The sequence below is a fragment of the Artibeus jamaicensis genome, unplaced genomic scaffold (genome assembly GCF_021234435.1).
Source record: "Artibeus jamaicensis isolate MK-2021 breed Jamaican fruit bat unplaced genomic scaffold, CSHL_Jam_final scaffold_1031, whole genome shotgun sequence".
In the NCBI taxonomy this organism is placed as follows: domain Eukaryota; kingdom Metazoa; phylum Chordata; class Mammalia; order Chiroptera; family Phyllostomidae; genus Artibeus; species Artibeus jamaicensis.
The window spans coordinates 529,036-589,983 of record NW_026522026.1 but is presented as its reverse complement, the minus strand read 5'-3'; the positions used below and the strand labels follow the sequence as shown (position 1 = coordinate 589,983).

Genomic DNA, 60,948 nt, shown 5'->3' with positions numbered 1-60,948 from the left:
CAGGGGAACTTCTCACTGGCCGGCTGTTGATGGCCTTTGCCATTGCCCAGTGCTGTGATTGCTGACTCCCACTGAACTGCAGGGGGAAAAACAAGATGGTACCAAGTGTAATATTCAGTCCATTATTGTTTTCTATTTTCATTTCAATTACAGAAACTGGTCTGCTTTTTAGGTTGAGAGGTGCTTTGGTTTTGAGTGCAATATAAATTTGGAATAAATTATACTATGAATATAAAATCACAAGGCACAAATATGTGGGTGATTAGAAAAAATACTTGGTAATTACCTTCAGTGCTAAAGTGTTTAGTATGAAAATCCAGTCAAATACAAAAATGTAATTTTATAAAATCCAATTAGTTGGTTTCCTGAAATACTACCAATAAACTTAAGAAAAGTAAGACTACAGAGTGAATATCATTGTCATGTCCTTTAGGAATTAACCAAAGAATCAAATAGATGCCCATGTTACATGAATCTCACTGAAAGTATAGCAAAAGGTCAGTTTAGAAATTATATGAAAGAGAAATATTTGAAAACAGAAAGTTTAATATTACAAATATTAAACAAAAAATTCAGTTTCTTTTGCCTATAAAAGCTTTGTCTGAGGCATTGAAAGCTGTGGGGAGAATTCTATGGGAAAATAATAGCAGTGGCATAAAAGTGGATCCTCGAAGCGAAGCGTGGCTGGTTAAACAGAATTGAACAGACACTTGAAGCTCACCTATAATTCTAATGTTACTAGAAACAATGCTATCTGATCAAAAAGAGACATAAGGAACTAGTGACCAGTGCATACATAATTAAATCAGAAGAGCAGAAGAGGGTATTTTTTAAGATTCTGCAAGAGATATAAAAGAGGAAAACAAATGTCATAAAATTTGAGAGAGCCAAGCTCACTCAGAAGAGTATGTAAAACCTATTTGAACATGTTATATTTTAGATAAGTCAAATTTACGACATACAAGAAAATTTTATTTTAGATACCAATAGATGAGATTATCTTCCCTTTTGCTAGATTTATGTCTTAATTTTTATTTTTTAAATTTCAATATTTATTTTTTAGAGAGAAGGGAAGGGACGGAGAGAGACAGGGAAAGAAACATTGATGTGAGAGAAACCTGGATTGTTTGCCTCTCGAATACCCTCTACTGGGGACCTGGTCCACACAACCCAGGCCTGTGCCTTGACTGGGAATCAAACCAGTGACACTTCACTTTGCGGGGTGATGCCACACCGGCCAGGGCTCACTGTGTTTATATCTTAAGTTGTAGAACATATTATAGCCTTTGACTGTGAGAACTTAATAATTAGACTTGGAGGGTAAGTGAAAAACAAACTTGACATGCATAAACTCACCCTCATTTTTCAAACTTCAGAAGGGACCGTCCTTAAAATACAGGTGGTAGAGGAACATGGACATTAGGAGAAGTAAAGTCTTGGTGATTTCCTTAAAGTTTAGTTATATTCCTCCAAATTTATTTGGAGATTTTTCTCATACCTTATTCCCCTCAACTAATAGTTATTCTCTCCTGCTTCTTTCCCTCTTTTCTCTTTACTTCCCTTCCATGTCTCTCTCTCTCTCTTTTTTTTTTTGCCCCTTCTCCTCAAATTCCAGGTGATTTTGAATATTTCCATGGGTGTTAGAAGTAGAAGGTAATTGCTTGTGTTTCTTTCCATCTCATGTGACTCAGTTCTGATTTTAGAAATGCAATGCCATAGTCTTACACTGAACCCCATCTCATTGTTATGTAGCTCTCATTTTTAGGTAGTTCTTTTAGTTTTCAAGTGTATAGAATCTTACCGAGAAACAAACGGCAAAGACCGGGATAAGTCCGGTCAGGATTAAAGCTTTCATCCTGTCCTTTTAAGCCCTGTAAGTAAAGAAACAAGAGAAATGTTTGTTATGCACTTGACTATGGAAGGATGAGTTTTACCAAACTGCTTTGTGTTACAAAATTAAACTTTCAGTAGCAATTTAAATAATAAAGAAAAATTGTTTTCTAAAATTAAAGTTAAATGTGGATGTAAAATCAAAAGATACATATTTTCTGAAGGTACCATTGTTATTTAAAAGGACTAAAAGTTAGTTTTATTTGATTTGCTAATGAGACTTCTTTAAATTCTCACCTATGAGAAGAGTTTCATCTTTTCTTGAGAATTATATTAATTAAGAAATTCCTCACCTACCTGTTTTCCACTCATGTGTGCATGTGCACCCTACACACAAATCCTACTTGCCTTACTCTCCCAACTTCCATCATTTGGGGAAACAGTAGTGGTTGTGGCATGGAGTCCTAGGAAGCTATATAAGTATGTTACTGAGTGGTCAACTTATGGAACTCAGCTCCTATATTTGTGGTGGATGACATGGTGTCCTATGTATTACTCTGTTGCAAGGGCAAGTTCCATGAGGTTCTGAGATGGTACTGTTTGGGTTTTGTTCTTCTCCTCCTCCCTCCAAATTATATTTTTAGTCTGCTGGATGCTATTCTGTTCTTCTTAAAATGTTTTATAAAATACTACTGTGTACTTTGCCTATTGCTATTTCATTTTCAGATGAGGTGCACATCACAAAGTTATTGAACTATCAAATCTATTTCTGGTCTGTATTAATCTAATTTTTGAAGAACACTATTGTGTTCTTTCTGATATAAGATGGTTATGTAGGTGCAAAGTGTATGATGTCTCCATGATGCCAGTTTATTAGGGTGGGTATACAGAAAAAAACCTCATATCAGAGTTTTGTGAAAGCAAAATTAAAAATAAAGGCAGCCTATAGCTATGTTAAGAATTACCAAGCAAGCTCAGCATAAATGAGCTACTCTAGTGGTGTGTGTCTTGTGAGGATGATGGTGGAACCCCTAGATTTTATTGCCATCAGTGCCAAGGGATCAACTTTTAGATCATCTTCAGAAAACCTTGAAGCCACAGGGTGGTTCAGTTGAAGTTTGAACTGAATTAGTTTACATCACCATCTTTTCTTACAAAATAGTCTCTTCCAAGTGTTCCCAATTGCAGTGAATGGAACATTATTTACCAGCAGTTAGTATAAGCTGGAAACCTGAGTCAGTCTTGACTCTGTTTCTCATTCTCTTATGCCCATCAATTGCTTAATCCTCTCTGTATTTTACTACCTAGATAGTGTTTTGAATCAGTTCACTTCTCTTATCTTCCTCAACAGCATCCTATGCAAATTAGCATCATATCTCACTTGTACCACTTCTTAACTCAGCAAATATTATTATGTAGTCAGAGCTGTTGTGGAAGATGAAGATATAGTGTCCCTGACCTATCGGGTTTTCAATTTCATGATTACCAAAATAGTCTCTTAACTTGCCCACATTCCTGCTTTTAATTAATTACAGTCATTGTGATATTTATAAAATATGAATCTGATTATTCTAGTCCTCTGGTTAAAACTTTCACTGTTTTCCTGTTGCTCTTTAGCCTAATGACAAAAAAATGTTCTTCTTATGGCTTACAAAACTATTTGCAGTCCTATCTTTCATTGATCTTCAGTTACACTCTAGTCTTGCCCACATTGTATGTATGTACTTGTGATACTGCTTTTTTTGAAGGTCTTTACATACACATTTTATTATACAATTCATTGAAATAAGGGCTTTTATTCTACTTACATATTTAAACCACTCCAATCAAGTTAGCTAATGATGTGTTTATTGTCAATCTAATTCTTATCTTAAAGGAGGGAATTCTCTCTAGTGTACAACAAGCAGTCATTCTCTCTTCTCTTGGCTTTTGTGAAATTGTCTTATTCTGGCTTTCTTTATACCTCTCTGAAATTCTTTCTAAATTATGTTTATGGATTTTCTTTCTTCCTCTCTACATTAGGGTTCTGGTATGTCTTACAGAAATATCCCTGTACCCTCTCCTGCTCTTCTACTTAGAGACAGCATCCAACTGTACGCTGACTTCTAAGTTTATTGATCAGGACCCCTATATCCATCTTTTTCACGATCACCTCCATTTGGTTGTACTATTGCACCTTTAACCCAGCCTGCCCAAAATTGAACCTCTAGCCTGTTCTTGATTAAGAAACCAGGTGTTAATAGAGAAAAGAAGATTCTAGAAGCATTGTCATTATCCACACAATTACCTTGAAAGCAGTGTCTCCTTGGAATCTTGGTCAGGACTTGATTCTCTTTGATCCATCCAGTGTCTATAAGACTTGATTCTTGCCCATGTACAAAGAACTAATTACATAGTTCTTTCATCTAATAAGACAACAGTGCCTTCCCTTAGTACCTCCTACTATTTGCTTATTGGTTGTGGTAGGAGGCAGGGGCCAGGAAAAAAAATGATACATGGAATTATTTCAGGTTAATCTTTAAAAATTTTCCCCTTGGATTTTCTGTGCCAAGAACGTTGAGAACTCTATATAATCTTTTACATGCAAGGGGTAATGATAAACCTGATAGCAAAATTCATAAAAAATCTGATTGTTAAAATATAAGGCTCCTATGTATATCACTCATTTTAAGAAAACTATGATTCAGTTTTTAAATTGCTGTTATAGAATAATTCATATATTGTTACACATTCCCAAATTTCTGAAATTTGATCAAGCTTATTTTTGCAGTTTACTTCAATATTCCAAAGTTTAAGAGAATTGGAGAGATAAATGTCTGATAGAATGTAATAAGAAGGTATACTCTCTCCACCACTGACTTAAAACAAATATAAGCATGTGAATTTAAAGTGCCCATGTTAGTGAAATATGTCTACCCCAGTGCACCCCTGTACCACTCTCTCTTTGAGCTGAATTCCTCAAATTTTGAAGAGCACATCTTTAATTATCTCACAATCAAATTTGTCAATACTATTTAAGTTGTGATCATGCAATAAGAAATTGAGATAATTTTTATTTGGCATACTTATTTTTATTAATTTTATACTGGTTTACCATTTTTACATATTCACCTATGTTAACCCGCATACCAGAACACATGTCAGATTCTCTGATTCCCACCTAAATAACTGAAAAAATCACCAGTGTGTTTGAGGAAAAAATGCAAAAAAAGTTTTAAGGGCAATTTTAGAATGGCAAAAAGAATACTGAACCTGGCTCCGGAGACTTAGGTTTAACTCTTAGCTGTCATTTTATTACTATGTGATCTTGGTAAACTTATTCGCCATGCTGTTTTCTCTTCTATAAATGAGAATCATCCCTGTTGTATTTACCTGAAAGAGTTGATGTTAAAATTAAATTAGAATAATCATTTACTTTGTAAACTTGAGACCACCATGTGACAATATTGTTTACAAACTGTGCATTTAGTCTTCCTAATAATTTATTATTTATAGGTATATTTAATATAACTTCTAATTTTAACATTACTGGATTTGGAATGACAACTTTGATTTGTTTATTCATTTAACAGTATTTTTTAGACATCCACTCTGTAGAAGGTACTGTGGATGCAGTAGGAGCAAGACAGACTCAGTTCCTACTTTGATGGGGTAGGGGTTCATTGGAAAGCAGTATAACACAAACAGAAAAGAATGGCTTTCATCCATTGATATTTGGCTAACTTAGCAAGTACACTTTCACTCAACAATTCTTTTGGACAAATTTTCCTCACCTTTTCTTCCAAGAACCTCATGAAGATCAAAGTCAGGATTTGGCTGCCCTTGAATAGTTGGATGCCTGTATGATAATGAAGACTGTGCAATAACAATACACAATATTGTCTTTTCTGAGAATTAAGGTAATCACTTTAAAGTTAATACAATTATACATCTGCATGACTGATACGCTGATTTGATTCATAATGAGGTGTGACTCCTTTCTCTTTTATGTTCGTCATTACTTTGGAACACTAATCATAACACTTTCATGAAGTAAATATTTTAAGTGTGCCAATTTATGGTTTTTATATTGATTGAAAATGGAATATAGTGGAAATAACTTTGGAGGCTAAAGACGGGTCAGCATATTCTCTAGCACAATTTATACTTAACATTATTTCTTGATTTTTACTTGACAATTTTTGTAAGAAAGAACCTTATGTGAAAATTTTATGATATAACATTATAAGCTCTATGTTTATGTGAAAACTATTCATGCCTTCTTCAATGTGAATTCAAGGATATTCAGGAAGTTTTAGAAAAGCTTTTTTTGACCATCAATACAACATATTATATAGCTATTAACATGTTATTGACATGGAGGAAACAAATTGTTAAAATTTCACATTTAAACACCAATCAAGATAAAATAAAATATTTCTGGACACATTTCTATAAAATTTTTGTATATTGACATGACCTTAGACATATTTCCATCAGGTTGTTCTGGAAAAAGTAGGAAACTAGTTGCTGACATGAAGTTCATAACCAATAATTAGAGAAGGGAGTTTCAGACTAACCCATCTGTCTTAAAAGATAATGTTTACAAAGTCAAGGCAATGTGAAATTATTGTCTAGTAGAAATTTGAAAGGAAAATAAATATATATTTTTTGATTGACTAAATAGAAACTATGGTCTTACCTTCCAGATTGTAGGTAGCAATTCAAAAATAGGTGAGAATTTGCAGGTATATTGCCATTTGGGAACAAAAATATGTATTAAGTGGAGATATCTTCATTCTGATATATATATGAGGTCTGTTCAGAATGTGTCTAGACATGTACTATGAAAACTAAAGACATTTAATGAAGATGCAAGGTACAGGAAGCATTGTACTTAGGGCAATGATGCCTCAGTCCCCTTCATAGTAGGCACCTTGGGACCTTACATATTTCTCCCAATCACCATTAGCTACCCTGTCCTATGTTCTTGAATCTCATCATCAGTTTGAAATATTTTCCCTTTCAAAGGTGATTTTAGCTTTGTGAAAAGACAGGTGTTGCAGATTGACAAATCTGGGCTGTAGGGCAGCTGAGTCACCTGCGTGATTTGATGTTTCACCTAAAAACTCTTCATGAGACGTAATGCATGAGTGGATGCATTCTTGTGATGAAGCTGCCAGCCACCAGTTGCTTATGGCTGAGGCTTTCTGAATTATCCAAATAGTTCCACAGAGGAATGTTCAAGCTTAACACAAAATTTGATTCAGATTCATTGCTCTACTTGCTCAGTCATTTTGAATGCAGCAGCCACACAGTACACATGACCACTCAACTGTGTCTACTGCCCCCACTAGCTAGTACAGTGAAGTTGTCATTGTTCATGCATGCACATTCCAGTCTACTCTCCTTAGCTACCAGGCTACATACCAATGTCACTCAAACTGTTCTCATTATATTAACAATGGTTGGACTTTTTCTGCAGAGATTTAATAAAATCTCTGGAGATTTTTATCTCTGGAGAGATAAAATCTGAAAATATATATTTATTATATATATACATATATATATACATATATACATACATACATATGTTTTTCAAGTATAGTTGTCCCCTTTTTCCCTCCACCATGCCTCATTGTCCCATCCATTTCTGCCTCCCACCCTTGAACCTACCCTCTTTGACTTTATCCATGTGTCCTTTATACATGTTCCTTAATGGCCCTTCCCCTATTTTCTCCCATTATCCTTCTCCCTACCCTCTAATTACTGTCAGTTTGTTCTTTATCTCCATGTCTGTGGTTATATTTTGCTTACTTGTTTGGTTTGTTGATTAGGTTCCACTTATAGGTGAGATCATATGGTATTTGTCTTTCACTGCCTGGCTTATTTCACTTAGCAAATGCTCTCCAGTTCCATCTATGCTGTCACAAAGGGTAGGAGTTCCTTTTTTTTATTTCTGCTGTGTAGTATTCCACTGTGTAAAGGTACCATGTTTTTTTGATCCACTCATTTACTGATGGGCACTCAGGTTGCTTCTAGCACTTGACTATTGTAAATTGTGCTACTATGAATATTGGGGTGCATATGTTTTTTTGAATTGGTGTTTCAGAATTCTTAAGGTATAATCCCAGCAGAAGAATTACTGGGTCAAAAGGCAGTTTTGTTTTTAGTTTTCTGAGAGAATTTCATACTCTTTTCCACAGTGGCTGCACCAGTCTGCATTCCTACAAACAGTACACCAGGGTTATCTTTCCTCTACATCCTCACTGGCACTTGTTGTTTGTTGATTTGTTTATGATGGCCATTCTGACAGGTGTGAGGTGGTATCTCACTATGGTTTTAATTTGCATCTCTCTGATGGCTAGCGATGCTGAGCATCCTTTCATATGTCTTTGGGTCTGTCATCAATTTTGATGATGATAATTTCACTGTGAAATGTTCCTTATTTTTTACATTTTCAATTTTCTGATAATGCTAATTTTTCTTTGCTTACAGTCATCTTTTACTCACCATTTTGAAGAGTAATGAAGTATTATTTCCCTCAAAAGCTTATAATTTAAGCTAGTAAATTTGTTTGTTGAATGAATAAACAAGTGAGAATTCAAACATGTGTACTTTAACATTCAATATAGGGCTTTCTGAATTACTGACACAATATTTTAGTTATAGATTTATTGAACTATTTGGGCTCTTTAACAGTGTTGAAGTAATTACACTTATAGTAAAATAAAATTTGCTTGTAGTAAAATAAAAAAAATATTTTCCCCAAATTTCTGACTTTTTAATAGTATATAGATCTATTTGGTATATAGATCTATTGTATATAGATCTCTTTTAAGAACAATTTATAGTTTATTTTTGTGTCAATTCCTATATGCTTATATTTCCCTTGAGAGAAGAGTTGTATAGCTGCCAATGATTTTATATTAACCTTTTCCCAGTTCATACTGTTTTCTTTGTTTGCCTTTGACACCTAGCTATTCATCCATGTATCCATCCTTCTTTTATCCTGAATCTGGTTATATAGTCAGGAAGTGAGTTTCTCCCTTCATTCCATGCTAGTGCTCAATGATGAACATAACAAGAAATAAGTATTATTTATTTGTTGCTACAAAATGATAGATGCTTGATCACTTGTTCTACACAATATTATACTGGAGGTCCTAGCAAGGAAAGTAAATAAAAGACTGGAAAGAAAGAAAGGAAATTCTCATGATTTCCAGACATGTGTTACATGTAAAAAATTTAGACAAATATACAGGAAAATGATCACAATTACTAAGAGAAAATAACAATATCATTACATAAACAGTTAATAAAACCAACTGTTTCTATATATTAGCAACAAAAAATAGAGAATTTTAAAATAATTATAATTTACAATAACATAAAATACTTATTAAATTTAATGATATGTTCAAGCTCTGCACTGAAAACTATAAAAGTTTATTGTATTAGTTTGTTATTTTGCCATAACAAATTTTCATAAATTTAGTGACTTAAAAACAGAAATTTGTTATATTATAGTTCTTAAAGTCAGAAATCTGATATGAGCCTCATAAAACATTAACCAAGTTGTAAGTAGACTTTATTTCTTTCTTGAAGTCTCTGGGGAGCCTCTGTTGGTCATTTGAGTTGCTGGTAAAATTTAGTGTCTTGTGGTTGTAGGACTTTCCATTGTGTCTACTGCCCCCACTGACTAGTACAGTGAAGTTGTCATTGTTCATGCATGCGCATTCCAGGGACCACTTTCTTTTGTTTATGAGCTTAGAACTATTGCTAACTTCTTCAGGCTACTACATTTATTTTATTTTAATTCTCACCAGAGGATATGTTTATTGCTTTTAGAGAGAGATGGGGAGAGAGAGGGAGAGAGAGAGGGGGAGATGTACATGAAAAAGAAACATCAATCAGTTAGTTGCCTTGTGAACACTCTGTTTAACCGGGGATCAGACCTGCAGCCTAGGTATATGTTCTGACTGGAATCCAATGTGCAAATTTTTGGTGTACAGAATGATGCTCCAGTCAACTAAGCTATCCAGCTAGGGCAATCTTTTTTTAGTTAATGGGGGAAAGAAGGGAAAAAGGGTAAGCACAGGAACACAAATAGAGGACTCATGAGCACAGACAAAAGGTGGGACTCACTGTGGGAGTAGGAGTGGTGGGGTAGGGGTGGCAAATGGGGAAAAAATGGGACAAGTGTAACTGACACCAATAAAAAAATAATTTAAATTTAATCTTTTTCACATTTTAAAATTGTTTTTCATGAAATTAATGATCTTAGCGCTTGAAACTTAGTTATGTCATGTTCCTGAACATGAGTCTCTTCCAGACTCTAGCATTTGAGTGAAAGAGAAAATAAAAGCTTGTAAATTACTCCTAATAATGTCACATCTATTGAGGATTGAAGCAAAAGATTTTATGGATGACGACTAAGCACTTTGTAAGGGTTGAGTGATTTATACTTTTCCTGGCACAGTGTGTTAAATATGGAATAAGCACTTAAATAACCCATTTATTTTCCTTGCAATAAGAGAAAAATTGTCATATTTTTGTACTTTGAGCATTCATCAACGTTTGTAAACTGGGAGAACCTCAGTCCCTGAGGCTTTGTGGGTGTGTGTGTGTGTGTGTGTGTGTGTGTATGTGTTTAAACAGATGTGAGACTGTAGCTTTGATTCTGGAGGAAACTGGCCATGCTGATCAAGAGCCTCAATCAACTCCTTGATTGTTGCTGTGAGTCTTTTTGTAGTTGTGGTTATCTGTAGCCTGCCTATGCCCAGAATTTGTTGTTAGGGATGATTTTAAGTTAGAAATACATTTGGGCACATAAATTTAATGCTAATTCTATTGGCCCTATGATTCCAAAGAGTCGCTTTAGGGTCATCTGGATTGAAACACTATGGCTTAGTTCTCTGGACCCAATGACTAGGCTGCAAATTTAGATGTTCCAGTGTTATCCTGGAGAAGACATTCTTGATCACTGTTAAGACCATAGAGTACTTGGAGAATCAAATGAAATTATGAACTTTGCCCCCAGTTAAACTTGGGCACTCAAACTCATTAAATTTGCCTTGGAATTTTAAGGTTTTAAAGATTCCCTAAGGCATATCCTCAGACTTTTGTCAAGTTAGAAGATACAGTTGCATTCAATTGGCTTTACTGTAGAAATAATTAAAAAATTAAATGTTGCATGAAAGTACAATATAAGGGGAGGAGACAGAGATGAATCTGTGAAAATCACATTTCTCTCTTGACTGAAGGCAGGCAAGTGGCCAAAGGAGAGCTTGATTTGGCTTTAGCAAGATCTATAAAAAATGATGATGGTTCATTACCTGTTAATAGTTTTTAGAATATGTGGATTTTACTTAGCTTTCATGACTTGTCTCTTTATATACTAGGAGTCAGTATACAAGGAGTTTATCAAATTAAATATTTAAACTTAAATCTTTAAACTTGTCATATAGGGAACTGAAAATAGTTTTCACCTAATATTTACATAATGATACTGTCCTTTAGATGTTTATTTATAAGTGATATTTTAGAATGGTTTTAACTTAGAAATCCAGATCTGTGGGTTTTGAACAAATATAACTATAAAAATCATGATTATACCATTAAAATCATCATAATAAAAGAATATATTTTAGATTAATGAAATATGTAAGTACATACTAAAGTACTTGCATTCCTATTGTCTCTATTAATTTTCTAATTTTGTTTTCTAAATTTTACAACATCAAAAATTTATTACCTTCTTTTTTTCTACTAGATGTTCTATTAAATATTAATTAAATAATACAATTTATACCTATGCTGATTTGAGTAAATAAGTGGTTTTTGTTGCTGTTTTTTTCAAATTAGACAAGGCATATGGAAATAGATGTATAATAGTTATGCCTTACTATGTAAACTCAGTAAGGATGTGAGGTATTAGCTATAAGTAAATCTTAATATTCATTACTTCTTTTTCTTTTCTAATGCATTACATTTTATAGGTTTATCAATTTTTATAATTCTTTTACAATATGTGGTCTTGCTTATATCTCATAGTAACCAAAATTCTGAGAAAAGGAAATCTTAGAGAGATTAATGACTTGCCTAAGGTCACACAAATATAAGAAACATATAACAGTGTTATATTTTAGATCATAAAACACATAGACAGCATACAATGCATTGAAAATATTTATTGCAAACACTCAGAATTTTGTGACCATCTCCCCATGTTATTTAATCTCTTTGGTCTTTTTCTACTTTATTAATCTTTCTCTTTATTTTAACTTCTTACCAAAAGTTTCAAATTATTTTAGACTCTGCCATTATTCATGGTCTCAAATAATAAATAGAAACATTTTGCATCATATTTAAGGCTCTGAAAGTATCCTTTTAACATGTATATTAGATTAGATTTAGATTTTTTCTAAAAGAAATTAGATTTTTTCCATGCGTTTATCTTAAAATAAAAGAAGTTTGTGGTGCTTAATGGCATGGATTCTTTCACAAATAATATCCGAAATAAAGGTATGTATGGGAAACATATTTCCTTTCACTTTATTCATACAAAATTTAGAGTGCAAGAATACTGTTAAATGATTAATATGTATTCAAACTCATATCCTGTATGAATCTTTGAAGAAAATTTATTTTTGAAATAAGAAATATCATGAGTTCAACATTTTATTTTACTCTATTATGTGTGAATAGTAATAAAATGAAGCTAATAGATCTGGGAGTGTTCCAACTGTCAAAAAATGTTTTATAATAAAACTCCAAGTTTTCTTCATTTTCTAAAAGATTATTTTTCATTTTTTGTTGGAATGGAATCTAGCATATTAATGCTATAGCACCATCAAATTAAAATTGCAATCAACTAATTTCTCCTATCCTCATGACAGACTTAATTTATCCATTTATACTATTTAGAGTTTACAATTATATCGATAAATCCATAAATCTTGTCTTCATTTTTTTCTTTTGCTCATTTACCTGCGTTGTCTTCTTTGTTGCTTCCATAGAGTTTTAGACTGTGGGTGAAGTCAATGTGCCTGTGGTGGCCTCAGATGTGCTTGTGATGAATTCTGAAGAAGCTTCTGGAATTACTACAATTTTTGGTTGAATGGTTGGAGTAGATGTAGGTTCAATAGTAGCACTGGTGTTTGTGGCAGGAATGACTGTTTTATCCTGAATTTTCTTTGGGGGAATGACAATAAATCATGGATATAAGTATAGGTGACGTACCCCAGTGAGTGGGTAGATAATGGGCAGGAATTGCCATTGAGGAATTTAGGCGTGTGGTCTGACACTTGTTTTGCATAGTATGGGTGAGGCACATATTGGCTATTAATTGGTACAGCTGGTCTATATTGGTAGTAATTGAGTTCAGGGTGAGGATAGCTCTTCAGAACATAATGAATTCGAATATAGTTGACTGTCTTTTGATTGAAGAATCTTTTATCCTTCTCATGACACTGCAAAGAATAAATTATGCAGAATTGTATTACTATATGGTAGAATATAGTGGTATCTTAAATTAGATTTTTTGAAATAATGTTGTAGTATTTAACATTGAGTAAGTACAATATTAGAGAACCCAGCAACCATATTATTTTGCAAATTATGACTTGTACATCTTCCTTCTACTTAATTTTCAGCTAATATTAAAAATAATATTAGTTTCAGACAAATTAGATAAATTAATTCATGATGTAAACCACACTGGCAAGAGCTTGGCATATATGAAAGGTGCTCAGTAACTGTTGAACGTTATGATAAGTACAGTAGCTATAAAAATCTCCTAGAGAGCATTGACAAACTATACACAACTATAACCACATAGAGAAAAAAATAAAGATTCTTACATAAGTGTATGTATATATATATATATATATATATATATATATAGTCTCACCACACACTCATAACAGTTTAAAATTTTATTTAATCTAGAGATTAGGCTGAGGGGACATTTGTTTTTTTCTAAATGGATTATAGCAGAATAGTAAAATATGATGTGGGAGAATTCCTGGATTTATAGTTTACATTTTTCCAGTTTGTTTTTATTCATTACCATTATTTAGGGAATTTTTTATAAATCTCTGTTCTACTGATTATGTGTAGTTATCAAATATGTCTATATTTTTCCATATAAATGGAAACAAATGAACAAAGTTACACTGCAAGTAGGCATTTCTCATAAGAGAAAATTTAAAAATATTCATTTAAACATATTTGGGAAACAAAAGGAAGAAGCAGATACAAGTGCAGGAAAATATTCAAATGTGCTCGGAGCAGAATATTTCCCAAAGTCTTAATAAAATAGGCTGGGGAGACATCAAATTCTGCATTTGTTTTCATTGTTTTCTCCATAGTACATTTTGAGACAGTTTTCTCATGTTGTTCAGTACACCTGAAAATGAAAACAATATGACTTAGGCTATAAAATGAAATTAAGATTTACAGGTGAACACTGAGGTTGATTCATATGATGGCTTGCTGGAGTTTTTATTTTTTTACCATAGTTACTAGATTACTTATGGAGTTTAAATATTTATTTAGTTTTTAGACACAGGCATTTTAATATTATTGAACTTTACAGAATTGTACTTGGAAGTTCATGTCTCTACCAGAAATAATGAAAGTAAACTTACTGTTAGTTGTTCCTGGTTTTGTACCTCTGCGCCCTGGTGAGGTTCAGAGAAATAATAAGAAATAAGAAGATTTTTAAAAAGTAGGCAGGGTCTAGATAAATTTTTGTGCTTTTAAAAACTTTTATAACAAATATAAACATGTTTCCTTTTTATTATGGAATTATGAAATATTGTAAAACATTTTTATGGTTATATAATCTAGAAGGCCTGTGAGCCACTCAAAAAGTAACAGCAATTTACTAATTAAAATAGTAATAATGAACTTCATGGTTGAATTGTCTTAAAAATTATTGCCTAGGGAGAAATATTCAAGTTTGTAATTAATATGATGATCTGACTTTTGCGCTAACAAATTTACTTGATATTTGTTTAAATGAAAAATATGAAAAACATACAAGGGGAAACCTCATAGAAGCAGGAATTTTTAATAAAAATTATGTATTCTTACACATTTGAACTTCTGTCACCTTCAAAGCGCTCTCCATTTGATGCAATATCTGCGGAGACATTATTTCCACTGCCCCAAACGGTTTTGAACTTGTCCATTTTGATGCTTTTTAGTATTTCTGCCATTTTTTGCTTCACCAGTTTCACATTGGCAAAACATTTCCATTCGAGGGCTTTTTTATTTAGAGAAACATTGAGTACAGACTGGGTGAAGAGAAAGGACGGGGCATTGGTGGTCATGCCGTTTTTGGTCAAAAACTGCTGAACACTCAGCCTGGTGTCAGTAGGCATGCTCATAAATTACTCATCAGGAAATGGGCAAATGTATTGAAAGAGTTTTCAAAAAAGAATTCACTGAAGCTGAATGCAGCCTCTCACAACAATGCCATCTGGGTCACTGATACAGGTGGGTTTCTGGAACACTCACCTAGTGGTGGGAGCCTGTACTACAAGGGGCCCATCCTCCTGAAAATAATTCCAGTATTTTGGGTGTCCTTTCATATTCAGCTTATATTAAATGTATTTTTTTTTAATTAATTTATTTTTTTGAATTGATTATGCTGTTACAGTTGTTCTATTCCCCCCTTCATTCCCCTCCACCCTGCCCCCCCAACCCCACCATTCCCCCCCTTTAGTTTATGTCCATGTGTCTCAAGTCCTTTAGGTTCTATATTTCCCATACTATTCTCGCCCCCCCCATCTATTTTCTATCTACTGTCTATGCTACTTGTTTTCTGTACCTTCTCCCCCCATCTCCTCCTCCCACTCCCCTGTTGCTAACCCTCCTTGAGATCTTCATTTCTATGTTTCCACTCCTGCTCTAGCTGTCCTTTTAGTTTGCTTTCGTTTTAGGTGTGGTTGTTAATAACTGTGAGTTTGTTGTCCTTTCACTGTTCATGTTTCTTTAACTTCTTTTTCTTAGATAAGTCCCTTTAACATTTCATATAATAAGGGCTTGGTGATGATGAACTCCTTGAATTTGGTCTTATCTGAGAAGCACCTTATCTGTCCTTCCGTTCTAAATGAAAGTTTTGCTGGGTAGAGCAATCTTGGTTGTAGGTCTTTAGATTTCATGACTTGGAATATTTCTTTCCAGCCCCTTCTTGCCTGTAAGGTCTCTTTTGAGAAATCTGCTGACAGCCTGATGGGGACTCCTTTGTAGGTGATTGTCCCCTTAGCTCTTGCTGCTTCCAGGATTCTTTCCTTCATTTTAATTTTGGCTAATGTAATTATGATATGCCTTGGTGTGTTTCTTCTTGAGTCCAACTTTTTTGGTACTCTCTGGGCTTCTTGGATTTCTTGGAAGTCTATTTCCTTTGCCAGATTGGGGAAATTTTCTTTTATTATTTGTTCAAATAGTTTTTCCACTGGTGGTTGTGTCTTTCCCCCTTCTGGTACCCCTATAATTTGGATATTGGAGCGTTTAAAGATGTCCTGGAGGTTCCTAAGCTTCTCCTCATTTTTCTGAATTCTTATTTCTTCATTCCTTTTTGTTTGATCATTTTTTTCTTCCTTCTGGTCCACTTCATTGATTTGAGTCCCAGTTTCCTTTTCATCTCTATGGGTTTCCTGTGGAATTCCATTCATTTCCCTTAATTTAGCCTTCATATGTTTCTCTAATTTGTGGCTATAATCCACCAGATCTATGAGGAAGGTGATGACCAGTGTTTTAAACTGTGCGTCTGAGAGTTTTGCTATTTCTTCGTCATTTAGATTTATCTCTGGGGCTTTGAGTTCTGCCTGCGACATTTTTGGTCTGTTCTGGCCCTTTAAGTGGGAAAAGCGGCGCCTTGGAGTCCCAGGTCGCTGGGTTGTGACGCTGTATGTGGGGGCGTGGTCAGAGCGGGGAAATGGCGCCCTGCGCTGCTGGGCTGGTCCAACCGCTCACTCCCTCACTCGCGGGCAACCAGGCAACCACAGTCAACTCGCTGCCACCGCCTCCCCACTGACTCCTCCGTAGTCGCTCACCTGGTGGGCTGCTTGGTCGCTCACTAGGTCCAATCCTGGGTTTGGAACCTGCGCAACTGGATTCGCGCATCTGGATTCCTCGCCCGGGTCCGACCGAGCCCTCCTTTGTAAGTCCTCACCCGACGCCGGTTTCGCCCCTTACCGGTCGGGCCGAAGAATTTGTTGTTAGCGGACTTCCGAAAAGTTCAGTTTTCCGTGTTCTGGTTGTGTTTTCTGATGCTAATATTTAGTTGTCCCTAAACTTGGTTGTGTGAGGAGGCAGGCACATCCAGCTAAACCTCCATCTTGGCGGAAGTCCTTATATTAAATGTATTTTTAAAAATAAAAGGAACATTGAACAATTTTTTCTATTCTAAGATGATTTATGTAAATTTAAAACAATTGCCTCTAGCATAACATCAGTGTATAAATGTTATACACATAGTAGTGTTTTTTAAAATCAAGTTTTATTTGTTTTTATGGTACTTTTCTTAATCTGGTTTGCAATGTGCGTAGAAAACCAAGAGTGAGAAAATAATGTCCACAGATGCTTATACAAGTACATATACAGTTTTAAAAACTCACAAAGTTTTTATAAACTTTTGAGATGGAAGTCATAATATAAATTTTTAAAATAACAGTTTTAGTTTAGAACTTGACACACATATCCCTTGGATTAAAAGAGATTGTGTAAACCTTTTGAAAGTTGCAGGTATAGAAAACTCAAAATTTGATAAAAATAACAAAATTCAGTTTGTATTGAGACAGAGACTTGTTTTCCTCTAAATGCATAAAACTACTAGTTCAAAGTTTAAATAGTGATACAAATATTATAGAATCTTCTACACTTACAAGTTCTGATCATCTGAACATCTTACTTAATATGTTGTCAATCTATATCATGCATTTCTTATATGTATTTATTTGGTATCCTGTATCTTTTTTGAAGTATAATTTCATAATGTTTTCCCATATTTCTCCTAGTTTTCATAGTTCTATGTTTATGGTTGAAAAATAAATGATCAATGATCATGTCATGAAATGTTTATCTTTTACTCTTGTTATCATTAGTCTTCTTTCAATAAATGTTTTATTATAAACAGGGAGATAACATTTCTGTACTTTTGATCTTTTAAAAATACTTTTTATTAATTCCTTAAGATAGTGTTTCAAAAATGTAACTTTTGGGTGGGGTGTTGCGAACAAAAATTCTTTGATAGGAATCATCAGATTGTTGAACAGAAATGTGACAACATATAATACCATCAGTAGGATATGAAATTATGTAGTTCATGTCATGGTTGTTAGTATAAATGTTATTTGAACTATTTTTACTTTGGGGAGAAGGGATACATGAGCTCATAAAAGATCCTATCACATTGCTCTTTTAATTTGTATAATCTTGACTACTTCTAAGACTGAATGATAAAATGTATAAATTTTTCCATCTTGTTTTGAATTATTTGTTAATTCAAAACAGAGAATGAATAAAATCTGAAAGAGTATATGGAAAACCTGCGAGTCTTCTCCTTGAGGAACTAACAAAATAGTAGAAGTGAATTTAGCTCTCTGTTTAATTTTCTGTAAAAATGTTTGTCAATAATTAGTGGTGCTTAGTGTCTTTGTGACTGATTCTGTTTTAACATAGCATAGGGTGCTCCGGTACACACTGATTTTATCAGCTGTTTCAGATGGGGATCATTCTGGTGTCAGTCCAGTTTGGGAAATGTAGTTAGGCAAAATGACTTGTTAAACTGGCATTCTCAAGGATGTTTTCATATGTATGCTCTAAATTTCCAATGGCTATTTTGAGGACGAATATTTATTTTGGGCTTTATCAGGAAAAAAGAATGCTTGAGAAGCACACTTTGGGAAGCAGTGCCTTTGTGTGGATTTTATCCTCAGAAACCATTAGGTTAAAAAAGAAGATGGAGCCTTGGCTGACTGGCTTGGTGAGAAACTGTCCCACCAGTCACAATCACCACAGGAATGATGTTGCCCTAATCCAGTGGGAGAATAATGGATGAGTTTTCATAGAATCCATTTGCTCCACAAATCTAGTAGTTAAAAGTTATTGACAGTGTCTTTTTTTCCCAGAAAGTCACAGTGACATAATATGAGATGAATAAAAGTTCTATTACGAGAGTTAAAGGCATATATTAAAGACTTAAATACACACACACACACACACACACACGCAAGAATGGTAGTAAATTATAGAGCTGGTCCTCCCAGAGTTCTGAGCTGCCAAAGTTTGCCTTTGGCCACCCTTCATGCTCTGATTTCCTGCCTTCTTTTACCACTTCCTCTAGGTTTCCCATTACTGCTTTTCCTCAGTCATGCAATGGCCTCTAATGTGTCAGCTGTAAGGTTGGGAAATATTCCCTATAAAGTCAATTTACCAAATTATATTGAGGACAGTTTGATCCTCACGCTGTCCCTCCCATAGTTTTAACTGGGATCACTGATTTTAATAGCAAAGAATGGATATTTATTGTTTGAGGAGCCCTTAATCCCTGGAAGTGGCCAAGGGAGACAGCAGTTTCCCTGCTCAAATCGAGCCAAAGGCTCATTGTGCTGGTGGAATTGATTCACAGCCAGCTTGTGTGTCAGGGCAGAAGTTCCCTCATTGATGCTAAGGGTCTCAGCTATGACCAATTTAAACTTGGGCGGAGAAATGTAATCTTTGTTTCAAGAGAGCTTTTATAATTTCCTGATTGATAATTTATCTGTAGGGACAAAGGCTGCCATTGTGAGATAATGGAAAGCTTATTGTGAGATGTTGTTGGGTGACCTTTGTCATGTCCCAGGAGAGAGTTTATTTTCATCACCAGCTGCTACCTTTTCCTCCTTCAGAGTTTGTGTCTAGAGTGTTTATTATGGGATTTATGGGAACTGATGAGCAGGACGAATTGTCCCCCAATAAAATTCACAAAGCTTCTGTTGTGTGCATTTAGTTTGTATGAAAGAGAAAATATAGTTGTTAAAGTAAAAGCCTATAAACTTGTCTTTTCCCAAAGTGGGCACAAATATTAAATCCTTAAGACATAGACATGTATATCTTTTTGATGCTTACATCATCTTGGAAAAAATAATTTTATTCACAACTTGCCATTTATGGGCCCTACAACTGCAATAGCAGAGTATGGGTGTTAATATTGTAACTGAGTAAGAAAGAACTGTTACCATTTAAATATTGACTTTAAGAACTTTTTGTTTTTTTCTTACAAAACTCTTTTGATAACACATGTTGATATAGTTCAGCAATATGAAACAATATATTTTTGAACATTTTATTGTATATTTTATTTATGAAGCACTCACTGGATACCTTCTGTGTGCTAAGTACTGAGGAATAGTTATATTATTGGGATGTTCCAGAAACTTACAGTCTCCTCAGGAAGGACATAGAAATATAAATGAATTATTTTTTGGAAGGTAAAACCTAATAAGATTCATACATAAGTGAGAAGAAAATGCTGTGGGACCCAAAGGGCCAAAGGGCTGAAGTGACTCATTGTGTCTGGAGAGATAGGAGAAAGTTTCTGATGAAAGTCGTAATTTTGGATTGGGGCTTTGACACATAGAAGGGCTTCACACACTAACCCCAGGAGTGGACATTCAGTGAAGAGAGCATAGCATAAGCGAAGGCACAGCTGTGTGGGAGTCAAGGCCAGTTGTGGGGAAAGGCAATGGCCTGGTGTGACAGCAGGGGTGTTAGGGAGGCGGGACTGGTGGCAGGGGGATGTGCAAAGCACTTAAAGATGAGTATGTAGAAGGCCTTGAATGACATGCAGAGGAAACCAGATTTTATATCGCAGGCAGTAAGAAGCCTTGCAAGGTATTGGAGCAAGTCAACATATAAGTCAAGACACGTTTTCAAAAATCACACTGGTGGCAGTGTGGCACGTAGATCAAGAGGACGTGATAGGTGGTTGCTTCCTTTCTTAGCATGGTTTTGAATTTCCTCCTGAAATGAAGTGAAAACACTGACTTAACTAGTGTTTGGCACTGCCATCAGGCAGGCCTGGACTCAGAATTTGTCTGCTAGGTCAGCAGCTGAAACGGAGGCATAGGAGTTTGGATAGCCTGGTGGTGCATTTCTTTTCTACCACATACTAGATCTATGACTGGGTAGGTCCACAGGACTTCCATGATCTTCAGTTTCCCCCTGTTGAAATGTGATTACTGTACAGAGATTAAGTAAAGATTTGATGATATAATGACTCAAGAAAGGACTCTGGCTCTCTCCTCCCTTTACCCAAGATGCTGAAGGGAAAGAAGGCTAAGGGGAAGAGGTGTCATAAAGAGGCAGGAGGCCAAGAAGGTGGTATATCCTCTGTTTGAGAATAAGCCCAAGATGTTTGGCATTGGACAGGACATTCAGCCCAAAAGGGACCTCACCTGCTTTGTCAAATGGCCCCACTACACATGGCTTTAGTGGCTAAGGGCTATGTTTATAAGTGTTTGAATGTGCCTCTTGCCACTAACCAGTTCATCCAGGCCTTGGATGCCAGGCAGCTACACAGCTGCTTAAGCTGGCCCACAAGTATTGACCAGAGACAAACAAGAGAAGAAGTGGAGATGGCTGGCCCTATTTGAGAAGAAAGCTTCTGGCAAAAGGAATGTTCCCACCAAGATGCCACGTGTCCTTCTAGCAGGGGTTAGCATTGTCATGAGCCTGGTGGAGAAGAAGAAGCCCCAGCTAACAGTGATTGCACATGATGTGGATCCCATGGAGGTGGTTGTCTTCCTGCCTGCTCTGTGCTAGAAGGTGGGTTTCCCTACTGCATCACCAAGGGGAAGGCCAGGCTGGGGCATCCAGTCTACAGAAACAATTGTACCACTGTTGCCTTCACACAGGTTAACTCAGAAGACAGAGGAGTGCTGGCTAAGTTGGTGGAAGCTATCTGGGCCAATTACAGCAAAAGAGATGATGAGGTCACTACCATCTCTCCCATCTGCTACCATGGAGGCAACATCCTGGATCCTAAGTCATGGGTCCCAGAGCCAAGCTGGAAAAATACAAGGCTAAGGAAATGGACCCCAAACTGGGCTAAGTGTACATGTTGAGTTTTCTGTACATAAGAGCAATAAAAATTATCATTCAAAAACAAAGCAAAACAAACGAAAAGGATGATCCCAGGATGATAAACACGTTATTTTAGTATCTCACCCATTATCAGTTTTTGAGGTTAGAGATAGTACTTGAATGGTTTTGAGATCCTTTACCAATGCCTAATACCCTACTGTGAATAAAGTACAGATTTAATTGAACTATAGAGACTCAATTACTCCTGTTTTTTGAATGAAATTAAATCAATCTCTGGCTATGTTAATACAGTCAGTGCAAATGCAGAGCATAAGCTGCTGAATAGACTTTCATTCAAGGTATTTCCAGGGCTGATGGATTTTGCTTACCTCCACTCCCTGTCTTCTCTCTAGACTGTTTATTTGTCAAGAAGAGTATATTTAAACTTGTTAAAATATATCTTATAGTACCTCTGATAACACACATTTAGAAAATGGGAAACCATAATCTTTTTTATGTTAACAAAAGATGACTACTAAAGAAAGTGATGAGACAATACTGTATGTATCTTTCATTATATTTATTTTTCTTTTATTAACAGGATTTTCAATTCTTCAAAGAAGTGGCTTGCCTTCCATTTTAGTGACCTGAAAAAAACAACAGGCATACACTTATTAATCTTAATAGGTCATTTGCTTGTGAACTGGCAAGGTTTTTGCTTTTTAATTGTCTCAAAAGTACATCTAGTTTAAAAACTGGGAATCTTTCTGCTCAAGGAGACAATAAATGCAAGAAAGACAGAGGTCTCTTTCACTGGTAGGTATTAGCTGAATTTGTTTTATAAAAACTAGGACACAAAATAGTCCTCTAGGTCTTACTATAATCTTTAATATACTTTTAATATAGTCTACTTTTCCTCAATTCAGCTGGTAATTTGCAAGCTATCAGCTTTGTTTCTGATATGGGAAGATGAAGGGGCCTCTAGTAAAATTGGAACATTCAGCCCTTAGGATTTTTTAATAATGTGACAATCATAGGCTAGGTTTGGGTTTTAATATTAATTAGAAAAGCACATGATTATCTAAGGAGTAGGCAGAAATCAAGTTTAGATCCTACATCCACAAGTTCATCCATGATGATATCCGCCTTGGTTACAGTTTTGCCTTCTTCAGCCTTCTGATTCAGTCCCCAAAACACATATGGTGATGGTAGTAGAAAAATGTTAAAAACTTTTCTGTAAAAATATTTTAATAAGAAAGTATCTGTTTCTATTACATCGCAGGAAAGGAGGGTTTCCAACTGTGATGTTGATAAGATCATGGAAAGACAAGACGTGTGTATCTTTGAGTAGAGACCCTAACAGTCTTTATTGGAGAAAAAGATTGAGACAAATCATAAATGAGTGTGGCTAAGTGAAAACATTGTGATCTTTTTTTTTTCATGGAATGATGCCTTGCAGTCCACAGACAACAGACGTAAAAAATGCATGCCTTGTACTCCGTGTACTTACCACTTATTGCATCTGACATTCCACCAGGACTCTCTCTTGCTTACTGTCCACTGATAGGTGTGGGGCCAGGTGGAGGTATCGGAGAAGGAAAGATGCAAAATCTAAACCATGGGTACCCTTGAGGGGGGAATGGTGGGTATGGGCCAAATGGTGGATGTGGGTAAGGAGGCCTAAAAAACTGGAAAGGTGATTCATTGTTTCCACTGAGCTGCTGGGGGAAAAAAAGAGATTAAAAAGGCTGTTTTACGTTTTAAAAGAAAATACATAAGATGGTTTTTTAACATGTGTGTTTTCATTTTTAGGTAAAAGGCTTTAGAAACTGTAAAATCACTTACCTTTTCTATGTGTACTAAGAACAGAGATTTGATTAATTTACATCATTTTAGGAAATTACTTAAAGATAACTATGTTCTTGTACCTTTGTACTCATAGCCAAATTTTTCAGATAATTACTTCTATAACTATAAGGCCAAAGGGAAGGATGTGGGCGAGGGGATGTCAAATGTCTCCCTTTGCATTTATAAAAGGTCTGCACCCAAACCATGTGTTAGACATAGTCTCCTCTTCACCTCTTCTCTCTCCCCTCTCTCCCTCTTCTATCCATATCCTTATCAAGTTCTGTAACCTTAACACTACAGTTTTAGCCTCAGAGCCATGTTTCCTTTCAGATGAAAAAATGTCTATGAGCCCTGACTGGTGTGGCTGTGTAGGTAGGGCGTCATTCCTCAAAGTGAAACATTGTTGGTCTGATTCTGGGCCAGGGCGCATGCCTGGGTCCTGGGGTGGGGCATGCATAGGAGGCAGCCAATGGATGCTTCTGTCTCCCATTGATATTTGCCTCTCTTTTTTCACCCTTCCCCTTTCCTCTAACAAATACATATGTTTAAAAAAGATTTTTTGTGAGTATGAACAGATTCCAAAACAAAACTCCTTCCTTTCAAATTTTCTTTCCTTTTCTAAAAAGATTTTTCTTTTTGATGAACCATTTAGCCCTAAATGTTCCATTACTGAATGTACCTCCGGTGGGATTATCAATGCTTGCACACATTTCCTAATTCTCAAGTTTTAATTATCATTATTTTTACTTTCTCTGGAATGGACTTTGTAGAGGTAAAGCAGATGGAGGCATTAGAAATGATGAACCTTTATTAAGTAAGGCTTTATAATTTTAGAAAAAGATATCATAACTCAATCTATCACAGAATGATACCGATTTCAACTTGAGTCCCATTGTTACATGAGGTGCTCACATTATTGCCTTTGTGTAAGCAGAGACCAAATCCCTGAAGTCTACACACTGTTGGGTGCTAATAAATAAACTCTGAGGATTTCTCTAGAGTTGGAGAAGTTTGAATAAAGTGGTATCTTTAACCACAGTTAGATATTTTGAATGAAACCTTAAATGTTAGAAAAAGGAAATGTAACTTACACTTTGTGGTTCTTTTTTCTGGTCTTGAGTGACCTGAAACTCAAACAGTGAAATTAATTCAAGTTTTGCTGGTGAGGCAAACAAACTGATTTACTCGTACACATTGTATGAAGGAAAGCATTTGACTCCTCACTACCTGATATTTTCTCATAGCATTCATTTCTTTAAAATATCTAGGATCTGAGTGTTCATAATTTATTTTTGTAACCATTTTCTGACAAGTCTTTACATGTATTTTAGATGACACTAATTCCACTGTACAAGGCTATGTGGGATTGAACTATGCAGTGGACGATACATCATTTATAATGTTTTCTAGAATATAATATTAAAAGAGAAGATGTTATACCTGTTTATACAGTAGAATACAGTGCATGTGATGGGAAAAACTTTGGATTCCTAATCAGACTGAAATAATACTAGTTACTCTGGTGTGTAGCACTGGATACTTACCGGGAGACCAACTGTCACTGCCAAGATGGCTGCGATCAGAAGCAGCAGCTTCATCTTACACTGAAATAGCCTGGAAGTCAGCAGAGAGACCAAATGTTAGTGTAAATTTTTAAAAAGTCCAGGTACATTGTATGTTAAATTACCAATAGCTCTCTGATGTTGGGCAAGTCACTTAACCAATTCAGGAGACAATTTTAGAGAAGACAGAATTCAAGCTGAGCATTTACAATAGGGAGACATTAAAGAATTCAAGGGTTATTCAAAACCACATCAAGTAAAGAGTAAATAAATACCATCACAGACTTCCGGATTAAGTCTTGCAGTCAGGACATGGTATATCTACCTCTTATCACATTTCATTTTTTTACTTTTCAAGCTCTACCACCCATAGCAGTATATGGACATATGTCTTTGAAAGATGCATCGTTCTGGAGCATCACTTTTATTCAAGAATTTATAGGAAAGCACAAGTATTTAAAATCAGCATGATATAGAGTTGAATATAAATACAGCAAAATTGAAAGGTCAAACAGAGGCTACAAATAAAGTGGCAATTGTTCATACTTTCGAGAGTGTGTGGTATTGCATGTTCCCTTTGTTTCCTGAATTGAGACCCATAAAATCTAAATGATGACCCTCACCCTGTAACTGTCTCAGTGTGCCACCCAGCCAGCCCTCCACCGCCACTGAGATTTATGGTCATTCTGAAACACGCACTTACTACATATGGAGATTTTAAGAAAAATTTACCCCAGATGATTGTCTAATTACCTAGCTTACACATTTCCAAGCAATCATTACATGAAAATCTCAATAATTTTACTTTTGACAGTTCCCAGGATATGTGCATATATACATACATGCATATATAATTTATAATTTACACATCTATAAAAAGTACATATGTCTTAGTTTGCAATGATAGTTAAAATTTTCTCACCTGAAACTTTCCAGTCAGTTTCTTTTGTAGGAGGCTGCTGTAGGTGTTGGGGAATGACTGGCCCTGGGTTTCACAGCTGTTTTATACACTGCGGAGTAAATGGAGTGAAGGCAGTGGCTCAAAGGCCTCTCCCTGGGATCAGTTATGACTCAGTGGAATCATCAGCCCTCACGTTGTGTTGAAATTGCAGAATAACAGACATTTGCAGTTTCATTGAAACTTTGGGTGAGTGACTTACCAGCTATATCTCTTTGTGGTTTCTTGTGAAATTTTATGTATCTTATATAGTCAAAGCTTATCATTTCACCTAATGTTCCTGCTCTTATTTAAATTTTTCTTTAACATCCCTAACTAAAAAATTATTTTCTCAGAATCCTGTTTTTGATTATAATTTATTAGAAGACTTCTTTTTTGTAGTGTAATTTTAAGAAGACAAAGAATGTTCAAAAATGTTAAAGATGGGATGCAAACCCTTTGCATGAGTCTGCTTTCAGCTCCAGGATTTAGCAAGAGGGTTAGAGCTTCTCAGAGCAATGAACCATAGTTTTGGAGCATAAAAGCATTGTGATTACCTTATGAAATATTATACTCTTTTTCAATTAAAGCTTTACTTAACAGAAGGTATGACCATCAACTGTAGGACTAAAATCTAAGGACCTCAAAAAATTCAAGAACCACCTTAAATATGTGTGCATACTGTTTGTGCAGTAGTCAAAGCCATAAAACTTGGGATTATTACTATGTATTTGAAAGCCCTGAAGAATATTGAATCCTTAGGGTCAATTTCTATTTCAGCAGAGTTCATATGATCCAAATTGTAGTAACGCATCATGTCCCTTCTTTTCCTTTCTCCTTTCTCAAGAGATCTCAGAAAAATAATAACAACTTATATTTCTTGAGGACTTTAATTGCTTAAGAGCAAACCTAAGCACTGTATTCGTATTGCAGTATTTAACCCTTCAAACAAGGAACCTTCAGAGTAAATTGCTATGATCACCATCATCCCATTTTACAGATTAAGAGACTGAGAAGTAGAGAATGCTAGCAACGGGCCTAAGGCATCATAGCTGGTAACGTGGCAGATACCGCATGGAACACCTACAATTTCATTCTAAAACCCACATTATCCATTAGTCCTTTATATTGTCACTGTAGCAGTTTAGAAAAATCAGTGCAAACCAGGAGAAACATTCAATTTTCTTTTCTTTTTTTTAAAATTTTATTTAGTTATTTTTCAAGTACAGTTTTTTTGTCTATGTCTCCCATCCCAGCCTCCCCCGCCCCTTGCTCTCCACCTCTCTCCCATTTCCACCCCCCTTAGTTCTTGTCCCTGTGTCCTTCCTATTTGTTCCTCCAAATCCCTCCCCCTTTTTCCCCTTAACTTCCCTTCCCTCTCCCCTCTGGTCACTGTCCCCTTGTTCTCTATTTCAGTTTCTTTGTGTCTTTGCTTTTTTTTTTTTTCTGCTTGCTTGTTTGTTTTTGTTGTTTAGCTTCCTGTTAAAGGTGAGATCATATGGTATTTGTCTTTGAGCACCTGGCCTATTTCACTCAGCATAATGCTTTCCAGTTCCATCAATGCTGTTGCAGAGGGTAGGAGCTCCTTCTTTCTTTTTGCTGCATAGAATTCCATTGTGTTTATGTACCACAATTTTTTGATCCATTCATTTACTGATGGGCACCTAGGTTTCTTCCAACTCTTGGGTATTGTAAATTGTGCTGCTATGAAAATTGTGGTGCATAGGTTCTTTGATAATGATGTTTTAGGATTCTCAGGATATAATCCTAGCAGTGGAATTGCTGGATCAACAGGCAGCACCAACTTACACCATATACCAAAATAAATTCAAGATGCATAAAAGACTTAAATATAAGTCGTGACACCATTAAAGTCCTAGAGTAGAACATCAGCAAGAAAATGTCAGATATTTCATGCAGCAACTTTTTTACTGATATGTCCCCTAGAGCAAGGAATATAAAGGAAAGAATAAACAAATGGGATGTAATCAAAATAAAAAGCTTCTGCATGGCTAAAGAAAACAGTATTAAATTAAAAAGACAACCAACTGTATGGGAAAACATATTTGCCAATGATACCTCAGACAAAGGTTTAATCTCCAAAATATACAAAGAACTTACACGACTCCACTCTAAGAAGACACCCAACCCAATTAAAAAATGGGAAAAGGACTTGAACAGACACTTCTCCAAGGAGAACATGCAGAGGATCCAAAGATACATGAAGAGATGCTCAATTTCGTTAGCTATCAGAGAGATGCAAATTAAAACCACAATGAGATACCACTTTACACCGGTCAGGATGGCTATCATAAAGAAAGCAACAAACAACAAATGTTGGAGAGGTTGTGGGGAAAAGGGGTCCTTAGTCCCCTCTTGGTGGGATTGCAGACTGGTACAATCATTATGGAAAACAGTATGGAATTTTCTCAGAAAAATAAAAATCAATTTTCTTTATCTGTAACTGAAAATTCAATCTCATTTCATTGATTTGGAGAAAACTGCTTCAATCAGAAACTTAATTATTAAACATAGTATCACGTTGTATCAGTTTTCATTTTGACCGATCTAAGAGTAGATTTCCCCAGGACTAGGGAACATAAGCGTGTGTATGTATTTGTGTGTGTGTGTAACATACTCTTCACTTCCTTATCTGACAACCTGTGTTTCCATTTCTTTTACTTATCTGAAATTATATTAAAAGCTGCCACCCAGCCAGTCTCCCACCCCCAGAACTATTCTACAAGCTTCCAGTTACCTCTTAATTGGAAAAACTACAAATGCTTTTCTGCCTTCATTTATTGATATTTCTTGGCATTTAAAATGGTGCCCACTCCCATCTGGAAGCTTATTTTTCTTTGAGCTTTTCGCTTCTTCAAAGTCTTCTTAAAAGCCTCTCTCTGGTTGTTTTTCCACTTTTCTGATAGCTACCTTAAGTCTTTGCGGATTCTTTTTACTCAATTCATTTTTTTAATTTTCATTTTTTGACATTTTTACTTTATTTTTTGAAATTTAATTATTGTTCCAGTACAGTTGTCTGTCTTTTATTCCCATCCCAGCCCACCCCACCCCAGTGCTCCCCACCTCCCTCTCATGACCCCCCCCCCGTAGTTTTTATCCATGTGTCCTTTATACTTGTTCCCATGATTGTACATAACCTATGAGGTACTCTTATCCTTTTAGTTTATATTTAACCGAATAATAACATCTACATCTAGCTTCCTAACCTATGTCTTCAACTTGAAGTTTTTAGTTCGACATCTTTATCCAACTGCATATTCCATTTAGAGCTCTGATAGTTATGACTGGAAATTAAACTTGTTATTTTTTACTCCAAAGCTACTCCTTACCTCTATTTAATCCTTCAGAGGGTAGTCATCAATCACTTATTCATCCTACTTAGAAATCTGAAGCTCACCATATACTTTCTTTGTCTCTTCCCTTGGGCATCTAATGCTGATTAAGTTTCCCTTCCTGCATATTCCTGGAATCTGTCTCTTGCATCCTTATTGCTATTTCCTTCATTTAGTTCCTCATTGTCTTCTAAACTGTAAGAATAGCTTCATAGTTAGGCTCCCTGTCTTCAATATTTTCAAGCCTTTTAAAATGCAACTCATAGTTAAAAGTACATTATATGTCGTAGCAGAGTGCACATACACATACAACAGAAAGAGGGTTTTCAAATTACATAATAGTTTGGTATCTTACACCCTTTAAATGCCTACGGTTTTTCCAGCTTTATTGAGATTTATTTGACATGCACCATTGGGTAGTTAAAGTACGCAATTATATGTTGTGAAATGATTAGCACAGTGAGGTTGGTTAAGACGTCCATCACCTCCCATGGTTACCTTTCTGTGTATGGGTGATGAGAACACAAGACCTAGCTTTCAGCAACTTTCAAGTGTACAACACAGTACTGTTAACCCTAGTCACAGGGCTGTAGTGTGGGTACCCTGACCTCACTCATTTTATCACTGAAAGTTTGCGCCCTTCCATCACCATCATCCATTTCCCCCACTCCCCAGCCCCTGGCAACAACCAATCTACTCTCCATTTCAATGAGTTTGATTCTTTGGTTTTTGATTTTTTAAATTCTCACCTGAGGATATGCTTATGGATTTTAGAGAAAGAGGGAACAGAGGGGGAGAGAGAGGGAGAGAAGCAGTGATCAGTTGCCTCTGGCACACCATAAATGGGACCAAACCCACAACCCAGGCATGGTCCCTGACTGGGAATGAACCCCCCACCCTTTGCCTATGGGATGATACTCAAACCAACTGAGTTGTACAGGCCAGGGCAATGAATTTGTTTTAGGTTTTTAGATTTAACATATAAGCAAGATCATATAATATTTGTCTTTTGAAAAGGAACATTTTGCTTTCCTATTCTTTGGTTTCCATTTGTTTTGGCCCACAGATAGTCCTGAATAAGTTAGCAGGTTGCTAAAGAAATAATGAGGCCACAGAAATAATGAAGACGTCAGCCATGGATGCCCCCAAGCTGAATGAAAGGAACGGCTCTGGATCTGACAGGACTGCATTTACATTTGTACATCTTCTTCTTCATTAGCTGTAAGAAGGCAAGTCAGACTCTCTGAGTCTCAATTTCCTTATCTTTAAAGTGAAGATAATTATCTCTGGAATTGGGAATGAAATGAGATGAAATGTATAAAAGCACTCAGCAAGGTGTCTGACTTCATAAATGATGGTTTTATCAGCATCAAAGCTGACGTTTTGAGTAAATCAGTCCTCTTTTTGTCATATATCTTTAGGGTTTTTCAAATAACTAGGTTCCTTAGCTAATACAAAGGCATATGTACATCTCTTATATAGTAATTGGAACTGAATAGGAGTTAATATGTTAATTATGCCTGAATATACATAAAGAGTTTTGAAACCAAGCAGTGTCAGAAAAGTGGAGATCATTCTTTCAGGTTAGTGATTTAACTTTACCCTCCATGCAAAGAGCCAAGCACTGGCTCATAGGTGTAATTCTGGGTGAATTCAGGGGTTGTTACTTTTCTGTGTTGATCTTAATTAATGCAGCCAGAATCTAGTAAACAGAAATCACCTCTGTGCAGTTTTGAGCACATCCTTGTCTTTCAAAGAGCAAGGGTCAGCCAAGGAGGAGCAGCCAGGGGTTTTGCTCACACAGAGGTTGTGAGTGGCCTTCAGAAGCTGGACAGGCTGTCATATGAGAGAGAGCTTGAGTTCCTACTCAGGGGTACAGATAGCAGTAGTGAAAATTAGTGTATCAAGACGTTAAAACTGGTCTGTAAGGAAAAGCTTTTTAAAAGTTAAAAACACCTATCTCTGCAGATATTCTGGGAAGGATGAGTGGCCCAAGGCTGAAGTACAGTTGAGGGGATTTTTGTGTAGTCAGTGGATTTTGTTAGATGACCTCTCTGTACCCTTTCAGCTATGACTCTCAGACTGGGTTGGGAGTGGGGATTAGACTACTTAGGGGAACAAGTTTAGCAGTTAGTGGGGTGAGGGGTGGAAAAACCCCACAGGCCGATTCTCACAAAAGGATTAGAACTGGTGGTAGGGAAATGCTCATTTTAAGCCACATATGGGAAGTCTTAGCAGTGGATTAACTGATTCCAGCATTAATAAGAGAGCAGAAATATATTGTTCCATAGGTTTTTGGCTGACAAAGTTTGCAGAAATTCAATACAACCACATTCTTTAGGCATTCTCACTTTTTTTGTGTGTGTGACATCTAAAGGGGAAGTTTGGGTAATTAATGTAGGGAATCTCTGAGCTAGGAGACTCAAAATCTTCATATAAACTCTGTCCAAATTTTTGGCTGACCACTGCAATATGCATATGCAAAGTATAATATGAAGTTTGCAGAGGGAAATAATGGCTGGAAAGTGGAAATAGCAGAATAGAGGGTTTAACAACTTCCTATTGTTGTGGAGACTGAATAGGAATTAGAGTTCTACCAACTTAGGGGAGCTTGATAACACCACAGGCCAGATAGTCTCAGAGCAGAATATTTCCCTAACTCTTGAAAAAATAGGCTGGGGAGACATCAAATTCTGCATTTGTTTTCATTGTTTTCTCCATAGTACATTTTGAGACAGTTTTCTCATGTTGCTCAGTACACCTGAAAATGAAAACCATATGACTTAGGCAATAAAACGAAATTAAGATTTACAGGTGAACATTGAGCTTGATTCATATGATGGCTTGCTGGAGTTTTTTACCATAGTTACTAGATTACTTATGGAGTTTAAATATTTATTTAGTTTTTAGACAGAGGCATTTTAATATTATCAAACTTTACAGAATTGTACTTGGAAGTTCATGTCTCTACCAGAAATAATGAAAGTAAACTTACTGTTAGTTGTTCCTGGTTTTGCACCTCTGCACCCTGGTGAGGTTCAGAGAAATAATAAGAAATAAGAAGATTTTAAAAAAGTAGGCAGGGTCTAGATGATTTTTTGTGGTTTTAAAAACTTTTTATTAAAAAGTTTTAAATTTTTTTATTTATTATAGACAGAGGGGAAGGGAGGGGGGAAGAGGGAGAGAAACATCAATGTGTGATTACCTCTCATGAGGAGCCGCTATTGGGGACTTGACTTGGCCTGCAACCCAGGCATGTTCCCTGACTGGGAATCTAATCAGTGACCCTTTGGTTTGCAGGCTGGTGCTCAGTCCACTGAGCCACACCAGCCAGGGCTTAAAAGCTTTTATAATAAATGCAAACATGTTTCCTTTTTATTATGGTATGGTGAAATATTGTAAAACATTTTTATGGTTATTTAATCTAGAAGATCTGTGAGCCACTCAAAAACAGACAAACGTTTAATCTCCGAATTATACAAAGAACTCACATGACTCCACTCTAAGAACACAAGCAACCCAGTTAAAAAATGGGAAAAGGACTTGAACAGACAATTCTCCAAGGAGGACATATAGAACATCCAGAGATACATGAAGAGATGCTCAATATGGTTAGCTACAAAGAGACACAAATTAAAACCACAATGAGATACCACTTTACACTGGTCAGGATGGCTATCATAAACAAAGCAACAAACAACAAATGTTGGAGAGGTTTTGGGGAAAAGGGGTCCTTAGTTCACTGTTGGTGGGATTGCAGACTGGTACAACCATTATGGAAAAGAATATGGAATTTTTCTAAGAAAACTAAAAATTTTCTAAGAAAACTAAAATTTTTCTAAGAATATGCCTTTTGACACAGCAATTCCACTGTTAGGAGTATATCCTAAGATCCCTGAAACACCAATCCAAAAGAACCTATGCACCACAATGTTCATAGCAGCACCATTTACAATAGCTAAGAGTTGGAAGCAACCTAGGTTCCCATCTGTAAATGAATGGATCCAAAAACTATGGTACATTTACACAATGGAATTCTATGCAGCAGAAAGAAAGAAGGAGCTACTACCATTTGCAATGGATGGAACTGGAAAGCATTATGCTGAGTGAAATAAGTCAGGTGGTAAAAGACAAATACCATATAATTTCACCTTTAACATGAACCTAAATAACAAAACAAACAAGCAAGCAAAATATAACCAAAGACAATGTAATAGAGAACCCGCAAATAGGGACTAGAGGGGAGAGGGGAGAGAATTTCAGGGGAAAAGGGGAAGGATTCACAGGAACAAGTATAAAGGACTCATGGACAAAATCAAAGGCAGGGGGAAGAAATGGGAGGGAGGTGGGGAGTGATGGGGGGATGGGCTGGGATGGGAGTAAAAGACAGAAAACTGTACTTGAACAATATTTTTTTAAAGTAAGCAATTTACTAATTAAAATAGTAATAATGAACTTCATGGTTGAATTGTCTTAAAAAATCATTGCCTAGGGAGAAATATTCAAGTTTGTAATTAATATGATGATCTGACTTTTGCGCTAACAAATTTACTTGATATTTGTTTAAATGAAAAATATGAAAAACATACAAGGGGAAACCTCATAGAAGCAGGAATTTTTAATAAAAATTATGTATTCTTACACATTTGAACTTCTGTCACCTTCAAAGCGCTCTCCATTTGATGCAATATCTGCGGAGACATTATTTCCACTGCCCCAAACAGTTTGAACTTGTCCATTTTGATGCTTTTTAGTGTTTCTGCCATTTTTTGCTTCACCAGTTTCACATTGGCAAAACATTTCCCTTCGAGGGCTTTTTTATTTAGAGAAACATTGAGTACAGACTGGGTGAAGAGAAAGGATGGGGCATTGGTGGTCATGCCGTTTTTGGTCAAAAACTGCTGAACACTCAGCCTGGTGTCAGTAGGCATGCTCATAAATTACTCATCAGGAAATGGGCAAATGTATTGAAAGAGTTTTCAAAAAGAATTTCACTGAAGCTGAATGCAGCCTCTCACAACAATGCCATCTGGGTCACTGATACAGGTGGGTTTCTGGAACACTCACCTAGTGGTGGGAGCCTGTACTACAAGGGGCCCATCCTCCTGAAAATAATTCCAGTATTTTGGGTGTCCTTTCATATTCAGCTTATATTAAATGTATTTTTTAAAATAAAAGGAACATTGAACAATTTTTTTCTATTCTAAGATGATTTATGTAGATATAAAACTTTTGCCTTTAGCATAACATCAGTGTATAAATGTTATACACATAGTAGTGTTTTTTTAAATCAAGTTTTATTTGTTTTTATGGTACTTTTCTTAATCTGGTTTGCAATGTGCATAGAAAACCAAGAGTGAGAAAATGTTTCCATAGATACTTATAAAAGTACATATACAGTTTTAAAAACTCACAAAGTTTTTATAAACTTTTGAGATGGAAGTCATAATGTAAATTTTTAAAATGACAGTTTTAGTTTAGAACTTGATACACATCTCCCTTAGATTAAAAAAGATTGTGTAAACCTTTTGAAAGTTGCAGGTATAGAAAACTCAAAATTTGATAAAAATAACAAAATTCAGTTTGTATTGAGACAGAGACTTGTTTTCCTCTAAATGCATAAAACTACTAGTTCAAAGTTTAAATAGTGATACAAATATAGAATCTTCTACACTTACAAGTTCTGATCATCTGAACATCTTACTTAATATATTGTCAATCTATATCATGCATTTCTTATATGTATTTATTTGGTATCCTGTATCTTTTTTGAAGTATAATTTCATAATGTTTTCCCATATTTCTCCTAGTTTTCATAGTTCTATGTTTATGGTTGAAAAATAAATGATCAATGATTAGGTCATGAAATGTTTATCTTTTACTCTTGTTATCATTAGTCTTCTTTCAATAAATGTTTTATTATAAACAGGGAGGTAACATTTCTGTACTAATGTTCTTTTTTTTTAAGAAAATTTTACTTATTTATTTTTAGAGGGGAAGAGAAGGAGAGAGGGAAAGAAATATCAATGTATGGTTGCTTCTCATGTATCCCCTGCTGGGTACTGGCCCGCAACCCAGGCATGTGCCCTGAATGGGAATGGAACTGCAATCCTTGGGTTCACAGTCCCACATTCAATCCACTGAGCTATACCAGCCACAGTTATACTAGTGATCTTTTAAAAATACTTTTTATTAATTCCTTAGGATAGTGTTTCAAAAATGTAACTTTTGGGTGGGGTGTTGCAAACAAAAATTCTTTGATAGGAATCATCAGATTGTTGAACAGAAATGTGACAACTTGTAATGCCATCAGTAGGATATGAAATTTTTCAGTTCATGTCATAATTGTTAGTATAAATGTTATTTGAACTATTTTTACTTTGGGGAGAAGGGATACATGAGCTCATAAAAGATCCTATCACATTGCTCTTTTAATTTGTATAATCTTGACTACTACTAAGACTGAATGATAAAATGTATACATTTTTCCATCTTCTTTTGAATTATTTGTTAAAATGTACAGGGTTTGAAACTTTTGTGAAGGTGGTAGTGTCCAGGGGTAGAGCTGGCTCTACTAGCTCGACAAGAGGTTGCTACTGGCAGGCAGTTGTGGATCATTTCCTAATTGAACTTTAATTTCTGTCACTTAAAAATAAAAGCAAAGTTCTAAATGGTCAGGTGTCCACAATAAAATGAAATTTCAAGGAATAAGTGAACTAAAATAAATAAGGCATAATAACTCAAATATTTAAAAGAGTTTGGCTCCATGCATTTATCTCATAGAATAGTTTAGAAGATATGAACTTAGTGGCAAGTGTAAGTTTAATAAGAAATGAATGATGAAACAAGGATCGGTACCCTCCCAAATTCTATGATCTGAGAGGCAACCATATCACATTATTTCATGATTGTCTATCTAATCTTGTTGTTGGCACATAACTGCCTGTATTGCCCAAATGAACATGAAACAAGGCAGAGCAATAGTCAAACAACCATAAAAGTTAGTCAAAAAATTGAAACTTTCTCTTGGTCTTATAGTTTTAATACATAACACCTACTCAAGAAAATGAAAACCACAAAGTTGTTTATGTATATGACCCCTGGGAAGAAATCAGTGAGTTGACATAAAGGGAAGAGTATAACAAAAGTTCCCATAATGTTTGAATGTTAAAGGTAAATGTGTCAAGGTTTCTGAAACTGGTGGGAAAGCTTGAATTAGCTTTTAGTCTTTTAAGGATTTAGTGCTTGAAGGGATTGGAATCTGTGTGAGATAGGAATTTAATTAAAAAATTTGTGATCTTGGACTGTGATGTCTGTATTCTTAATAAATTATTTTTAGAACATTTTATAATTAAAAAAATTTCAGTATTATTTTCCCCTTAGCATGTATTTTCTCTATAACATTAGGATTTTAAAGATTTTCTATACATGATGAAGAGTGGTTTCTCAATTCCTGGGAAGTAAAAGGATATTCAGAAATACATGACATTAATTTTATAATAGAAATAAATATAAATTACTTTTAAAAATATATCTTGTACGCAGTAATTTAATTCAATAAAATATACCTGTATTGAGAAATTTACAAAAGAACAGTCTACGAATAAGTAAATTCATTAGATGAAATTAACTCACCCAAAATGGCAGGGTTAATGCCAGGATAGTGACAACTAGAAAAAAACTCTTCATAATTGCACCTAAGAATAGAAATTAAAAATACTATATTGAAAGGATCTGCTATTAATAATTTAGGAGTGATTTGGAACATGCTTTCTTTTTTAAGGAAATAAAGACAGATTGATGGGTAGATTTAGCCAATATGAAAATGTATCTTATCAGAAACTTTAGAACAAAATTTGGAATATAAAATTTATGATTTTAGATGCTGTGAGGGACTTCCGCCAAGATGGAGGCGTAGGTGGAAACACTCTGCCTTCTCGCACAACCAAGTTTAAAAACAACAAAGTTTTCACAACAAAAACGCAGCCAAACCACAGAAAATTGAACTATATGAAAGTCTGACAACAACAAACCCTTCAGCCAAACTGGTAAGAGGGGCAGAGCCAGCAACAGAGCAGGGTCGGGCAGGAAAGATCCACCAGAAGACCTGGGTGCATGACCCTGGCCTGCTGGCAGCTGTTCGTGCGCAGATAAACTGGTGAAGGAGCAAGCAGTGAGATGGACCAGGCAGGCCCCAGTGGCAGGAAGCAGCAGAGGGAACCACCATTGTCCCTCTCTGACCCCACCCCCACATACGGCATCACAAATCAGCAACCTGGGTGGCCCCACCCTGGTGAACAACTAAGGATCCGCTCCTCATACACGTAACAGGCACAAACAGATCAAAACATGGCTCAAGAACAACTCAGAGCCCCAGAGCCAATAAATCTAAGCAATGAAGAAATAGCCAAACTTTCAGATGCACAGTTCAAAACACTGCTGATCAGGACGCTCACAGAACTGGTTGATTTTAGTCACTAATTAGAGGAACATATGAAGGTTAAACTAATTGAAATGAAGGGAAATTCACAGGAAAACCAATAGTGATGGAAAGGAAACTGGGACTCAAATCAAAGGAGTGGACCAGAAGGAGGAAAAAAATGACCAAACAGAAAAGGATGAAGAAACAAGAATTCAAAAAAAATGAGGAGAGGCTTAGGAACATCCCGGACATCTTTAAATGTGCCAGCATCCGAACTATAGGGGTACCAGAAGGGGAAGAGGAACAGCCACGAGTGGAAAACTTATTTGAACAAATAATAAAGGAGAACTTCCCCAATCTGGCAAAGGGAATAGACTTCCAGGAAGTCCAGGAAGCTCAGAGAGTCCCAAAGAAGTTGGACGCAAGAAGGAACATACGAAGGCACATCATCATTACATTAGCCAAGATTAAAATGAAGGAGAGAATCCTGGAAGCAGCAAGAGATAAGGGGACAGTCACCTACAAAGGAGTTCCCATCAGACTGTCAGCTGATTTCTCAAAAGAGACCTTACAGGCAAGAAGGGGCTGGAAAGAAGTATTCCAAGTCATGAAATCCAAAGACCTACATCCAAGATTGCTCTATCCAGCAAAGCTTTCATTTAGAATGGAAGGGCAGATAAAGTGCTTCTTAGATAAGATCAAATTCAAGGAGTTCATCATCACCAAACCCTTATTATATGAAATGTTAAAGGGACTGACTTATCTAAGAAAAAGAAGAAAAAAAATGATGAACAGTGAAAGGACAGCAAACTCACAGTTATTAAGAACCACACCTAAAAACAAAAGCAAACTAAGAGGACGGCTAGATCAGCAGCAGAACCATAGAAATGAAGATCACACGGAGGGTTAGCAGCAAGGGAATGGGAGAAGGAGAAGGGGAGGGAAGGTATGGAAAATAAGTAGCATAGATGGTAGGTAGAAAATAGATGGGGGAGGGCAAGAATAGTAGGGGAAATATAGAATCTAAAGAACTTGAGACACGTGGTCATAAACTAAAGGGGGGAAATGGTGGGGCCTGGGATGCAGGGTGGAGGGGAATGAAGGGGGGAAATAGAACTGTAATGGCATAATCAATAAAATATATTTTTTAAAAATTTATGATTTTAATTTTTGGTTATAATACTGAAAGTGTCATTACGAGGTTAACCATCTATTTATTAACTTACCGTGCACCAAGAACCTACTAGGAAAAAGTCAGTGTGTCAAGAGGTGAGTTTATCAGGCTGATTTGGTCATGTCAACAGGTAGCATCAATTTTAGGAGGAGAATTGCACTACTCACAAATTACTGTGAGAGGTGAGCAAGTAAAAATGCCACAAAACTGGTTTTCTGCTGATAAGTGTTCCACTGAGATATGAATAAATTCTTTGTGTAGAAGATAGTATATAGGTGGGACTTGTCCATGCAGATATTCATATAACAAGGAATGAAATTTGTCAAGCAGAAGAAAATCCTTGGGAACATCCATGCACATTGTGAATAAAGTGCTTTATGAGAAGAGCAAGATAAAGTTGAGAAGAAAGTTTAGGGCAGGAAAGGGATAGGCCTTATTTGCCAGGTTAGAGAGTTAGGCATAGCTTTATAAACAGTCAAAACCAGCTGAATGGTTTTGAATTTGAGAATGATGTGACTATACATTCTTTTAGAGGACTGAGTCCTATCCGAGCCTCTATCTCTACCGATATAACTTTGGCAGGAAGTTTCCTTTGTCTGACTGAGCCTTATCTTGCTTATAAAATGAAGGTTTAAACTAAGTGATTTCTAAAATTGTATAATTTCATAATTGATAAGACCAGAATATTTAAGATAAAGGGGAGGGAGGTATTGTGAAAAAGTTTTTTTTAATAATTTGCTTTTCCAGTATTCATAAATAATGTGATTAACTTTATTGTATTAATGAGAACTACAGATTTGACAATTGTGGATTTGACTGAAATACTGAAAGAAATAAATTAGTCTCACCTTTCTAGTCAGGAATTGGGTTGTCACATCTGCTTATGTGATCCTTTTGTAATAAATCATCTTCAGAGAGATACATGCAATACCTCAAACTTTTAATATTTAAGTGCATATTATATTTGTGAAGTAAATACTGACCATATTTAACTACACTTTGTATGGCTGTTGATGTGCCATACTTGTACAGACTTGAGTCATATGAACGGAATTTTACAAAGGAGGGTTACAGAGGAACACACCAGTCCGCTTGCCTCAGATTCTCAGGTAATAATGGGTAGGAAGGCTGTCTGCTCAACTGACGTCAGAACTGCTGATAGGATATCATTGAATGGAAGAGAACTCACGTGAAATTGAATGTGAACAACCTATATCACACTCAAGTTTCACGGAGAGGGATGGAGTTCCTTATTAATTCCTCACTTGCCAGTTAACTTTTTTTTTCAATTAAAATATATTTGACATATAACGCTGTGTAAATTTAAGATGTACAATATGTTGATGGATATATGATTATCATAGTGGTAATTAGCAACTTTGTCACATCACATAATTATAATTTTTATGGTTCGGATTATTAAGATCTAATATCTTAGAAAGTTTGATGATTTAATAGAGTATAGTAAATATAGACAGCGATAGTTTATTACAGCTACCTTTTTATGTTTGTTCTTATTTATTTGTTACTTTTGTAAAATCTATTTATTTTTCAAAGCTAAACTTGTCATTTATTCTGGGAGGCAACACTACAGTAAACTGTAAATACTTTTCATCTTTCAGGAAACATAGAACTTGAACTTTAAAAAAGTCAATGTATTGCAAAAAAAGCAAGTGAAAACAAGTTTTTAAGATTATAGACTAAATTATAACATTTTCCGTGATGAATCAAAGACATCTTTTCAATTCATGTGAAATTGTATACCACACACCATTCTGTAAAATGATAGTAATTCCTCCCTTTTTAGCATAAACAGAAATCAGAGAGATAGAATCATATTTAAGTTATTACTTAGTCAAACCTGTGAGTATTTAAGTTTGCCTTATTGTGAAACAGTAGGATTATTCAGCTTTATGAGGATATGAGAGGCATGTTTTAAAACAAGTTATAACACATAAAATTATATTTGGATAGAAGTAAAATTTGAAAATAATTAAGGGATCCATGTAAATTATTATAACACACCCATCTTTGTGACAAGTTAATCCTTTATCTTTGTCTGTAAAGGTAGGTGCATTACCATGAATACCTTTTTCTTTAAATTTTTCATTATCTTCAGTAGTTTAGCTAGTATCAAACTTGACTTTAACCTAAGGTAAAATAAAAAATAAATTAGATCATAAAACCGTACAAAATCTAAGATTTAGGTTAGAAACTAATCTGAAAATGATGTCAGTATGTATTCAAGCTTAACAATTTAAAGCTCAAAAAAAAGAAAATGTACTTCCTAAATAACTTTGGTGCTGTTATTTGGTGTGCAAGGGAATCATTTCCTCTCTTGATATTTCAGTACAATTACCTTTCCTTGTGTCTGTTGGGTCTTGCTTGGTAGTAGGTTGGTTTGGCCTCCTTACTGCAGAGAAGACTCAAGGCAAATAATTGAAGACTAATTGATGGGTATTACTGTCCTGTGTCATGTAATTTATTTTCTTCCTATGTTTCCCTAGGAGGAAAAGTACAAAAAGGAAAGATTTGATGACAGCAGAATTATCTTTGGGTTAATCTCAGTCATTGAAATAGAGAGGGGGAAATAGAGTTGCTATTCATATAAATTGAAAAGAGACTATTGACACTTTTTGAAGAATTTTTATTTTTTATAAAGAGACATAAAGGCATGTAAAAATATTAGTTGCATTGTTAATCAACTAATTCCACCTATTTGAATTTAAAGCTGTTGTTAAAATGAAAAGCAACTAGCCAAAACAGTTTCATATTTTAAATGTCCTTTTTTTAAAAAAACCCATATATCAGGCAACCCTATACATATGTGCTGTGGTTGAATTTTTTCCTTCCAGAAGTACAACTATTGTATTTAAAAATTAGAAAAATTATCATCTCTTACAAGTGCAATTTCTTACATGGTCAATCTAAATATAAAATATTTATATCAATATAAAATATTTGTATCAATATAAAGTACTTATATCAATACAGAATAGGAACTTATTTGCATTTGAGCTGTGACACAGTATAAGCATTCAATAAATAAGTGATCAACTTGTTGATTATTAATCTTTTATGAGTCAGATCTTTTCAGATTTTTGAATTTCAATAATGGGAATCATTTTGGATGTATAAAATTAAATGATTAAAATGGGGATAGTTTTTCCATTTGAAGGACAGCTATTTCTGTCTTACATAGTATATATCATAAAACCACCAATATGGGGGATATTTTTGTAAAATACAACTTACCAAGCAATTCGCCTAGATAACTTAGAAAAGAATATTTTTTTGCTTCCATTTCTCTGGGAAAAGTGTTAACTGTGACTTACCTTTAGCTGTGAAGGTCTGGCTAATGGGTGTGTTTATAGGAATCAGTGTAGGACTGCTGGAATACAAACAGGAGATAATATCAGGATTGTGGCTATTTTTACATTCCTGTGTTTTTCTTAAAAACATTTCTTGTCTTTGAAAGTTAGGAACAAAGTTCAGAACCCTAGAATGTTTATGCCGTTTGTATAGATTTCCTATTTCCTAGAATAGTTGGCTTCTGCTGTTCAGAGAAAGATGGCAGAGTTTCAAAACCGCTCAAACAAGCTGTTAAAGTAATCAGATGGCCTTTCTATTTGGGCTGTTTATTCACACCGTTTTCCTTTGGTTGTGATGATGGAGTGACAGTTGGAAGAATGTGGTCTGGTCAATTTCCAAATTATGGAGGTGTTCTATTCCTCATGGTAATTTCTCAGTCATTGATATAGAGCCATAGAATAATATTGATGTCAGTTGAGTCTTTATTTAAACCACAAAGTACCAGAGACTCAGAACAATTTTAAAACATTGTTTTTATCAGGAAAGCATATTTTACCTGGGAATGCTAGAAAACTTTCCCCCTATGAAAAGAAAACCATTTCTATAGTGGGGTCACCTATTTACTTCAAACAAGAATCTGGCTCTCTTGGGAGCTTTGCAGGGCTGGGTATTATTCTTTGTGCACCGAAATTATTTCAGGTATTGTTCTGGGCATTAGGGATAAATTAATAATCATAGCAGGCAAAGATCCTGGCCCTGTGGAACTCATCTAATTTTCTTGATTTCTAGTGAATATATATATATATATATATATATATATATGGGTGTGTGTGTATATGTATATGTATATCTATATATGTAGATATATAGATATATGAGAGCAAAAGCATTTGAGTGACAGTTGCAGATGAACTGGGTGAATTCTATACTGGAGCTGTTCAGATACCCTGCTGTTTTCAAAAGAAAAACAATAGTGAAGTCACAAGTCCCATGGTAGGACATGGCAGGATGTTGGAATAGCGCTGAACAAAGTCCCAAAACTTAGAGTGTTTGTGGCCTGGAACTGATGCACCAACCTTGATCTAGTTACATATTCATCTTAAGTGTCATGGTCTAGTCCTAAATTATCCCTGGGGTCTGGGAAGAAGACCAGCAGGGATCCTCGGTCAACCTATAGCTTCTTTTCCTTTAGGTCCCGATAATCAGTGTCTATTTACATAACTTCTCACACAGCGAAGCTGGGTAAGAGGCTATTGTGTGTTCATTCGTTCACATTTGAAGAACTATGAAGTAAACATCATAATATGTGAAATGATGATTATTGAATCAATATACATTCTTTTATCTGTAGCAACTTTTTTATTATTAGCATTTGTTACATCTGATATATACTTTATGTGTACTTTCTCTTCCTTTGATGGATTTACATGCATGTGTTTTTATTTTTTTCCATCTTCTTTCATTTCTCAGCCATTTCCTTAGTGCCAGGCTGATCTCAATACTCTGTCACGGACTTGAAGCACAACAATGTTCATGACGGTAGTTCTAATGTAAATGGCTAACATACATTCATGTATAATTAATTCTTAAGTCATTCTAAAATTAACATTTCAGTGCAAATTTGTATAATTTGGAAACCATTGCTATATGTAAAAATCATAGGAAAAGAGCATAAATTGCTCTTACAGCTTTAACACTAGCAACATGGAATATCATATTTTTGCTCTCCTGTAAATAATTCACTTAAGTAAATAATGCACACACTATAAAAATAAGCAGTACTATGAAAATACAGTAGACAGTCACAATCTCTGCTTGTGCAAAACTTGTGAAGAGGTAATGCTTTCATTTGGACATTGATAGGGAGACCCATTTGAGGCTGTGAGTAGATATTTTGTGTCACCTGGAGCCCAGAACAAGTGTCATTATGAATTTAGTGTCATGAATTTGTTGGGTAATGACCCAACATGTAAATTCACACTTTAGTAACTTTTAGGATCCTAGGGTATTTAGGTTCATTGGCAGAACCCAGATTTAAAAGTAAGTAATCAAGAAAACTGAATTTGTGTAAAGCGTTATTTATCTGTTATGATTCCTTGGTAGCTGTCATAGATTTACCCAAATGGGACTTTAGTTCATCTCACACCATTTGAAATAGAGAGCCAGGACAACTATAACATTCATGTGGCTAAATCCAATGCTACCATTTACTTCTTTGGTTAATCTCAGCAGCATTTGGCATGGTGATTGGTCTTTCTCATTTGTAATGATTTCTTCTTTTGTTTTTTCCTCTCAAATTATTGGCTGTTCATAATTTTTCTTTGGTTCCTTTTATATTCCTCAAACTCTCAGTTTGGGAAAACTTCAAGGAGTCTTTCTGAGTTTATTACCCTTCTACTGTTTTTCCCTCTCTATTTTGAGTATCATTATAGTTGACCTATTCCATTCGTATATCCTTAAATATCATCTACATTCTGTTAACTTCACTGGAGACTCAGGTATCAAAAAGTTCTTTTAACATCTCGATTGGTATGGAAATAGACACAACAAGTGTTTCATGAACAAGGTAGAATATTTGATCTTCAAACATACTCCTTTTTTCAGCCAAGTTCTCCTCTAGTCTTTTCCTCTGTAGTAAATGACACCATGATACTCCCAGGGGCTTAAGAGAAAATCCTATGGGTTTTCTTTTGTCATCTTTTGTCTCCTCCTTCCCAATAATCTATTAAAAAATGATACACCCTATCTTAACAACATACCCTAAATCTCCCATCACTTTCTAGTTTTATCTTTATTGTCTTGGTTGGTCCCATCTAGTGACAATAGGTCCCTTCCTTGTATCACTGATTTCACTCTGTCTCCTTAACAATTACCCTTCACACATTTACAGAAATGGTATTTTGGGGGATATATTGCTCATACAATTATCCTCTTGCTTAAAACCTCCCAAAGAACTTAGAGTAAATTCCAAATATTTTTTTCAGGGCCTGTTGGTTTCTATGTAACTTAATTTCCCTCTATCCCTCTTACCTTGTCTTCTGTGCATTTTCTCTCACTATGTGCATATTTGATAGCCTTTCTTTTCCTTTCCCAGAGTAATAACTTTTCACTTTTGTTCATAGTCTGTGAAATGTTATTATGCAAATTATTCTCAGTAGTATCTCATTTATATTATTCAGGCTTCAGCTTGAATGTTTTCTTCTTAGAGGCACTTTCTCTGGTACCTTTTCAAAATAGTCATTTTTTTCCTTCCTCACTTTTTATTTTCCATAACATACTACAATATGCAAAGATTTAAAAAATTTTTATATGTTCATTTACTATTCTTACCCTTCTTCCAGTAGGAGATAAGTATTTCAGTGAATATATGGAAGTCTGACACATTATTAGAAATATTTTTTGGGGGGGCACAAATGTTTAACTCTCTGAACTATTTGTTTAAGTTTCAAATTCTCTCCTCACCTTACATTATTCAGTACAAATTTTTATGGAAGGGATGTTTCTAGAAATTTTCATGGTTAATAAACTCCTAATGAATAATTGTTTACATGGAAGAAAGTTTAGAAATCATTACTTTCTTCTGGATGAAGTCAGAACCCAGTCATGAAGAACTAAGATGAATAGCATATTATCTCTTTCTCCTAGAATTCTAATTGATTTCCCTGAGAGCTAACATTACAAATAAGAGATGGGTTTTCTGGAGTTGATTTTTCTGTGGGAGCATTAGAACTAATTTCCCCTCAACTGTCAAGGAAACTGAGCTCTAGAAGACCGGAGCTAGATTTCAGTGTGGTTCTCTGGTTTTGTTTTATTTTTCTGTGAAAGTGTTGGGTAGTTGAAATTAGAAGGTTTTCCTAGCTATTGGGGGGGGGGACAGGGGAGGAACACATCAATTGTCAATGCTTCACATTGTTCTATTGCCATTAACTACCTTCAGATACCTTGGATTGACTCAGCTTTTTCTAGAAGTTTCTACTCTCCCTGGATATTATTGAATTGACAAGGAATTTTGGGAAACTCCTCTCTCTCATATCTTACCTGTTTCCAAATAAATATCAGCTCATCAGATGATATTTGTTCTCTGCGTCTCTATAAAAAATGAGCAGAAATGTATGTGCTGAACAAAGATATTACTAAGATATTTATTAGTTTCCCTTTGTTTCTAAGGTCAGAAGCTACTCCTAAGGTTAAAAGAGCTTCTTATATTCATTAGAAATAGATTTTAAATATCTTAGTTCCTACATTCTGCTCTAATTTACTTTTTCTAGTGAATGTAAATGTCATTTAAAAGGGGGAAAGGTTGTCAGGCACATGTATAAAAAACACATGGACAAAGCTGAAGGGGGGTAGAATCGAGGGTGGGAGGTGGGGAGGGTTGGGGTTGGGGGGATTAGTGGGGGAAAAAGTGAGACAACTGTACTTGAACAACAATAAAACATGTGAAGAAAAAAAGATCAATTTGAGTATAAAGCTTTCTATCCAGCAAACATCTGTTGAACCGGTAGTCTGTGCTTATCTAATTGTCAGTAGCATTCTTGCCCATCAGGATTCAGCTCAAAGTCACCTGTGGGGTCCTTCCTAATTTGTGTAGTAGGAGCTTGTTTCCCTTCTGGTTTAAAAACCAACAACAAGACAGAAAACTGTACTTAAACAAGAATTAAATAAAAAATCTTCAAAAACAGAAAAATAAAACCCCAAAACCAACAACAATTCTGTACTTGCTTATTGCAGCAGTTATTTATTGAAACCATGTGCATGTTTATCTCCTGTCACTAGATCATAAGAATTTTAAAGGAAAACAAAACAAAACAATCCTTTCTCCAAATCCTTAGGTTTTACCACAATGCTTGGCCAAAAATAAGTATTTACTTCTTGAGAGAATGAATAAAATCTGAAAGAGTATATGGAAAACCTGCGAGTCTTCTCCCTGAGGAACTAACAAAATAGTAGAAGTGAATTTAGCTCTCTGTTTAATTTTCCATAAAAAATGTTTGTCAATAATTAGTGGTGCTTAGTGTCTTTGTAACTGATTCTGTTTTAACATAGCATAGGGTGCTCCGGTACACACTGATTTTATCAGCTGTTTTAGATGGGGATCATTCTGGTGTCAGTCCAGTTTGGGAAATGTAGTTAGGCAAAATGACTTGTTAAACTGGCATTCTCAAGGATGTTTTCATATGTATGCTCTAAATTTCCAATGGCTATTTTGAAGGTGAATATTTATTTTGGGGGTTATCAGGAAAAAAGAATGCTTCGAGAAGCACACTTTGGGAAGCAGTGCTTTTGTGTGGATCTTATCCTCAGAAACCATTAGGTTAAAAAAGAAGATGGAGCCTTGGCTGACTGGCTTGGTGAGAAACTGTCCCGCCAGTCACAATCATCACAGGAATGATGTTGCCCTAATCCAGTGGGAGAATAATGGATGAGTTTTCATAGAATCCATTTGCTCCACAAATCTAGTAGTTAAAAGTTATCGACGGTGTCTTTTTTCCCCAGAAAGTCACAGTGACATAATTTGAGATGAATAGAAGTCCTATTACAAGAGTTAAAGGCATATATTAAAGACTTAAATACACACACACACACACACACACACACACACACGCAAGAATGGTAGTAAATTATAGAGCTGGTCCTCCCAGAGTTCCGAGCTGCCAAAGTTTGCCTTTGGCCACCCTTCATGCTCTGATTTCCTGCCTTCTTTTACCACTTCCTCTAGGTTTCCCATTACTGCTTTTCCTCAGTCATGCAATGGCCTCTAATGTGTCAGCTGTAAGGTTGGGAAATATTCCCTATAAAGTCAATTTACCAAATTATATTGAGGACAGTTTGATCCTCACGCTGTCCCTCCCATAGTTTTAACTGGGATCACTGATTTTAATAGCAAAGAATGGATATTTATTGTTTGAGGAGCCCTTAATCCCTGGAAGTGGCCAAGGGAGACAGCAGTTTCCCTGCTCAAATGGAGCCAAAGGCTCATTGTGCTGGTGGAATTGATTCACAGCCAGCTTGTGTGTCAGGGCAGAAGTTCCCTCATTGATGCTAAGGGTCTCAGCTATGACCAATTTAAACTTGGGCGGAGAAATGTAATCTTTGTTTCAAGAGAGCTTTTATAATTTCCTGATTGATAATTTATCTGTAGGGACAAAGGCTGCCATTGTGAGATAATGGAAAGCTTATTGTGAGATGTTGTTGGGTGACCTTTGTCATGTCCCAGGAGAGAGTTTATTTTCATCACCAGCTGCTACCTTTTCCTCCTTCAGAGTTTGTGTCTAGAGTGTTTATTATGGGATTTATGGGAACTGATGAGCAGGACGAATTGTTCCCCAATAAAATTCACAAAGCTTCTGTTGTGTGCATTTAGTTTGTATGAAAGAGAAAATATAGTTGTTAAAGTAAAAGCCTATAAACTTGTCTTTTCCCAAAGTGGGCACAAATATTAAATCCTTAAGACATAGACATGTATATATTTTTGATGCTTACATCATCTTGGAAAAAATAATTTTATTCACAACTTGCCATTTATGGGCCCTACAACTGCAATAGCAGAGTATGGGTGTTAATATTGTAACTGAGTAAGAAAGAACTGTTACCATTTAAATATTGACTTTAAGAACTTTTTGTTTTTTTCTTACAAAACTCTTTTGATAACACATGTTGATATAGTTCAGCAATATGAAACAATATTTTTTGAACATTTTATTGTATATTTTATTTATGAAGCACTCACTGGATACCTTCTGTGTGCTAAGTACTGAGGAATAGTTATATTATTGGGATATTCCAGAAACTTACAGTCTCCTCAGGAAGGACATAGAAATATAAATGAATTATTTTTTGGAAGGTAAAACCTAATAAGATTCATACATAAGTGAGAAGAAAATGCTGTGGGACCCAAAGGGCCAAAGGGCTGAAGTGACTCATTGTGTCTGGAGAGATAGGAGAAAGTTTCTGATGAAAGTCGTAATTTTGGATTGGGGCTTTGACACATAGAAGGGCTTCACACACTAACCCCAGGAGTGGACATTCAGTGAAGAGAGCATAGCGTAAGCGAAGGCACAGCTGTGTGGGAGTCAAGGCCAGTTGTGGGGAAAGGCAATGGCCTGGTGTGACAGCAGGGGTGTTAGGGAGGCTGGACTGGTGGCAGGGGGATGTGCAAAGCACTTAAAGATGAGTATGTAGAAGGCCTTGAATGACATGCAGAGGAAACCAGATTTTATATCACAGGCAGTAAGAAGCCTTGCAAGGTATTGGAGCAAGTCAACATATAAGTCAAGACACGTTTTCAAAAATCACACTGGTGGCAGTGTGGCACGTAGATCAAGAGGACGTGATAGGTGGTTGCTTCCTTTCTTAGCATGGTTTTGAATTTCCTCCTGAAATGAAGTGAAAACACTGACTTAACTAGTGTTTGGCACTGCCATCAGGCAGGCCTGGACTCAGAATTTGTCTGCTAGGTCAGCAGCTGAAACGGAGGCATAGGAGTTTGGATAGCCTGGTGGTGCATTTCTTTTCTACCACATACTAGATCTATGACTGGGTAGGTCCACAGGACTTCCATGATCTTCAGTTTCCCCCTGTTGAAATGTGATTACTGTACAGAGATTAAGTAAAGATTTGATGATATAATGACTCAAGAAAGGACTCTGGCTCTCTCCTCCCTTTACCCAAGATGCTGAAGGGAAAGAAGGCTAAGGGGAAGAGGTGTCATAAAGAGGCAGGAGGCCAAGAAGGTGGTATATCCTCTGTTTGAGAATAAGCCCAAGATGTTTGGCATTGGACAGGACATTCAGCCCAAAAGGGACCTCACCTGCTTTGTCAAATGGCCCCACTACACATGGCTTTAGTGGCTAAGGGCTATGTTTATAAGTGTTTGAATGTGCCTCTTGCCACTAACCAGTTCATCCAGGCCTTGGATGCCAAGCAGCTACACAGCTGCTTAAGCTGGCCCACAAGTATCGACCAGAGACAAACAAGAGAAGAAGTGGAGATGGCTGGCCCTATTTGAGAAGAAAGCTTCTGGCAAAAGGAATGTTCCCACCAAGATGCCACGTGTCCTTCTAGCAGGGGTTAGCATTGTCACGAGCCTGGTGGAGAACAAGAAGCCCCAGCTAACAGTGATTGCACATGATGTGGATCCCATGGAGGTGGTTGTCTTCCTGCCTGCTCTGTGCTAGAAGGTGGGTTTCCCTACTGCATCACCAAGGGGAAGGCCAGCCTGGGGCATCCAGTCTACAGAAACAATTGCACCACTGTTGCCTTCACACAGGTTAACTCAGAAGACAGAGGAGTGCTGGCTAAGTTGGTGGAAGCTATCTGGGCCAATTACAACAAAAGAGATGATGAGGTCACTACCATCTCTCCCATCTGCTACCATGGAGGCAACATCCTGGGTCCAAAGTCATGGGTCCCAGAGCCAAGCTGGAAAAATACAAGGCTAAGGAAATGGCCCCCAATCTGGGCTAAGTGTACATGTTGAGTTTTCTGTACATAAGAGCAATAAAAATTATCATTCAAAAACAAAGCAAAACAAACGAAAAGGATGATCCCAGGATGATAAACACGCTATTTTAGTATCTCACTCATTATCAGTTTTTGAGGTTAGAGATAGTACTTGAATGGTTTTGAGATCCTTTACCAATGCCTAATACCCTACTGTGAATAAAGTACAGATTTAATTGAACTATAGAGACTCAATTACTCCTGTTTTTTGAATGAAATTAAATCAATCTCTGGCTATGTTAATACAGACAGTGCAAATGCAGAGCATAAGCTGCTGAATAGACTTTCATTCAAGGTATTTCCAGGGCTGATGGATTTTGCTTACCTCCACTCCCTGTCCTCTCTCTAGACTGTTTATTTGTCAAGAAGAGTATATTAAAACTTGTTAAAATATATTTTATAGTACTACTGATAACACACATTTAGAAAATGGGAAACCATAATCTTTTTTATGTTAACAAAAGATGACTACTAAAGAAAGTGATGAGACAATACTGTATGTATCTTTCATTATATTTATTTTTCTTTTATTAACAGGATTTTCAATTCTTCAAAGAAGTGGCTTGCCTTCCATTTTAGTGACCTGAAAAAAATAACAGGCATACACTTATTAATCTTAATAGGTCATTTGCTTGTGAACTGGCAAGGTTTTTGCTTTTTAATTGTCTCAAATGTACATCTAGCTAAGAACTGGGAATCTTTCTGCTCAAGGAGACAGTAAATGCAAGAAAGACAGAGGTCTCTTTCACTGGTAGGTATTAGCTGAATTTGTTTTCTAAAAACTAGGATACAAAATAGTCCTCTAGGTCTTACTATAATCTTTAATATAATTTTAATATAGTCTACTTTTCCTCAATTCAGCTCGTAATTTGCAAGCTATCAGCTTTGTTTCTGATATGGGAAGATGAAGGGGCCTCTACTATAATTGGAACATTCAGCCCTTAGGATTTTTTAATAATGTGACAATCATAGGCTAGGTTTGGGTTTTAATATTAATTAGAAAAGCACATGATTATCTAAGGAGTAGGCAGAAATCAAGTTTAGATCCTACATCCACAAGTTCATCCATGATGATATCCACCTTGGTTACAGTTTTGCCTTCTTCAGCCTTCTGATTCAGTCCCTAAAACACATATGGTGATGGTAGTAGAAAAATGTTAAAGACCTTTCTGTAAAAATATTTTAATAAGAAAGTATCTGTTTCTATTACATCGCAGGAAAGGAGGGTTTCCAACTGTGATGTTGATAAGATCATGGAAAGACAAGACGTGTGTATCTCTGAGTAGAGACCCTAACAGTCTTTATTGGAGAAAAAGATTGAGACAAATCATAAATGAGTGTGGCTAAGTGAAAACATTGTGACCTTTTTTTTTTCATGGAATGATGCCTTGCAGTCCACAGACAACAGACGTAAAAAATGCATGCCTTGTACTCCGTGTACTTACCACTTATTGCATCTGACATTCCACCAGGACTCTCTCTTGCTTACTGTCCACTGATAGGTGTGGGGCCAGGTGGAGGTATCGGAGAAGGAAAGATGCAAAATCTAAACCATGGGTACCCTTGAGGGGGGAATGGTGGGTATGGGCCAAATGGTGGATATGGGTAAGGAGGCCTAAAAAACCGGAAAGGTGATTCATTGCTTCCACTGAGCTGATGGATAAAAAAAAAGAAGTTAAAAAGGCTGTTTCACCCTTTACAAGGAAATACATAACATAATCTTTTAACATGTGTGTTTTCATTTTTAGGTAAAAGGCATTAGAAACTGTAAAATCATTTACCTTTTCTATGTGTGAACAGAGATTTAACTAATTTACAACATTTTAGGAAATTTTAGAAAATTACTTAAAGTTACCTATGTTCTTGTACCTTTGTTCTCATAGCCAAATTTTTCAGATAATTACTTCTATAACTATAAGGCCAAAGGGAAGGATGTGGGCGAGGGGATGTCAAATGTCTCCCTTTGCATTTATAAAAGTCTGCACCCAAACCATGTGTTAGACATAGTCTCCTCTTCATCTCTTCTCTCTCCCCTCTTTCCCTCTTCTATCCATATCCTTATCAAGTTCTATAACCTTAACACTACAGTTTTAGCCTCAGAGCCATGTTTCCTTTCAGATGAAAAAATGTCTATGAGCCCTGACTGGTGTGGCTGGGTAGGTAGGGCGTCATTCCTCAAAGTGAAACATTGTTGGTCTGATTCTGGGCCAGGGCGCATGCCTGGGCTCTGGGGTGGGGCGTGCATAGGAGGCAGCCAATGGATGCTTCTGTCTCCCATTGATATTTGCCTCTCTATCTTCACCCTTCTCCTTTCCTCTAACAAATACATATTTTTTAAAAAGATTTTTTGTGAGTATGAACAGATTCCAAAACAAAACTCCTTCCTTTCAAATTTTCTGTCCTTTCCTAAAAAGATTTTTTTTTTTGATGAACCATTTAGCCTTAAATGTTCCATTACTGAATGTACCTCTGGTGGGATTATCAATGCTTGCACACATTTCCTAATTCTCAAGTTTTAATTATCATTATTTTTACTTTCTCTGGAATGAATTTTGTAGAGGTAAAGCAGATGGAGGCATTAGAAATGATGAACCTTCAGTAGGTAAGGCTTCATAATTTTAGAAAAAGATATCATAACTCAATCTATCACAGAATGATACCCATTTCAACTTGGGTCCCATTGTTACATGAGGTGCTCACATTATTGCCTTTGTGTAAGCAGAGACCAAATCCCTGAAGTCTACACACTGTTGGGTGCTAATAAATAAACTCTGAGGATTTCTCTAGAGTTGGAGAAGTTTGAATAAAGCGGTATCTTTAACCACAGTTAGATATTTTGGATGAAACCTTAAATGTTATAAAAAGGAAATGTAACTTACACTTCTTGGTTCTCTTTCCTGGTCTTGCATGACCTGAAACTCAAACAGTGAAATTAATTCCAGTTGTTCTGGTGGAGCAAACAAAGTAAGAGTCTTGTACACATTGTATGAAGGAAAGAATTTGACTTCTCACCCCCTGATATTTTTCTCATAGCATTCATTTCTTTAAAATAACCCTGATTTGAGTGTCCGTAATATATTGTACGAACCATATATTATATTTGTATGTGTATATATATATATATATATCTCCTTTCTCCTTTTCTGACAAGTCTTTACATGAATTTTAAATGACACTAAGTCCACTGTACCAAGTCTATGTGGAATTGAACTGTGCAGTGAACAATACACCATTTAGAATGTTTCTAGAATATAATATTAAAAGAGAAGGTGTTACTCCTGTTTATACAGTAGAATACAGTGTGTGTGAAGGGAAAAACTTTGGATCAGACTAAAATATGCTAGTTACTCTGGTGTGTAGCACTGGATACTTACCGGGAGACCAACTGTCACTGCCAAGATGGCTGCGATCAGAAGCAGCAGCTTCATCTTACACTGAAATAGCCTAGAAGTCAGCAGAGCGACCAAATGTTAGTGTAAATTTTTAAAAAGTCCAGGTACATTGTATGTTAAATTACCAATAGCTCTCTGATGTTGGGCAAGTCACTTAACCAATTCAGGAGACAATTTTAGAGAAGACAGAATTCAAGCTGAGCATTTACAATAGGAAGAGATTAAAGAATTCAAGGGTTATTCAAAACCACATCAAGTAAAGAGTAAATAAATACCATCACAGACTTCCGGATTAAGTCTTGTAGTCAGGACATGGTATATCTACCTCTTATCACATTTCATTTTTTTACTTTTCAAGCTCTACCACCCATAGCAGTATATGGACATATGTCTTTGAAAGATGCATCGTTCTGGAGCATCACTTTTATTCAAGAATTTATAAGAAAACACAAATATTTAAAATCAGCATGATATAGAGTGGAATATAACTACAGCAAAATTGAAAGGTCAAACAGAGGCTACAAATAAAGTGGCAATTGTTCATACTTTCGAGAGTGTGTGATATTGCATGTTCCCTTTGTTTCCTGAATTGAGACCTATAAAATCAAAATGATGACCCTCACCCTGTAACTGTCTCAGTGTGCCACCCAGCCAGCCCTCCACCGCCACTGAGATTTATGGTCATTCTGAAACACGCACTTACTACATATGGAGATTTTAAGAAAAATTTACCCCAGATGATTGTCTAATTACCTAGCTTACACATTTCCAAGCAATCATTACATGAAAATCTCAATAATTTTACTTTTGACAGTTCCCAGGATATGTGCATATATACATACATGCATATATAATTTATAATTTACACATCTATAAAAAGTACATATGTCTTAGTTTGCAATGATAGTTAAAATTTTCTCACCTGAAACTTTCCAGTCAGTTTCTTTTGTAGGAGGCTGCTGTAGGTGATGGGGAATGACTGGCCCTGGGTTTCACAGCTGTTTTATACACTGCGGAGTAAATGGAGTGAAGGCAGTGGCTCAAAGGCCTCTCCCTGGGATCAGTTATGACTCAGTGGAATCATCAGCCCTCACGTTGTGTTGAAATTGCAGAATAACAGACATTTGCAGTTTCATTGAAACTTTGGGTGAGTGACTTACCAGCTATATCTCTTTGTGGTTTCTTGTGAAATTTTATGTATCTTATATAGTCAAAGCTTATCATTTCACCTAATGTTCCTGCTCTTATTTAAATTTTTCTTTAACATCCCTAACTAAAAAATTATTTTCTCAGAATCCTGTTTTTGATTATAATTTATTAGAAGACTTCTTTTTTGTAGTGTAATTTTAAGAAGACAAAGAATGTTCAAAAATGTTAAAGATGGGATGCAAACCCTTTGCATGAGTCTGCTTTCAGCTCCAGGATTTAGCAAGAGGGTTAGAGCTTCTCAGAGCAATGGACCATAGTTTTGGAGCATAAAAGCATTGTGATTACCTTATGAAATATTATACTCTTTTTCAATTAAAGCTTTACTTAACAGAAGGTATGACCATCAACTGTAGGACTAAAATCTACGGACCTCAAAAAATTCAAGAACCACCTTAAATATGTGTGCATACTGTTTGTGCAGTAGTCAAAGCTATAAAACTTGGGATTATTACTATGTATTTGAAAGCCCTGAAGAATACTGAATCCTTAGGGTCAATTTCTATTTCAGCAGAGTTCATATGATCCAAATTGTAGTAACGCATCAATGTCCCTTCTTTTCCTTTCTCAAGAGATCTCAGAAAAATAATAACAACTTACATTTCTTGAGGACTTTAATTGCTTAAGAGCAAACCTAAGCACTGTGTTTGTATTGCAGTATTTAACCCTTCAAACAAGGAACCTTCAGAGTAAATTGCTATGATCACCATCATCCCATTTTACAGATTAAGAGACTGAGAAGTAGAGAATGCTAGCAACGGGCCTAAGGCATCATAGCTGGTAACGTGGCAGATACCGCATGGAACACCTACAATTTCATTCTAAAACCCACATTATCCATTAGTCTTTTATATTGTCACTGTAGCAGTTTAGAAAAATCAGTGCAAACCAGGAGAAACATTCAATTTTCTTTATCTGTAACTGAACATTCAATCTTATTTCACTGATTTAGAGAAAACTGCTTCAATTAGAAACTTAATTATTAAACCCAGTATCATGTTGTATCAGTTTTCATTTTGATGGATCTAAGAGTAGATTTCCCCAGGACTAGGGAACAGTGTGTGTATGTATTTTTGTGTGTGTGTAACATACTCTTCACTTCCTTACCTGACAACCTGTGTTTCAATTTCTTTTACTTATCTGAAATTGTATTAAAAGCTGCCACCCAGCCAGTCTTCCACCCCCACAACTGTTCTACAAGCTGCCAGTTACCTCTTAATTGGAAAAACCACAAATGCTTTTCTGCCTTCATGTTATTGATATTTCTTGGCATTTAATAGTGGTGCCTGGTCCCATCTGGAAGCTTATTTTACTTTTATCTTTTGGCTTCTTCAAAGTCTTGTTAAAAGCCCTCTCTCAGGTTGTTTTTCCACTTTTCTGATAGCTACCTTAAGTCTTTGATGATTCTTTTTTCTCAAGTCATTTTTTACTTTTCATTTTTTGACTTTTTTAACTTTATTTTGTAAATTTAATTATTGTTCCAGTACAGTTTTCTGTCTTTTATTCCCATCCCAGCCCACCCCCCGAGGTCCCCCCACATCACTCCCATTCTCCCTCCTTAGTTTTTATCCATGTGTCCTTTATACTTGTTCTTGTGATTGTACATAACCTATGAGGTACTCAACCTATGAGGAACTCTTATCTTTTTAGTTTATATTTAACCAAATAATAACATCTACATCTACCTTCTTAACCTATGTCTTCAACTTGAAGTTTTTAGTTTGATATCTTTATCTAACTGCATATCCAACACAGAAGTTGTTACTTTCCTGTGTTGATCTTAATTAATGCAGCCAGAATCTAGTAAACAGAAATCACCTCTGTGCAGTTTTGAGCACATCCTTGTCTTTCAAAGAGCAAGGGTCAGCCAAGGAGGAGCAGCCAGGGGTTTTGCTCACACAGAGGTTGTGAGTGGCCTTCAGAAGCTGGACAGGCTGTCATATGAGAGAGAGCTTGAGTTCCTACTCAGGGGTGCAGATAGCAGTAGTGAAAATTAGTGTATCAAGACGTTAAAACTGGTCTGTAAGGAAAAGCTTTTTAAAAGTTAAAAACACCTATCTCTGCAGATATTCTGGGAAGGTTGAGTGGCCCAAGGCTGAGGTACATCTGAGGGGATTTTTGTGTAGTCAGTGGATTATGTTAGATGACCTCTCTGTACCCTTTCAGCTATGACTCTCAGACTGGGTTGGGAGTGGGGATTAGACTACTTAGGGGAACAAGTTTAGCAGTTAGTGGGGTGAGGGGTGGAAAAACCCCACAGGCCGATTCTCACAAAAGGATTAGAACTGGTGGTAGGGAAATGCTCATTTTAAGCCACATATGGGAAGTCTTAGCAGTGTATTAACTGATTCTAGCATTAATAAGAGAGCAGAAATATATTGTTCCATAGGTTTTTGGCTGACAACGTTTGTAGAAATTCAATACAACCACATTCTTTAGGCATTCTCACTTTTCTGTGTGTGAATTGAAAACCAGGAGATATGATGTAAACTGTAATAGATTTTTAGATATGTTAATACTAAAGAGGAATTTTGACTTTAAAATTTTTTCACATCTTCCCTCTAAGAGAATGTATTACAGACAAATACCTGCATTCCTTCAAAGCCTGTGTAAATGTTATACATTTAAGCAGAAGTGACTGTGGTGACGGAGGGTTCCTGCCAATCTACTACAGTCCCCAGAGTCCTGTGGTGACTGTGGGCTCCTCTGGGTGCCAGAGTCAGGGGTAGACAGCCCTCTGCCCACTGTCGTCTTCCCCAGAAGGAGCCTGGCTCACACTGGTGCCCAATATGTGATTGAGAAATACTTCTTGAGTTTTTAGACAGAGGCATTTTAATATTATTGAACTGTGCAGAATTGTACTTGGAAGTTCATGACTCTACCAGAAATAATGAAAGTAAACTTACTGTTAGTTGTTCCTGGTTTTGTACCTCTGCACCCTTAAAAAATACAATCTCTAAAAATTCTTTGGGTATTTCCTGATGTCCTTTATCAGTTATCCCATATCTTAAATCCCTGTGGCCAAAAACTAGGAAGCCCTGGTTGTTAAGTCTTTTCATACACTTGGGATATAATAATTATTTATAATTTCAATTTTATTCCAAATTCTATTAATGATTTGATATTTGTCATGTGGCGTAACTTTTAGAAATTACTATATTTGATATATATTACAAATAGCTTACGTGGCCCATTCCAAAGCTCCCCTTTCCCTCTGCAAAATACAGGGTGCAGCAGAGTTACACCTGCTTGAGTGGGGTTGGTAGGGCAAGAGTGTGGGTGTAATAATTTATAATTTTCAGTTGAATATTGTATCCAAAATGTCATTGATATGTTTCAGTGTGATAGTGTTATAGAATTACATGCTTACGATTTTGTAATGAATGCTTTTGTAATAAAAAGGGGTGTTATTTGTGCTGGACCCTGTATATCCATCCTTTCTTTTCTCAAATTCCAACTAAAGATGGTAAATACAAAACCTTAAAATCTTAATGTCCTCCTACTATGCACTTTGCATTTTTCCCTAAAATACTTGAATAGAACCTAGTATTCTGATAGAAAACATGGTTTACAGATGTACCACTAAGTCTGTGTTACACAGAGCTTTGTAGACACTCCCTGTGGCTCCTCCTGAGCAGAGATTTCCCCCTGACGTGCGCCCCTCAGGCAGAGGTTAAGACAGTGGCCTGCAGAGTCACACACCCAGGATCTGAATCACACTACTCTCCTTAATTTGGATGAAGCTCTAAACCTTTTATAACAACCCAGGTGAGCATGAAGATAGCAATAGCAACATTTTCCCCTGTTTGTCTCATAGCTTTAACAATTTAAATAAAAATTATGTTTTCTCTATGGCAGTGTGTGAAAATCAAAGGTCTTGATCTATGGGTCTCCTTCATGTTCATGTCCTGTCTTCTCCATGTTCATGGTTCACTTTGAATTATCAAAACATAAGAAGCTCTTTCTGTATTTAATGGATTCTAATTACACTAAATGCGAAAGGACCCACATAAATAGAAAATGTCCTTTTACCTATACATTATTTAAGGGATCCCTGTCAAAATGCTTATGTGCTAGAAGCTGCCAAATACTTTACATGAAATACATTGCATGTCTTGTGATTTGGGGAGAAATCACAAGACATGTAAACAGAGCTGCTCAGCCGTTGGCCCTTGCTGTTTAAGGCATAAATTTTTTTGAGGGTAAAATCAGGTGGTATTTGAAGGAAGTTTTTCTCATTAATTTTACATATAATTTTATTATATTAAGCATTTATGGTGCTTTAATCAGAGAGAAAGTGCTATGCAAGTCGCTGTGTGGCACTGATCAGAGAAGATGCTGCCCATGCTTTCCTCGAGCCTGCAGCTTGTTGGACCAGATACACAGAAGTGACAATGGCATCTGCAAGTGAAATGATTAAGAAAGCACAGTTACTGTAGGGACTCAGGACAGGTATCCCTGCCTAAAATGGCCTATGAGAAAGGAAAGAGCTAAGAAATTATATGACATTAGTCAAATGAAGAGGAGGAGAAACAATTTTGCAGGCCTAGGAAACAGAGTGTGACATTTGAGGTATTTTGGCAAATTTTTGTGAAATGTGAATGAGTTTACTTTGACTGGGATGTAATGATCAAGGGATTTATGGCAAATGTCGGCAGGAGCAAGGAACATAAACTTTTCAAGCCCATTAAAGGAGTTTGGAGATTAAGTATAAACCAATGGGAAGGTGTCACATGGTTTTAAGCAGGGATGTACCACTCTTTCAAGGGGAACAAATAGGGAAGTGGTTATATATAATCCTCATAGGAGATGAGCATGGTCTTCAGGAGAGGCGGTGCAGATAAATATAAAAAGACTCAAAAGATACTTATGAGGCAAAATCTCTAGAATATAGACCTCTAGTTTCTGTTAGTGGTAGAAAAGTTTATATTGAACTAATCCTCCCTGTTAATTACAATGATAAGCTCTGGGCATAATATTGAAACAAATAAACAAACAAAAAACATTGAAAGGCATTGGAGAGTGACTAAAAGCAGGTAGAAACTTAAAAGGAAATTAGATTCCTGTAATAATAATGGTAAAATTTACATTCATATCACCTTTTTTTATATGGACTCCCTAGCTGCAGGGTGTAGGGACAACTCAACCTCAGTAAAAGTAACAGTACATATGATCTCACCTTTAACAGGAACCTAAATAACAAAACAAACAAGCAAGGGAAATATAACCAAAGACACTGAAACAGAAAACAGGGTCACAGGGACCAGAAGGGAGGGAATTTCAGGGATAAAGGGGAAGGATTCACAGGAACAAGTATAAAGGACACATGGAGAAAAACTAACAGGGGTGGAA

The 60,948-nt window shown here is 36.0% G+C and overlaps 1 protein-coding gene and 2 pseudogenes across 1 annotated transcript; 2 read left to right on the top strand and 1 right to left on the bottom strand.

The window, feature by feature from the left end:
* Positions 1 to 12,834: 12,834 nt before the first annotated feature.
* CSN3 (casein kappa) lies at positions 12,835 to 15,200 on the bottom strand. Its single transcript, XM_053655669.1, is given in 4 exon segments — positions 12,835 to 13,118; positions 13,121 to 13,283; positions 14,187 to 14,221; positions 14,930 to 15,200. Coding segments are annotated over 4 exon segments (753 nt in total).
* A 5,731-nt stretch (positions 15,201 to 20,931) lies between these two features.
* On the top strand, positions 20,932 to 21,916 carry LOC128625902 (60S ribosomal protein L7a-like; annotated as a pseudogene).
* Positions 21,917 to 50,168: 28,252 nt separating this feature from the next.
* On the top strand, positions 50,169 to 51,055 carry LOC119057856 (60S ribosomal protein L7a-like; annotated as a pseudogene).
* Positions 51,056 to 60,948: the final 9,893 nt, after the last annotated feature.